This window comes from Maylandia zebra, linkage group LG20 (genome assembly GCF_041146795.1).
Source record: "Maylandia zebra isolate NMK-2024a linkage group LG20, Mzebra_GT3a, whole genome shotgun sequence".
NCBI lineage: Eukaryota > Metazoa > Chordata > Actinopteri > Cichliformes > Cichlidae > Maylandia > Maylandia zebra.
The window spans coordinates 4,290,807-4,349,824 of NC_135186.1; the positions used below are offsets into that span (position 1 = coordinate 4,290,807).

At 40.2% G+C, this 59,018-nt stretch overlaps 3 protein-coding genes across 7 annotated transcripts; 2 read left to right on the top strand and 1 right to left on the bottom strand.

Annotated features, from left to right (window-relative positions):
* Positions 1-2,717: 2,717 nt before the first annotated feature.
* On the top strand, positions 2,718-21,685 carry gnai3 (guanine nucleotide binding protein (G protein), alpha inhibiting activity polypeptide 3). Its single transcript, XM_004554248.5, has 9 exons — positions 2,718-3,414; positions 10,650-10,692; positions 11,120-11,261; positions 11,345-11,502; positions 12,609-12,737; positions 18,327-18,456; positions 18,948-19,101; positions 19,430-19,639; positions 20,878-21,685. Exons 1-8 carry the CDS (start codon positions 3,297-3,299, stop codon positions 19,618-19,620), a joined length of 1,065 nt encoding a protein of 354 aa, XP_004554305.3. The 5' UTR covers positions 2,718-3,296; the 3' UTR covers positions 19,621-19,639; positions 20,878-21,685.
* Positions 21,686-24,201: 2,516 nt separating this feature from the next.
* On the bottom strand, positions 24,202-30,095 carry gnat2 (guanine nucleotide binding protein (G protein), alpha transducing activity polypeptide 2). The gene is made up of 9 exons (XM_004554247.5): positions 29,802-30,095; positions 27,355-27,397; positions 26,809-26,950; positions 26,507-26,664; positions 26,264-26,392; positions 26,047-26,176; positions 25,805-25,958; positions 25,332-25,544; positions 24,202-25,018 (listed from the first exon to the last, which is right to left on the bottom strand). Exons 1-8 carry the CDS (start codon positions 29,905-29,907, stop codon positions 25,354-25,356), a joined length of 1,053 nt encoding a protein of 350 aa, XP_004554304.3. The 5' UTR covers positions 29,908-30,095; the 3' UTR covers positions 24,202-25,018; positions 25,332-25,353.
* Positions 30,096-37,157: 7,062 nt separating this feature from the next.
* Positions 37,158-57,844, top strand: ampd2b (adenosine monophosphate deaminase 2b). 5 transcript variants are annotated; one of them, XM_004554242.4, is made up of 19 exons: positions 42,796-42,903; positions 43,104-43,244; positions 48,377-48,501; positions 48,589-48,719; positions 48,801-48,869; positions 48,958-49,060; positions 49,156-49,345; positions 50,737-50,878; positions 51,018-51,107; positions 51,249-51,378; positions 51,494-51,688; positions 51,784-51,915; positions 52,051-52,214; positions 52,844-52,970; positions 53,063-53,226; positions 53,841-53,961; positions 54,171-54,344; positions 55,180-55,290; positions 55,380-57,844. In XM_004554242.4, the coding sequence occupies exons 3-19, from the start codon at positions 48,472-48,474 to the stop codon at positions 55,593-55,595; spliced, it is 2,289 nt and encodes a 762-aa protein (XP_004554299.1). In that variant the 5' UTR covers positions 42,796-42,903; positions 43,104-43,244; positions 48,377-48,471; the 3' UTR covers positions 55,596-57,844. The 5 variants fall into 5 exon arrangements, with proteins under 5 accessions (XP_004554298.1, XP_004554299.1, XP_004554300.1 ...); XM_004554243.4 differs by having other exon boundaries at positions 43,109-43,244; XM_004554241.4 differs by lacking the exons at positions 42,796-42,903; positions 43,104-43,244 and adding an exon at positions 37,158-37,630.
* The last annotated feature ends 1,174 nt before the right edge of the window (positions 57,845-59,018 follow it).

Here is a 59,018-nt window from a genome sequence, read left to right on the forward strand (position 1 = left end):
AAGTTGATTCAAAGTGTTTACTTTGTTTTGTTTTTTATAGCTGTCACTTTAATGTTAATTATGAGACCTAAAGAGTGAAGGAAATCATCATTAGGCTGAAAACCCCCCAGAACACCATCAGAGAGACAGCAAAAACCTACAATGTGATGCATTGTTAAAAAGATTGAATTCACTGATCAGCGTAGCAACACTAAATAGCCTGAAAGACCACAGAAGATAGCTAAAGTGCATTAGGCCAAAATTCTTTTCATTGTTTAAGAAAAATAGCTTCTCAATTTCTAACCATGTCAAGACGACACTCGCGGAGGTTGGGGTATCATTGTCAAGGTCTACAATCAAGAAATGCCTTCATGAATGTAAATGCAGAGGGTTTACAATCAAGGTCTACACTGAAGACCAGAAAAACCAGGTGAGACTAGAAGACATCTAAAAGCACTCACACTCTCTGCTCAGATACATCCAAACGCCACAAAACTGATCAGACAGCGCTTCACGGTGCAAATGGATAATGTACCCAAAACAAACTGCAAAAGCAACTGAAGAGTTTTTCAAGGCAAAGAAATGGGATATTCTTCCATGGCCGAGTGAGTCACCTGATCTCTGATGGGGATTGTGTATAAAATGTCTGTAATTCCTGATAAGTTAATGCAAAGCTTTTGTTAAAAACCTTGAATTAAAGCTGAAAAATCTGCTCTTCAGTCTTAATGGTTTGATCTATAATCCACCGTCATTGTCTCTTTGTCCAACAAATTAAGGACCCAACTGTATTTAACTTATACTTTCCATTATCACGTGTAACAATTTTTGGGTGGAATGATAGTTTAAAAAGTCTAGAGGCCAGCACAAACTATATTCTGCTGCTGTGATGAAATCATTTAATTTGTGAACTTTCTGACTGAACTTGGGGTTCTGCATTGACAGCCTTATCATTAAATGCACAAATTTCACAAATAATGTGAATACGAATAAGAATAGATAAGAATAAGAATAATTTATTCTAACAAGGGGTAAAGACTAAGTCATTGCAGCAGCCCATGCAAAACATGCATGGTTACTCAAGTTATAATTATTTTTATTATTTAAAAAAAATATATATATACACATATTAAACTAAAACTAAAGCCACTACTATGTTTTAGTAATGTTTAATTGCTTTGTGTATGGACTATACAACACCGTAGCTCGTAAGGTAGCAGGGGACTTAGTTCCCCTCTTTGTTTATTGTTATCGTAAGTTTATATGTTAATAGGCCACATGCAGCACTAGTTACTGTAAGCTAATTTCTTTTTCATATGCAAATACATATCAGCATATCCCCTTTCTGTATTCACCAGATACATCAAAACACAGAGGACACAAGCATCATCTGAGGCTCCACCACAGCTTTCTGATTATTTTAATTTTCATACACTCTCGTGTGCTGCACCCCATTGGACAGAGAGACTCATAGCTTTAATGTCGAGCAGCAGCGGGAGCCTCCTGCAGTGCACAGAAACAGTTCAAACAGCCTGACCTTTCGATAGGCTACAACACGCCCAGTGAAAGTGCCCAGGGACTGATGCCAACATCAAGTCAATGTGACATGATGGCAGCATCCCACACCTGCACCCAGTGGCCCACCGTCAGTGGGTGTAGTAACGAAATGCCTCTTATAAACCAAACATTTAAACCGAGGCCTACGAGCCTCTAAGCTCTGACAAACAGGCTCACAGCTACTAAAAAACAAAGTGTAGGTCAAACAAGAGCTCACACGAATTTCTCACTTACTTCCCAATCCTGACTTCCCTGAAATCAGCTGTTGCCCTGGTAACCTGTGCTGATGACAGTGGTGTGAAGTTTGTTTGGCAGCAGGAGCTGGGGAAAAAACGATATTTTATAAAAGGTTATTGCATCATTTATAAAAAACAAAACAAAACAAAACAACCAAACATTAAATTGTCCCTCTTAAAATACATGTCACATATAAAAGTATTCTTAGAATGGCACCTATGTTTTTTTTAATAGTCTTTTAAAAAGATGGTAGATATAAAATTCAAATTATCTTTGGTTGCATTAGGACACGACAAAGAAAGAAAAAGGTTAGTCCACTGACATAAGTGTAATTCTTTTAAATTACTGATACCAGTAAATATTATCTGCTTCCAGATGTTCAAATGTAGTGAACTTTTTAACTGCTGAGATTTCACAACAAAAGGGTCAATAAGCTAATCCAGATGGAGATAAAAATGACCAGGATTGTCACATCAATCCAACAAACATAAAACACTGGATACATCTCTGTCACTCATTTCACGTATTTAACGTGTAAAATCTTAATTCTAAACATTAGCTTAACTCTGCTAATACTGCTGCATTTAACCGTTCCGATAATAAACGCGCACGAACCTCCAGGCTCATTGAAAGGTGTGCCCCCAAACTATTTCCTGTTCAAAAAGTCAAAGTTATATCTAATAGCTGGAGGAAACCGTTTTTTGAGCCCCTCAACCTCTCTGGGCAGGCACAATATCATACAGACTGAATAAAGGTTAATTGAATTCCGCATTTCAATGCGCTTCATTCGTGAGTCCCCAGAGGGCGCAGTCACACCACACAAAACTCTCCTGCCTGTACTTCAGAATGAGCTACAGAGAAAACTTGCAGATAACCTTCACGTGGTCTAAACATTACAGCTCAAAGCTTTAAGAAGTAGACTACATTTATTTAGACGAGCATTACTTCTGGGAACACAGGCAGAAATAGGCTACATAGCAGGTTGAATGGAGTTGACTACATTTCCCGTCAGCCCCGTGGTGAGCGTCAATTTTCCCTTTTCAGCAGGGTTTTCTTGGTCCGCAGCTGGATCAGCTGGTTGGACGCTCCGCTGTGCGGCAGTCACTTTTTGGGGGGCGAAAAAGAACATTTGGTAGTTTTTATTGGACTTTTTCACCGGAAACGCTGGATTTGGCTCCTGATTTTCACACAGTTTTCATATTTACTTTCTTTCATTTTATTTATATGATTTTAGCTGTAAGTGTCGATAAATTGGATTTAAGTATTTTATGATTTGAAAAGTTATATTTGATAGTCTCCTGGTAGTGAATGGCCTGGAGCTGTGCGAGCTCAGCAGCATCAGACTGTGGGTTTAGTTGGACTGAGGCTCCTGTGCCAACGCCTTTCCCCCCCTCTCTCTCTCGGCTTCGCCCTGCGTTGGGGAACTTCAGCTCACGCCGAGCTCAGAGCTCGTTGGACGGTGTTTTCAACTTATGAGCTGCTGAAACCACAGTCCGTCGCCTAAGAATTAGTTTGAAGGAAAAAAAATGGGGTGCACGATCAGCGCCGAGGACAAAGCTGCGGTGGAGAGGAGTAAAATGATTGATAAAAACCTGCGAGAAGACAGAGACAAATCCTCCAAAGAAGTGAAACTACTTTTACTCGGTATGAACTTTATTTACAGTCTCTCTCTCTTTTTTTATGTACAGCAGATGTTGTGTCATCACACGACTGTATGAGAAGTCCACTTTTAATATTCACTTCTTTAGTGTGGGATCGTTTTAGGTTTTAGGTTGACTCCAAACACTCCTCCCTCCCCCTCCTCCTGTCAGCTTTAAGCAGCTGCGGCTCATCGCTTCTCCTCTTCCTTCAGAAGTAAACCAGATGTTGGTGGTGAGAGGGCAAATGCAAGTCCTTAGCCACCTCATTGGTTTTCAGTCTGTGTTGCATTGCTGAAATTGGGAGTACTTGCCCAGAGCTGACAAGTGTTGTCACTTGCCTCGGGTCTGTTTTACATCAGTGCTTACAGATTTAGAGCTGCAGGTAAAAGCTGGTCTGGGGTCAGTCTGTTCTGGTACTTGAGAACAAGTGCATTTAAAATGAATTGTATTGGAGCTTCTGAAAGAGCTGAGCTTGACATTATCACAAGTTCATGGACAAAAGTGTCCACCTGTGATGAGCTGTGCTGCACTGGCAATCTGTGCATACAGCCTGCAGCCACACCAAGACTGATATGCCTGCATATGCAGTTAAATGAATGAGCAACCCAATCAGTTAATCCGCTCATTATTTAAGGTCTGCATATTTTTAGTGTTCTTCACCTTAGTCATTTCTAAATGTAGTAATTTAACTTCTTTTAGAATCGTTTTGTCTTTAGCCAAAGCAGTTTGTTGCTGTGGTGAATTTCAGGCAGAGGATCCTGCCGACCACACAAAAAGTCAGGCCTTATCTTCACAGTGTGTGCAGATTTCAGCATGCTATAACTGTATGCTGTATTGTTACACTGTCACTGTGGGTGTGGGGTATTAAATTAGCCCAGTCTAACAAGGCTTAGTGTTTTTATTCTCTGTGCCTGTGGATGTATTTCATGGTGTAAATGTGTAAGAACAGAGAAAGATCCTGTAATTGAATATGATGTCTGTTAAAATATTCATGTAAATACCATCGGACTTGCCTAAACTTGAGACAACAGGGTAGATTCTTTTGTTTTCCATTCTGGAAAAAGAAGGAGAACATCAACATCAAAAAGCTCCATTAAAATTTTATGGTCTGTTGATCTGGGCCTGCCCAGATTTGTGGTATTTTGTTTCTAAACTGAGCAGAGAGACGACTGTGATATTTTTTGTGCCATCTGTTGTTTAAAACAAAAAAAAGACTTATCAGTGCAGAAAGTGAACCAACCAGACAATTAAACATCCTTTACTGTGTTTGACCTTGCCTAAAGTATTAGTATAACAGAAAATATCATATCGTAAACGCTCCCAGATGAGCAACATATTAACTTTGCTGTTCACACTCATACTGAATGCTAATCGCTGTCATTTCAATATAATGAACTATATGTGAAGATGATCACAAGAATATGATACAGAGATTTAGGAATGGGCGTAAACCAAAGCAGAAGAAGAGTTATGGGTCGTAAAACTAAAGGAGAGAGGTGGAAGATGTTGTTTGTCACTATATGAGACCGCTGTCTAACACACAGTTTTATTCACGTAACAATATCATACGTAACATACCATTCTTTGGGTACACTTTGCTAGTAGCAGGTATAATCTCCTGTTTTAACTCTTCATGATTCAACAAGGTGCTAAAAAAACATTCCACAGGGATTTTGGTTCACATTGACATGACAGCATCACACGGCTGCACATTCATGATGTAAATCTTCCTCCACGTCCCAAAGGTGCTCTGTTGGATTGAGATGCGCAGACTGTGGAGGCCATTTGAGTGCAGTGATCATTGTTATGTTCAAGAAACCACTTTGAGATGATTTGAGCTTTGTGAAATGACCTGGGGCGTTATTCTGCTGGAATGACCAATCAGAAGATTTGTACACCGTGGTCATAATGGCATGGATAGAGTCAGCCACTGTACTCAGGAAGGCTGTCGCGTTTAAACAAGTGTGAAAAGAAGTGTGTCAAATTCTGACCTTACTGTCTGAATGTTGCAGCACAAATTAAGACTCATCATCATTTTTCCAAACTTTTATTGTGCAATTTTGGTTAGGTCGTATGACTCGTAGCCTCAAGTTCCTGTTCTTAGCTGACAGGAACGGCACCCGCATTGGTGTTACGTTGCTGTAGCCCATCTGCTTCAAGGTACAACATGTTGTGTATCCAAACGTGCTCTTCTGCATACCTTGATTGTATCCAGTGATTATTTGAGTTACTTTTGAGTTGCTTTTCTTATCAGCTCTAAACAGTCTGACCTTTCTCCTCTGACCTTTTGTATCAACAAAGCGTTTTAGCCCAGAGAGCTGCCACTCACTGGATATTTTCTCTTTTTTGGGCAATGCTCTGTAAACCCTAGAGATCATCGTGAAGGAAAATCCCAGTAGATCGGCAGTTTCTGAAACACTCAGATCAGCCAGTCTGGCACCAACAACCATGCATGACGTTCAGAGTCACCTAAACAACCTTTCTTCTCTATCCTGATTCGCAGTTTGAGTGTCAGCAGGTCATTTTGATCATATCTGTGTGCCTAAATGCATTGACTTCTTGCCATGTGATCAGCTGATTAGATATTTTTGTTAAAGAGCAAAGTGGCCAGTGAGTGTTAATTTCGTCACGCAGCAGGATGCCAGAACATAGCGCTGTTTGTAAATTACAGTTTTTAATGATGGTGGAAAATCTACTCATAAAACTGTAGAAAGTGTTTATTCATGATTCAGCTTGGACAGTTCAAAGGAACAAATGAATTTGTCAATTACTGTAACTGTGGTGGTAAATCAGAAAGATAATCAAAGGTAAAGATATTGTCTGTGATTTTTTTTTTTGGAGAGACAAAGTGTAACGTAATACCCTGAAATAACGTTTTGTTTTTTAGGCACCACCCACTTAACCTCACTTAACATGAATATTTTCCACTAACAGGAACTGCACTGTGTGAACATTTGCGGTTGTTGATCAAGACTGAGATGATTTTCATGCTTCTCTATATCTGATTTCCTGCTTTTCCCCCCTTGTTTGTGTTCTGTGTCACATTCTGGATAGAGGCATTTTTCTCACAATGAGGCAGCTTTTCCATCAGTGCGCTGTCCTTTGTGTCTGCAATGATTTTTTGTACCTTGATTTAAAAGATAAGACAGAACTAAACTCTGCCAGTAAATCTACTTACTGTATTTTTTGAGCCATTACTGCCCACAAGTGTTAGGTTACCTTTTATTTTTTCTCCACTGTTAGGTTAATAGACTACAGCATGGCTGTTGTTTGGGAAAAAATAAAGCTGCTAGGTTAAAAATAGATTCCACATGAAGTCACATATGTGGGTTTTGGATACACACAAATCCTACCAGCAGATATACGAGGATTGACTTCAGGTGGAAAAATGTGGCGCTATAATACTAAATTCAGGCAAAACTCTTACTGTATGGAAAGATTTATTGTCAAATTTTGACCTCAGAGATTTTTCCAGGCAGTGCCCTTCACTCCCTGTCTGTACGGGAAGAGGAGAGTTCATGGGAAGAACAAAGAGGACTTCAGCTGCTGTGCTTTATTCAAAACCACAAAACCTTAGAGCCAGCTAACCCATCCAATGAACAGTCTCCTATTTGACCACAAACAATGATTCATAAGTTGTTTTTTTTTAAATCTGCATTTCAGATTGTTGTTAAATGAGGCTTGGTTTGGAGTCTAATTCCTGCCTGTGTTTCTGGCTCCCTGTGTAAAGTTGGTTTTTTAATTGGCAGCAGGCCATGCTTGACAATCAGCCAAAAATGCCATGAATGAGAGAACTGGTTGCTGACAGAACTGAGAAGTGGGATCAACACACTTTGTCTTCTCCCCTCTGTCTGATGAGCCCGATGAGCATAAATCTCTCTGGCTGCTGACAGCTTAACCAAAGAATTCATGGATTTTATTCTTGCTGGCCGTCCATCTGAACACGATACTGTATTCTGAGCCTCCTTGACAAACTTCATCTGCTGTAGATTCCTGACTGGCAATGGGAATGTGTCTCATTTTGAGGGATTCATTGTGTTAAGACAATGTAGCTTACTGGGTGTTTTAACCTCCTAAGACCCAAACTCTTCCATTGCATGCATTTTTAATTTCTGTTTGATATTTGGGCTGATTGGGACCTGATGAATGTAAAAACAAACAATTACCAGATTTTTTTTACCTACTTTTTGTTTCTAAGAAAATGAGAGCCACAAATGAGGATATTAGTTTAAAATTTTGATAGAACAGTAGCAGTATAATGTCCTCGTAAGTGGATATCAGGCTCTGTAGAGCAAAATCGAGTATTTTGGTCTAAATAACCCAAAATGTGATGTCCACATATGTGGACGCCAGGTCCTAGGAGGTTAAGGAAGAAAGCAGTCGCCCATATTTCAAAACATTTAGTTACATTTACAATAATCTTTTTACTTTTCTTTTCTTTTTTTACGTTAATGTAACCTTTTGTGAAGTGACTACACAGCTCAGATGACGATGACAATATTTTCCCTGTTGGCTTCTCCCCTCACTCTCTCACTGGCGTGCCCTCATCTTTGTTATATTCTGTGCAACGCTTATTGGGAAGCTTTCTCAACACTTACACTTACACATGAAATTGTTTTGACTAAAATATTATTGTATGCACCTTACGTGTCTTTTGTCAGGTCCGCTCACACGTACACTGAAAAAAAGGCCATGTTGGATTTACTTGATTCAATAATGGACATTGGTTGCACACAAACGTTTTGCTTTGGCAGAAACTTAAACAACTGAGTTAAATCAACTCAACTTATTCATAGTCAATAAACCTGTGCATTTTGTGTTCATAAAACGTGATTGAAACATGTTTAGATGAAGTAAGTTGAGCTCTTGGAATATTTTAATCCTTCACAATTTTGTCATTTTATTTCAACACTATTCAATAACCTTTACCACAGTACTACTTGATCACTTAAATACTACATGTTGACTTCATATTACATAATGTTCAACAAAGTCTAGAGTCTGGTTAACATAAAAGTTGAATGGGTCTACAACAACTAACATCCTCCTATATCCTGGTTGCAGGGGGGCTAGGTTACGAGGCATGGTACACACTGGACAGCTCACCAGTGAATCACATAGAGACAAACAACCGTTTGCATTAACATTTATGGTGAATTTAGAATCACTAATCAACCTAAGCTAACTCTTGTAACTGCATGACTTTTAACTGTGGGAGGACACCAGAATACCCAGAGAGAAATCAGTGCAAACTAGCCATATTGTGGATTTGATTCCAGGACCTTCTTACTGTGAGGCAACAGCACTAACCACCATGTCACCAATCCAGGCTGGACATAAGTAGGAAAGCTATGATTTCAAGGCTTGATGCGGAATTTTCTGTACGTTTTTGTCCTTGACATGCAGGTTAAAACACAATAAAAAGCAATAGCATACACGTTGTGTGTGTGTGTGTGTGTCTGTAGTTGTCTGCCTCTTGTAACTAGTGATTTTCTCCAAAAGTTGATTCTGTTCATCTGGACGTAGCGTTTTGTGGGAGAAACATTTCGTCACTCATCCCACAAAATGCTACGTCCAGATGAACAGAATCAACTTTTGGAGATTTACTTTCCTGGATGACTGAGAATGCATCAAGACGTTCTAGTGATTTTCCTGCAGTTTGAAATCTCATGTGATCTTGTTAATGTTCATGAGTCCAGCAACTAACCACTCTTACTAGATTGTATCAGGTCATCTCAACAAGAACAAATTAAGTTGTTGAATTTCGTACAGATCCTACATGATTTAATTACGTTCAAGATAGAAACATGAAAATTTTGTGTTCAAATTACAAGGTAGACTTTTTTTTAATGTAACAACCACCCAATTTACTTCTTTCGGTTTACCAAAAAAGTAGAGGCAGCTGTTCGACTTGACTGAGATGGATGCCTTCCTCAAACCACGATCCAAAGCGTGCAAGACTGAAATCCCTTGCAGTGTCGCAAGATTTAACATTGCTTTAATTTTATTGACTTACTTCACTCGAACATGATATGAAAAATTTAATCTACCCGCTCTGCATATTATGTAGTTTCTACACTATATAGTTACACTTAACTTTAAACCATGAGGCAATTGTGCTAAATACACGCAAGATGCTTACATAAATCCAAGAGCTGGCCAATCCCTTTTTTTCAGTGTAACATGTGTAAGAACAGGTGCAGTTAGCTGTAAAAAGCAGGAAAAGGTGGATCTAGGTGACTGAATAATGTTCGTCTATGTATGTACGTATGTACGTATGTATGTACGTATGTATGTATGTACGTACGTATGTACGTACGTATGTACGTATGTATGTACGTATGTATGTATCTATCTATCTATCTATCTATCTATCTAATATAAAAAAGAGAAAAGGATCATCCCCTCTCATACTGCAACATTGGATTTGAGCCAGAAAACAAGTTTATGTTTGTTATTGGAGGGGATGGGGGGGGTCAACTTGCTGACATCCTGTTTGATTCATATTCTGTATTTTTATGGCCTAACTGCTCTCAAACGCCCAGACCAGCGTGATATCTGGGACTGTCTCTCTAGTGGAAAAACACAGTTTCAGCCAGAAGCGTGACAACTGTTTCCTGTTTGGGTGATTATTGTAGAAATACTATAATGATTGTTCATGTGAAATCCCTCCCTACTCATCATCATTACGGTATCATTTATTATAATGGAAGCTTGGTGCGGCTTTGACATCACCACTGCCATCAGTTCATTGTTTGTCGCAGATTCCCACTATTTTGAATCAAGTGCACCAGCTCATCGAACGACTCACTGTGCTCCTTCACTGTTATCTGGGCTATTACGGTTTGCAGTAAGCAGTTAGCGTCTCATTCCTCTACATGACGTTGGTGACTGTCTATTTCCGGTGATGAAGGAAAATTGAATGTGCTCATGCTGAGAAACTGCTGAGTGGTGCAGCCAGTTGATTTCGAGCAAGTGAGTACTACATGACTGTTTGCACTCCCCCCAGGGTCCAGTTTGGTTTCTGAAATTCATCACAAAGAAGCTTTTTTCCTGGTGGTTTTGATGCAAACATGCCACACACTGTGGGATGTATGATTAAATGAGATGGGATTAAGTTCAGCTGTTATGAAAAGCTGGTGTGATCCATGTGACAGGGGACTAGACTGTAAGACATTCTGTAGTAGCTTTCATGTTTGTATTTATTTATTTGTTTGTAAATACTGTCCATTTTTGCAGGTGCTGGAGAATCTGGGAAAAGCACAATAGTTAAGCAGATGAAGTAAGTTACAACTTGTGTATCAAACGCCTTCTTCCTGGAAGAAACCTTTATTTATTTATTTATTTTATTTATTTATTTTCTACATTGGTGAAAGACAGTCCCAGCTCCTCGTATAGCTGCAGCACATTTTTATGGGAAAGCAGATCTGGAGCCTCATTGCGCTCCACTCAGGGCCTTTGTGAATAACATTTTAAACAATGGCTTCAGAGGCCGGTTGTAGCCTGGCAGGGCCTGAATAGAGCCCCCCAGTTCCCACATTAGCCATGCTGTATGCTCAGTGAAGCTGAAATTCCAGCATTAACGACAGTACAAGCATTAAACTTTCCTAATGTGCAATTTGCCCCACATTTGTTAAGGCCACATTGTTAACACTGTCAAATATTTACACGAGCTCTAAAATCCTGTTTGGATTTTGTGTCTGTGTCAGGATCATTCATGAAGATGGCTACTCAGAAGAGGAGTGCAAGCAGTACAAAGTGGTCGTGTACAGCAACACCATCCAGTCCATCATGGCCATCATCAGGGCAATGGGCCAGTTGAAGATAGATTTCGGAGACGAGGCGCGAGCGGTAAGCTAACTGCACTGGGTCGACATAAAAGATGACGTTCAAAGAGAGAATTTTACGATGTGAGCAGTTATTCGTGTTGCCAGGATGACGCTCGCCAGCTGTTTGCCCTGGCGAGTTCAGCAGATGAAGGGGTGATGTCCGCAGAGCTGACCAGCGTGATCCAGAGGCTGTGGAGCGATGCTGGAGTTCAGGCCTGCTTCGATCGATCTCGAGAGTACCAGCTCAACGACTCGGCTGCATAGTGAGCACTCACTTCTCCACATAGATATTAGATGAGCTGACACACAGATATTTAGTATACACATCCAGAAATGCATACACTATTATATATTGTACATATATTTATTAGTTTCAGGTTGGCCATTCTTGTATTTTGCACGTTTGTGTTGTTGTGTTTGCACATCTCTGTTGCTTGTGGGGCTCGCACACAAGAATTTCACTCGCATGTGCTGTGCCAGTGTGCCTGCACATGTGATGTGACAATAAAAAGTGATTTGATTTGATTTGACTGCAGTCATAACACAGTCAATATAAATCGGTTTCTCAAGAAAAGTTTTATCATTGCATTTTCTTCGTCACCTGGAGTGTGACAGCTTTGACTAAAAGCTGCTCTCCTGCTTCATGTTTGAAACACAGAGAGGCAAGATGTGTCTTGTTCCTCGAAGTCCTGTGTCGGCTTGTTGCACAACGGACTGCATTCCTGAAACAGGGCAAGAAACGAAGGAGAAACAGGCAAATGGAAATTGCAGCCCTCCGCTTAAAGGCATTTGGGCAAAACAGTTTGTTATTAAAGTGAAACTCAGAATGAGAACACCTGATGGGAAGTTTGAGCTAAATATAGCTTAGACTTTAATTACCAATCAGACGAGGATAAAGCTCAAGGTTCTTTTGTGCTTCTGTAGCGTTTATATCACACTCGTCCTGAAAAGAAAACGTAGCGTAGCTTAGCGTGAAGGACACACTCTCTTTGTTGTCAAAACAGGCGGGCTGTCATGACTCTGTGTCCACACTATGAGAAAAGAAGAGCCTGTAGAGATAGACTGTTTATACTCAACCCAAAAGGAGTCAGTGTTTATCATCCACGAAAATATGAGCCCATATTTAGTATCATTTTGTGGCGTCCTCAGATGTGTGCATGCAGGATGATCTCCGCATGACCAAACATTTGTTACTCTGCATTAAACTAGCATTTTTGGAAATATTTGGCAATAAAAGAAAATAAACAAACAAACATATCATATGTATGTACAGATTTTCAGCAGAGTATTCAGCAGATTCTGTTGTGGAAAGCCTAAAAATGTATTTTACACCCTGCTGAATGCATACTACTTTTTTTCTGTCCCTCAGCTACCTGAACGAAATGGAGAGAATCTGCCAGACAGATTACATCCCAACTCAGCAGGATGTTTTGCGCACACGTGTGAAGACCACCGGGATCGTTGAAACTCACTTCACGTTCAAAGAACTCAACTTCAAGTTAGTACAGCTTCATATTGCTCACAAAGGGCCTCCTTTGGGCGACTTATTGAGCAGCTCTTGTCTATACTGGTTTACTATATTTATAAACATTTACCTAGATGTCTTCATTGTAGACTCAACAGAGCAGTTCCCAACACAGAGAGCGGATTCTACTTCAGGAAATAAGGACTATTTTTAGGCTTTTCTTGTTTATGTTTTTTATGTAAATTGTAATGGTCGAGTGCAAAAAGACTTCCCTGTGTGAAACAGTTACATAACACAAAAAGTATTTGTGTTAATTAAAGAGAGCAATGCCCTGTACACTTCGCAATTCATCCTGCTATTTCAATCAGCAATCACATCATCAGTAAACACTAGTGGGCTTGTTCCAGCGGCACCCGTACATGCCCATGCCATAACACTGCCTCCACTCTGTTTGACAGAGGATGTTTTATGTTTCTCTCCATACTTTTTTCTTCCCATCATTCTGGGACAAGTTGATCCTGTTTTCATCTGTCCAGAATTTGTTTCCCGGCAAAGTCTGTTCTGCTCTTCATGTTCTTGAGTGTAACCAGTGGTTTGCACCTTGTTGTAAACCCTCTGTTTTTCCATTCTTAAAGGTGTCTCTCAATTGTAGACCTTGACAGCTAGCTTGTTAAAAGTGTTGCTGACCTGTTTAGATGTTGCCAAATGTTTGGGTTTTTTTTACCATGGAAATAACTCTGTCATTGTGCACTTTAATTGTGACCTGTTTCAGGTCTTTTGGTGTCGCTGAGCTGGCCAGTCCGTTCCTTTTTTTTACAAATAAAAAGGCTCGCTTTGATCCTATATCTGTATAATAATAATTACAACAACAACAACAACAACAACAATAATAATAATACATTTTATTTAAAAGTGCCTTTCAAAACACTCAAGACAACTTTACAGAACAAATAAGACAAGCATAAAAACAGGAAATGAGCACAATAATAAAACAAAGTTTAAGAGCATGGAGTAGTTATACCGAGTAGGCTATCTTGAACAGGTGGGTTTTGAGGGTGTACTTAAAAAGGGGGAAAGAACTGATGTATCTAAGGTCAGGGGGTAAGTAATTCCAAAGTCGAGGGGCAGAGCAACTAAAAGCCCCCCCACCCACCGGGATGGGATGGAGATCTGTACCAAGTCAGAGAGATATGGTGGGGAGAGAGAATGAATAGCCTTAAATGTGTAGAGGAGTATTTTGAAATTAATGCAGAGTTGAACCGGGAGCCAGTGAAGCTGCTTCACGATAGGGGTGATGTGGTGAGCAGAGGGAGTCCTAGTAATAATACGGGCAGCAGAGTTCTGGATACGTTGAAGTTTGTTGATGAATATACCCTACACACACACACACACACACATGTATATGTACAATATATATATATATATATATATATATATATATATATATATATATATATATATATATATATATTAGGGGTGCAACAATACACAAAATTCACGGTTCGGTTCGGTTTGATACTTTGGTGTCATGGTTCGATATTTTTTCCATACAAAAAAAACGTTCATGCCTTTTTGTCATTTATTAAATTTTCACGGCACATTCCGCACCACATCTCTGTGCGTTCATCATTTGTTTGAAGCCAGCTCACCTCCTGCAACTACTTTTCCGAGAATACGTGCTTCTTTTGTGGTTCGGACTCCTTCTGACATTTCTTTGGAGGTGGAGGAACATCACAGTAATTGCTTAAAGGAGCTTCTTCGACATCTTTAAGAGTTCTAAACAAATGTCTGTCCTCCTCCTGAAAATCTTATGTATGCAAACACGCGTTGCAACTTCTTATCTTGTGCCTGTTTTTTATTTTGACAGCGAATGCGCACCTGCGGACCACTTATGTGCAGCCTTGGTTATTTCGCTTGTCATATTGCAGCCACAGAAATTCTTTTGTCCATGAAACCATAAAGCTGCACTTTCTTTTTGCCTTATGGTCTGATTTGTCATAACTTTTCCGTTTTGTGGTAAGCTTTTCTTTGGCTGTCACTTCTTCACCCTGACCTGTCTTATTTGGCTCAGCAGAACTAAAATATTGTGGCGAGCTCAGACAAGGAGGAGACGAAGGTATCGTTTGGTCTTGCTTCCCGTGAGCTAGCCAGGGAGCACAGCCGTTTATTGACATCTGCAGAAGAACACTGCCGCTAGCTAACTGCTCAGCGCGGCAACAGCACAGCAGCAACAACAACAACAACACACAGGGCGCCCTCTGACCCCGGAAGGACACACCGTCGCAGCGAGAGGGCGTCACCGGTCACTATGGCAACATAAACAAAACATAACTGTACAAACAGAACCCCGAACAGCCCTGACCCACTACATACCCCCCACCTAAGGGGTCAGTCGTCCCCGACGACCCCATTACCCCACACAAAGTCCAGCAAATGTCCCTCGGGTCAGAACATGGGGTGCCACCATCATCCCACTTCTGACACAAATGTGGCGAGCTCAGACAAGGAGGAGACGGAAGTATCGTTTGGTCTTGCTTCCCGTGAGCTAGCCAGGGAGCACAGCCGTTTATTGACATCTGCAGAAGAACACTGCCGCTAGCTAACTGCTCAGCGAGGCAACAGCACAGCAACAACAACAACAACAACACACAGGGCGCCCTCTGACCCCCGAAGGACACACCGTCGCAGCGAGAGGGCGTCACCTGTCACTATGGCAACATAAACAAAACAGAACTGTACAAACAGAACCCCGAACAGCCCTGACCCGCTACAATATGTATCCTGCTGCTTTTACACACGCACTCACATAACGCTCAGCAATTCTCTGCGCGATCAACCTCTCACATGTTTAAGCTTGCTGCGGGAGGTTTCACTTGTCATGTTTGCATAATAAGCTAACGATTGATAAGACGATGTCAGAGGAATTGGTGCGCAAATTATCATCACTCACCAATCAGTGCTGTCGCTCTCTATACACAGTTCACGCGATTGCAAAGTGAAAGCAAAAAACAAGCGCAAATTCAAACGCGATTTCAATATGTCACATATTGACAGTGGCTCACCGATGCCAATGGCATAATTACCCAGCTACATTTCCGAAAGAATGCAAAAGCATTGACATATATTTTTCCTTCCTACGATAGCCTGACGGGCAGGGCAGAGATAGATTTTGGTAGCCCGACTGGAAAAATCGCTAGCCCCGGGACGTCGGGCAGGAGCCCTGTATCTGATTGAGGAATCACTCATCTTTGGAAAAGAGAGTTTATTACAGAGAAATGGCTCTTTCCAAAATAAAAGCTATACTATACGCTTCTTCTGGGCTATATTCTCAGCAGCATATTAAACATATCAGGTCCCCATAAGAAGAATCATGTGCTAACGGCTGTCTAAATGACTCGGGTAAAGTTTGTAGCATGCGTGCTTGTTGTTTTTGTCTGCTTCCACTTGTCTTTGCACTAGGATAATGTCAGCATAAATGTGCAGTCATATTTGTTGTGTTCCCACTAGTGCTGTCAGCGTAAATCTCGTTGAAATGACGTTAACGCCACAACACAGCAAATCTCCGTTAACGAGCTACCGCGGATCGCCCATGCATGGGGCTGGACGGCCAACACGTTAACGAGCTAACTGTGCTAACACACTAGCTCCCACCCATGTAATTGAGCATTGCGTGGCACATCCAACATACTGTTTTACTTTAGTCCATGACGCGCTTACCTTCAGGGTCATACGTCACATGAAAACCAAAATAGTTCCAAACGCCAGATCTGAATGAGGGTGGGGGAGGTTCAATTTGCCATGTTGCAAGGAGAGCTTAACTTCTGTCTCGCTAGCTTGCCCTGTGCTCAGTGAATCTGCGTTCGACTACTCCGCCTAGGCTGCACTGTCGTCGGGGACGACTGACCCCTTAGGTGGGGGCTATGTAGTGGGTCAGGGCTGTTCGGGGTTCTGTTTGTACAGTTATGTTTTGTTTATGTTGCCATAGTGACGGGTGACGCCCTCTCGCTGCGACGGTGTGTCCTTCCGGGGTCAGAGGGCGCCCTGTGTGTTGTTGTTGTTGTTGCTGTGCTGTTGCCGCGCTGAGCAGTTAGCTAGCGGCAGTGTTCTTCTGCAGATGTCAATAAACGGCTGTGCTCCCTGGCTAGCTCACGGGAAGCAAGACCAAACGATACCTTCGTCTCCTCCTTGTCTGAGCTCGCCACAATATTTTAGTTCTGCTGAGCCAAATAAGACAGGTCAGGGTGAAGAAGTGACAGCCAAAGAAAAGCTTACCACAAAACGGAAAAGTTATGACAAATCAGACCATAAGGCAAAAAGAAAGTGCAGCTTTATGGTTTCATGGACAAAAGAATTTCTGTGGCTGCAATATGACAAGCGAAATAACCAAGGCTGCACATAAGTGGTCCGCAGGTGCGCATTCGCTGTCAAAATAAAAAACGGGCACAAGATAAGAAGTTGCAACGCGTGTTTGCATACATAAGATTTTCAGGAGGAGGACAGACATTTGTTTAGAACTCTTAAAGATGTCGAAGAAGCTCCTTTAAGCAATTACTGTGATGTTCCTCCACCTCCAAAGAAATGTCAGGAGTCCGAACCACAAAAGAAGCACGTATTCTCGGAAAAGTAGTTGCAGGAGGTGAGCTGGCTTCAAACAAATGATGAACGCACAGAGATGTGGTGCAGAATGTGCCGGGAAAATTTAATAAATGACAAATTAAAAAGGCATGAACGTTTTTTTTGTATCGAAAAAATATCGAACCATGACACCAAAGTATCGAACCGAACCAAACCGTGAATTTTGTGTATTGTTGCACCCCTAATATATATATATATATATATATATATATATATATATATATATATATATATAACGATGGCCTCTTTCATTTGCACCGACATATTGAGAGTTCCAGGGAACAGCTATCAAATCCGAGTTCAACACTTGGATTCAATCACACATCTTTTATGTGCTTAATTTGTTATAGAATAATGAGAGAACAGGCCTCACCTGGGAATGAAACATCTTTGTAGTCACAGCATCAAAGATGCTCAAAAATAAAATGCTGATAAAACACGATTGAAAAATAAAATTGCTTAGTGGATGCTGTTTTCACAAAATCATAGACCTGGTTTCGACCTCTTACATAACTCACAAATGCTGCTGCTGTTGAGCTCAAGATGACCCACCTTTGTGGCTGTTAATGGAATTACATCGCTTCAGTCCTTTCACATTATTACATTATATAGCTCCTGTACTTATAAATATTGGTAAAACGTTTAGTGTAATAGCCTTCCTGGCCTCCCTTCATTTGTAATCCCATAAAAATGCTCAGGATCTAAAAATGTGTAATCACTCGATTGGTGTTGAAAAACGCGGTGCTCTCTAATTTCATTTCGGCTTCAGCTGAAAATCGTAGTATAGATTAGGCTTGCCTCTCAGGGACTCAGGTGGAGAGCGAGGCACAGACATGAGATGTGAGAGTGCAGACATCAGCGTGCCCCGTGTGTGTGTGTTGGTGCACATCCTTGTAGAAAACACACAAAAAGACATCACAACTGTAATATGAGCATGAAAGAGAATGTTTATGCAGTAACTGAATCTGTTTGCGCATGTGTACGCAGGATGTTTGATGTTGGAGGTCAGCGCTCAGAGAGAAAGAAGTGGATCCATTGTTTTGAGGGAGTCACTGCAATCATTTTCTGTGTGGCCCTCAGTGACTATGACCTCGTCTTGGCTGAGGATGAGGAAATGGTAAGTGCACTGTGAAGCGAACACTCCGATTCTGGTCCACTTTATAAATCATAAAGCATAGGGTTTTCTTGTTGGCACACTGTTGGCCTTTTTTACATATCTTATGATAGAAGGAAAGGGAAAGATTGCTTACATAAAATGTGCAGGTAAGCCGACACAGTGTGACAGTGAACTAGATTCTGTGGTTTGTCTGTGTCAGTGATTGGCTGCACTTTCTGCAAGCACAGTAAAGTACGCTATTGTTGGCCTACTTCACTGTTTGTACATGTGGTACATTTTGTTCATAACTCACACAGAGCCGTTGGTTCAGGTCAACATAACTAGCAAGGGGTGGACGCCAGCTGGCACTAACCGGCACCGTGCCAGTCGGGTTTCTCAGTGACGGGACCCTAAAAGCAAAGCAGATTGATGATATTCAGTTTGTGTCAGGTCAAGATGTCCTCTGCAAGAAATGCCAATTAGGGTCACAGTCACATCTGCTCTTTCCTCAGAACCGGATGCATGAGAGCATGAAGCTTTTCGACTCCATCTGCAACAACAAGTGGTTCACCCGCACCTCCATCATCCTTTTCCTGAATAAGAAAGACTTGTTTGAAGAGAAGATCACCAGAAGTCCCCTTACTATCTGCTACCCCGAGTACACTGGTGAGATAAACATTAGTTTATGGAAGGTCTTATATGGTGTAAGCTTTAATGTTTTGAGAAAATATTTATTGTATTTTTATTGTATTTTATGTATTTGCAGCATATATATATATATATATATATATATATATATATATATATATATATATATATGTTTTAAGCTGTGGGATATACTATACTCTTTTAAATAAGTGCATAATTGAACTAGACTGTTCCTAATCAGACAGTCTGTGTATGATGTTCTCTACAAAGAAAAACAGGTATAATTAGGTGATCCAGAGATCGTTAAGGGGATGTTTCTTAAACAATTTATTGTCTTTCACTGTAGGTGAGAGCACATACAAAGAGGCAGCAGATTATATCCAGTGCCAGTTCGAAGACTTGAATAAACGAAAGGACATCAAGGATATCTACACACACCGTACATGTGCGACAGACACCAAGAATGTGGAGTTTGTGTTCGACGCAGTAACTGATGTCATCATCAAGATCAACCTGACGGAGATTGGGCTCTACTGAAGCTATGGCTGCCTTTCAGGTCAGCATGCTGAATTAATGCTTGAATATGAAGATAATCATTTGAAGATTTGAGGTAACTTTATTGATTATATGTATCCTCCTGGTACATTTGGATGGGCTGAGATTGGTGTATTCCTAAGTGCATCCATAGGTATAACATACAGGACCTTGAAAATTCTGTGCTGAGGTAGGTTTGCAGTTCACTTTGCTTTGTACTTCATGACCTGGGTAAGTTTCCTTCCAGATGAGCGCAGCAGACAATTTAAAAACTGATCTGGTAGACCGACGCCTTATATCAATACAGTTTTTATATGTGAAAAAAATGCTGGTGGTTATATCCATCTATCATGCACACACTCGCATAGATGATGGATGATGATGGATGCACTGGGTGCAAGTCAGCCGCAAATGCAAATGCAGTCAATAAATTCAAGGTCCAGCATCTTCCTCCAGTGGATCCTTCAGTCTGCTTGTGGATGTAAAGCAGTTTGGAGGAACCAGGGGTCAAACCCCTGCCTGTTACAAGCAGCTTATAAATGTTAATTTAAATTATATTATTTTGATGATAACCTTTTATTTTGGACATTGTGTGAGTGTATATATATATATATATATATATATATATATATATATATATATATATACATACACACACACACAAATATGTGCACAAGCAAAATAGTCTGACATTAAGTCGGAAATGCAGTAGAATAAAGCTCGTACATACTTGCTAATCTTACTAAATACTAATACTTAGTACTAACACTTACTAAAAAGCATGTTTTACTTTTTTTTTACTGAATGATGTTTGCTTTAGGTTGCTGTGAGTCTACTGGAAAACTGTTCCACAGTCATGTTCCACAGTTTAGGGTAGGATTGGGGTATTTGTAGTTAAACATGCTGTGTTCTGTAGCCTTGAGCATGCTAGTTCTGGCAGGCTGCTTCTACCAGTAAACAGTTACTGTTGCCTCTGCAAGCCGCTTTGCAAACCTACCTCCTACATTTAGTGCTATTCGTGCCATTTCTGTCTGAATAAATGTCATGTCTGTTGTCACTGATGCTCGAACTGTTCTGGTTTGCTGTTGCTGCTCTCTCTCTTTCACCAGGTGCTTTCCATGTCTTTGTTTATACCTGCAGGGAGGTCCCAGAACAGAGCCATACTGCCTAATATAAATGACTGCTGATAGAACAACAATCCTATTTTTACTATAATGTTCCTGATTGAACTATTAATGATAGCTTTTCATTTCCCTGCAGGTTTCAGAACAGTCAGGACTTCTGGGATCTTTTCTGCAGAGGGAAAATTCAAAAGTAGGCGTCACTAAGGACTACGCTGCAGGACCTAAACTGCGTTAACTTTGGGACTTGCAACTGTTATCACATTTGTCTTAATAGATTTTTAAGATGTGGCGTGCTCTGAGAGGATGAAAGTGGGCAAAGCGTGTGAAATGATCCCTGTCATATTTAAGATCTTTGCATCACTCAGGCAGGTTAATAGTTTCGCTGTCATCTGCACAAGGACCAAAACTGACTGCCTGTTCATCAGATCCATCGTTTCATTTTGCAGTTTTTATGGCTAAAATGTTTATTCTGTTCACCATCGTGTTGCGTTTTGTCTTAGCTGTGGCACATTACGTTACTAAATATTTGCATCTGTTGTATTTTATTTTTAATTTTTACTTTTAGTTATGGAGAATTTCCATTTTTGGGGGGATGCATGAATGACATATCTTATGTATAGTACAAAGTTTTTTGTGATTAGTTTGATGTCAAGCATAAAATATAAGCAGTTGGGTCAGGGATTAGTTAGCTGAAGTCTAAGGAACTCAGTAGCCACATCCATATCTGCATAGGTGTTTGTCTGTTTGTTTGTTTGTTTGTTTGTTTGTTTTATTTTAACATGAACACATTGTACTGAACATCTTTATTGAAATCAGTGAGTGAAGGGATTTGATTTTGATGTGCTGTTTTGTTTTTCATTGATCTTGCAATATAAATATTATGTAGCCTTTAAAAGGTCGATGTGCCGTCTTGTGAATACTAGTAAAGAAATATAAAAACTAAACTGATAAACTGGGATAATAGTTTGATGAAGGCATTTAGATGCACACAGTACATGAAGACTGAATACTTAGGAAGACTGCTGCTGTATATTCTGCAGTAGAGCACAGTCCTGCACAGCCTGGTCCCAAAAGCAAAGTTCATCAAAGGTTATTACTGATTGGCCACATGATTAAAACCACTGAAGGTAAAGTGATGACATTTTCTGGTAAAACCCTGGATCCTAGGATTCATATAGATGCTATGTCAACATGTATCGCCTACCTAAAAACATTGCTGCAGACCAAGGATCAAGGAAGTAGCCTCCCTCCAGCGTGCACCACCTAAATTATCCTTTGAACCTCCAAACGTCTTAGAAGTTCACAACAATAAGACTGATTCAAAAAGGACCCACCCTGCAGTCTACAGGACCCAAAGAACACCATAATACATCTGCAGATGTCTTATGTCCAGTGTGTCAGAGCTGTATATTGTTAGGCAGGTGTCCGATGGACGTATAGCTCACTTGAAATCTGAGCAGTTGTACTGGCCCTGTTTTAACCTCATAGCTCAAAGCTGTCTGACTGTTCTTCTGGTTTAAAACAAAATAACAGGCAACACTAACCAGATGCTATCCACTGTAAACCATATAGTCATATTCTCACCGAAACAGAGCAGAGACTGAGGTCATTCAGGTTGGAAACAGTATTTTTAGACTTCGGCGACACATCTGTATGTTTGGAGCTGAGGGTCAGTGTGTTCCAGCTGCTGCACACACAAAACAGCTCAAATTGTCTTTCTCTGCTGTCTCTGCTTGAGAGTAAAACCATGAAATAAACTCAAATGAGATGCAAGCTACGAGTCAACATGACAGCACACAGGAAAAGACTCTTTGAGACAAAATGTGCAATTTTTTATGTTCAGTTTGGAGGATATAGGTTGTGACATTCTAAAACTTCATGTTGTCAGCAGGTAACATCAGACTAAAGCCAACAATGTGTTGGTCCATCGCTCCACTTGTGTTTACTGCCTAAAGCACTCAGCCTCATTTGTTCCAACCAGAGCTGTTAATCTTTAAAGAAAATTGAGAATCGGTTATATTTTTTAAGAAGGCTTTGCGATGACTCACTCGTGTGTTTTTAATAGTTAATTTTGTTTCTTTGCTTTATAGATGAACATCACTTTGATCTTTTCCTTGGCTTTAGTGACAATGACATACAGATGAGGACAGAATTATTACCCCCCCCCCCCCCCCCCCCCCCCCCCCGAGCAAGGAAATTTTTAACACAGTTTCCAATACAGCTGCAGATGTTTATTATTTTACTTTGCACACAGAAACGAAATTATTTCACACAAACCAAAAACTACCAGAGTCTAAATTATAATCTTTCTCTAGGTTGTTCTTAGCATGCTACAGTCTTACTTGAAAGTGTCTCTTCTGCAGAAGTAGAATTGTTTTTGGTCTGCAGCCTTACAAGCCTCACATGCAGTGCATTCCTGTGGAGAGCTCTAGTGATTGTCTTAGTTGAGACTACAATTCCCAACTTGACTAAATCATTCATGAGTGTGTTGACGGTTGTTCTGGGGTCTTTAGACACATTCCTCACTAGTTTTCTTTCCAGAGTCTTTGAAATCTTTTGCTTCCTACCTCTGCCAGGCTTGTTCTGTTTTGGGTGCCACTCTCTGAATTTCTTCATGATTCTTGACACTTGGAAACTCTGCAATAACTTTGCATGTCCATCTCCTGCTTTGTGAACATCAACAATTCTTTTTCTCAAGTCTAAGCTGATTTCTTTTGTTTTTCCATGATGTTTTCCAAGTGACAGCAAAAACTCTTGCTGAAGTTTTTATACTGTGTATAAACTGGACAATAATCTTCAGTTTTAACTTGATTTTACAGGCTAATAATATTGAACCTGGTATTTTTTTTTCTAAAATAATTGTGTTATTGTGTGAAAATAGACCTAATTCATGCTTTCATGTTTAGAAATGCTATGTTGAAAATCCCTTGCTCTGTTAAAAAAAAAGAACTTTTGACAAAACCTTTTAATTTCATAGGGAGGATAATAATGTGATATTTATCTGTAACAATCTGTTGGCATTCTCCGGCTGTTTGAACAGAATCATACTCTCCATTGATTTGGAAATGCTAATATATCATGAGAGACAAAAAGGAAGCAATCCCGCTCACTCAAGTCAAACCATAGCTCCTCTTTTAAGCTCCAGATATTGTTTACACTGTGTTTTGCCCTTGCTTGCTGTCATGCCTCGTGTATCCGTCCCTGCACAATCTTAGAGCGAATCTCACCCAGCAGATTAATTACCGCTTTAATTTGTTTTGCTCTCTCAATAGGGTTATTGTTAATGAACTTCCCTACGCTGCCATTTCCCCTTTGACTGGATTAGGGAAATTATATAACAGCAGCATTGTCCCTACAAGTAACAGCCCGAGCTGGTCTGTCAGTGTCAGCATGCCTGTTTCGCTAATTCAATATACTGTAGTGACAGTGTGGTTCTGCAACGAAGACACGGACACAAAGGTGAAGTTAATGCGTCTTTATTTCATGCCTCTACATTTCATAAGAAAGGACAAACTCTGTAGATTTTTCAATCCCTTTTTATAATGAAGCATCGTCCCTCTAGTGTTTCCCTCTGTCATAGATTATCTTTCAAAATATAATGCATTATCTACTCTTATGTACAAAGTTTCTCTACCATGTTTGATGTCCTGAAAATTATTCATCACATTAAAATGTTAAGCGAAATGAATACATCAACACTATGTAGTTACATGTACATTATTTTGCACTGGGAATGGGATATTTGCTCAGCAACTTACACAGTTTAATTATCAAGACCACAGAGACTACTGTACTCAAAATAAAATAAAATAAAATTGAGATGTTGCTATTCAAAATATTTATAAATCCCAGAGTTATTGTTTTATTTTATTTAGTTTATTTTACAGAGCTTGGCTTTAATAGTAAATAAAACTCATGACACAGAAGTCAAAGGATGGAATCAGCAACTATTTCCTGTTCTTACCATCAAACTTTCAGCTTTTGGTGTGAGAAAAATAGCGTAGTTTAGAAAAATGAAAGAGTCTTGTAGAAAGCTGTGTGTCCACGATGTTGATATGGGTGCTTGATACTTGCTTCAACCCAGCTGGACATGCACTGTGTTGCAACACAGGGGTGTGTAACTGTTGGAGATGATGAGGTGCTAGGATCAGTCAAGGGTCGTGTCTTGGCATGGAAGCGATGGTGTAAACACAACAATCTGAGGATCCCTTGTGCTCCATCTTTAGCGCTCCTTAGTTAATGCCAATATATGAGGGGTTAAGGTAGGAGAGGAATTTCTGCAAAGTGGAGAAAGTGATAAACATGAACTAATTCTCATAAATCATACATGAAATATTTTACTGTCAGTCTTTTCTGGAATGTGAAACTGATCATATCAAGCCACTGAGGAACTGCTTTTTGCTTCTGATTATCTTCCTCATCCTCAACAGCCTCAATTGGTCCAAACTGATTATTTCTCATGCCGTTGCTTGGCAATGTAGGATGGCCAGACATGATGAGGTTAAGTTGATAAAGCTGGGATCTGATCTTGACTCTATTAGTCTTCACTGACACAGGCTCTGGGAGCAATGTGGCGTGCTCGCTACGTACCTTCTTTCCACTCTGCAGCTGCTTAGAAGAGACCGCAATCCTTAAGGTTTTCTTTGATGATGATGTCTGTCACAGCGTTGAACACAATTTCCACGTTTTTTGTGTCTGTGGCACAAGTCAAGTGAGAGTAGATTTCTTTCACGCCCTTCTTCATGTTCAGCTCCAGGAACTGCGACTTGATGTAGTTGCTGGCATCGTCGTATGTGTTGGGGCCTAAAAGAAAGCAATTGATCAGGGGAGAAGGTTCAGAATAATTACTTGTGTTATATGACGTGACAGGTGACGTATTTGCATCGCGGCTTACGTTATAAGTTAATTTTCCTTCTTTATTGCTATTTGTGTTCTGGTGCCATGTACCAGTCTGGTTTCCATCTCACTGTTTGCCTGACAGATGTGGCCTACTGCTAAATTCTCCTTCTTCAAGCCTACCACATGCCACAGGTATAACTGAAATCCAAAGCACGCGATCTTACCGTCGTAGTCTGGGAAGCAGATGCTCAAGTGGACTTTCTTGATCTTCTCTTCAAAGAGATCCTTCTTGTTGAGGAAAAGCACGATGGAGGTCAGTGCAAAGAATCTGTGGTTGCAGATACTGTTGAACAGATGGAGGGACTCGTGCATACGGTTCTATAAAAGTTAGAGTGAACGCAGAGTTACTCACTGACAAGTTTCTTTGTGGTCACTTAGGACTTAGGACTAAGACTCCTTGACTCACCACTTCATCGTCCTCTACGAGCACCATGTCGTACGCACTGAGAGCTCCGCAAAAGATGATGCAAGTCACACCTTCGAAACAATGGATCCACTTCTTTCTCTCTGACCTCTGGCCACCCACATCAAACATCCTGTTCACCACAGAAAGTCAGAACACACTCACTAAGTACCTGTGAACCGCAGACATGTAAGCTTTAGCCAGTTTCCCAGTGACTCACCTGAAGTGCAGCTCTTTGCAGGAGAACTGCTCTTCAATGATACCAGTTGTTTTGACTCGAGATCGCAGCACATCCTGCTCAGTGGGCATGTAGTCTGCCTTGCAGATTCTGTCCATTTCATTGAGGTAGCTGATGATTCCAGAACAAACAGTACAGCAGTCAGTCTTGGTATATGAAATCATCTGTATTTATAAAGTCTGCATGAGCTGACTCTTTAGATTTACACATATGACATCGACTCACTAGCCAGCAGAGTCATTGAGCTGGTACTCAGCAGCTCTGTCAAAGGCGGCCTGCACTCCAGAGTCTTTCCACAACTTCATGATAACATCAGCCAGCTCAGGAGGCATTGTGCCTTCCTCTATAGAGTCTGACAAGTTTTGCAGCTTCTGTGAATCCACCTGTGGTTTTGTGCACACAGAATAAAACTCCATCAGCATGGACAAAGTGCTTGGAATATTTATAGTGCAACATTTAATGTCAGGGAGAATGAACTCAACAAGTTTATCATGTCTGGTTTTTATCTCTTAAGTGTAACTTGAGACCTGTCCAGATGATGCGCCAAAATCAATGCCAAGCATCTCCATGCCTCTGATGATAGCCAGAGCAGATTGCAGGATGTTGCCAAAGATGATCGCTCTGAACTCCAGTTGTTCCTCTTTTGTGTAACCACCTTGATGCAAAATCCTGCGAGCGAGTAGAAGAGTGGGGGCAGAAGTGTTTTAACTCAGGAAAAAACTTTCTCAACAATAACTACTTTAACTGAGCTGATGGGCAGAAAGAAAACAGCCGAGAGGGAGAGGGTGCCACCTTGTGGTGTCTTAGTGATCTCCCTTTGGTTTCACTGCCAAAGTTTAACCAAGTGCACAAAAGAAGTGCTGACGAATTAGTAAGCGGATGTTTGCCTTGTTAAGCTTTCGTAAAGGGCTTCACTGCAAATGAAACAGACAGAGATTGAAGAGCTTTAGCCAAATGGTCGAATTCATGACTGATGGGATTAATAAAAACTCCCGAAAAACTCCAAATTCCCATTGTCTACCTGTGACAGTGAATGACTCAAAGCTACCATCAGCACTTATTTTAACGCTTACTTCATTTGTTTAACGATGGTGCTCTTCCCCGACTCACCAGCACCTGTGGAAAAGAGAACAAAGGTTAAGATCCTAAATTTCATACTATGAAGATATTTTACTTTGCAAACACAAGACAGTGGGCAGATAAAAACACTAAATGTAAATATATTGCATAAGAATGCCAGGTGCACTGATATATAAGTGAAGAAAATACAATAGAAGTAGGATGAGAAATGCAAAGTGGAGGAGATGGATTTTAATGTGCATTGATACATCTCTGATGTGTTCTGACTCTCAGTTTCTTGCAAAGCTTTTTTGTTTTAACACAGGACACCGAACTAGCCAAAGCTTAGATAACAGAAGCAGCAACGCCACAGCTCTCATAGGAGTTTTCCCCCCTGCTAAACTATAAAAAAAACTCCCTTATTTATTATTATTATTATTATTATTATTATTATTATTATTATTATTATTATTATTATTATTTTAAATCTCACCCACTAATGATTAGCACTGAGCTTTTGTCGGCAGACATCACCAAATGTTGGACGTCTGACATAAAAACACTGAAACCAGCTAAAATGACAGCAAGTTGCAGTAAGTACATGCATGCATACATAATGAGTGGCGTGCATTTATGTAAAATTGACTGCAGAAAAGCCTCCCTGCAGATCAGGCTCCCTCCAACACTGTAAGCTAAGTTAGGCCAGAAGGAGTTTATGCGTCACAGGACACCCAAAGCTGACCGTCTTGCTCCCACTTGAGCCACATCACTTAAGCCATGGACAGACTTAGTGCTGAGCATTTAAAACCTTTACACATGCGGCTCTAAAGGAGGGAAGTTGTTTTTTTTAAAGAAAATACAAATCCACGAAAATATAGAATATCAACAGTGAAATCACAGCCATTTCTAATATGCAAAACTGTTTGGAAAAATTTACACTCAAGGCCTATATTTTGTTGTTACTGAGGTTTTTTTGTTTTTGTTTTTTATGTTACGTTTTTGCTTGTGTATTTTTTTGTTTACTCCCTTGATGGCAGAATCATCACAAAATTTGTTGTCAGCCAGTTTTATTACTTACGGACTGAAAAAAGTTCATTAAGACATCTAAAATGCTTCAGCTGTTACTTTCACCATTTAGCAGACAAGTTGCTCGCTACTGAAATCAGCTGCAAGCCTGTGGAGCTGTAATAAAACAGAGTTTGGGATCCTCTATGGTCTTTTTTTTTCCTGTTTTCACAATATCCCCCTGAGACCACGTGATGGCTCTCTTCTTACCTGCCCTTACAATCTGATCCATGTGCAGCAGAAGAAGCAACATCTCTGTAAATCACTTGCAAGTCTATATTAAATCGCTGACTAGCTTTTCAATCGCAAATGATATAGCAATTTAAAAAAATTGCTGTCAGAAAAACACAAACCACTTTCAAGACTAATTTGTACAAATGAACAGCTTAGGTTCCCCCTGTAGAAGTATAAACGTTTGTGAGTTATTTTTGCTGATTTCTCAGAACAGAACACATTTTATACATTTTGTGCGAGCTGCAAGTCAACAAAGATCTCACCAAGTGGATCTGCACTAAACTGGTTAGTTAATAGGATTGACATATCACTGCCAGGCTGTGATTCATTTAGACCAAAGGCTGTGATCTTTTAAGCACCAATGTCCTTCCATCAGAAGTGAAGAGTCATTTTTAAGTAAAAGTCAGATGATTATTAGTTCTTTTCACCAGTAGATTTCTAAATGCAATATGTTATTTTAAATTCCATTCATATGTATTTACAGATTTCCTGTTTTCTTTTTGAAGATCTTTTCGATAAACGTGAAATTCTTCCATTTTTTGTGACTGATGTATTTTAAACATGATATAATAAGCATAAGCAGGTGGTAAAGATAGGCAAACATTAGTCTAAGCTTTTGCTTTTGCTCTACTTTTCAGTTATGGAACTTGCAATTTCCAAAATGGCCTTCATCACAGACCTGTGGGTATAAAAGTTCAATCTGCTTTCCTATCTCTCTAATCTCTCGCCTCCCCTGACCTCATGCCAATGAAACAGCTCTAACATCTTTTAACAAACTAAGAGTTTATATATATATATATATATATATATATATAGTATCACCATCAAATGGCTCCTATGCAACACTTCATCAAGACATTTATCTTTACCTGATGACTGCAGGTAAATAAATTTCTCCATTTTAAGGTGTTTTTGTAACGTTACATTCATTATCTTTCACACACCAGTCAGTCTGAAACTAAAAGAAACATATTTTTCTGTGCATCTGTTTAACACTTTGGATCTGCTCTGCAAACCAAAACCTTTGCAGCCAAAGATGGAAAGTTAAAAATTACTTTTTACTGAATCCTCCATGAGAACAGGTAAACCCTGTTGGTCTGAGCACTTCTCCTCTCCTGCAGTCTAGGATGCACAGCATAACTCTATTCAGGAGGTCACTTACCAAGCAGTAATAGCTTGACCGTTTTAGACTCCTTATCAGCATCTTCTTGGAGTTGTTTTTCCAACTCCTTGGACTTTTTGTCCTCGGCGCTGGCTCCTGCACCCATACTTTCTTCCTCCTCAAACTCAAGATCCTCAAGGAAGGAAATTTTGATGGTTGTCTGAGAACAGATGCAAGAAAATCTGGGTACGACAACTAATCGTTGTGAAAGGCGATTTTCTAGCGGAAGGGGATTGGGAAGGAGGAGTCTGAAGCTTCCGGGCCCTGCTTGATTAGATATGGCTCTCTCAAGGATCAACTGAATTCACCTGCTCTGGCAAGCAGAGATCCACCCTTTAATTACTTGCCTTAAAGCCTGACTTATGAGGTATCTCTTCCTGATTGGCCAGTCAATCCATTTAGTATAATGAGAGCAGTGGTGAATGATGTAAAGAAAATGAGAAAATAAACACATTCACATACTACGCAACAACTGTGTGCATATTGGTAAAATTCACTATATAAATAAATTACCTTGATTCCACAACAATGGCGTTATTATAGCCGTGCGTAATATATTTCATCTTAGATACAAGATTCTGTTGTATCTGTAATATCTACTTACTGATGTGGTAACTATGTTTAAATACTCTGAGTAGACAACGCTTTTACTGCGATGCTTTTTTTTTAAAAACAAATGTGTAGTTAAATGTGTATTTCTTTTCCTCCTTGCAGTCCTTCCTGCCTGTTGGACTCTTTACTCTGGGTCACACGGAAGAAGCAGGGAGGGGGAGCATTAAAGTCTTATAAACGTCTTATAGTTAAGACGTTTAAATCCCAGGTGGTGTGGTACCTGCTAAATGCAGCAACTGTCACTGCACTATGCTCTTCAGTGGGGTCTCAGAGAAAACACGTACGTTCCTTGTTACATGTAAATCTGTGTGTGTGTAAAGGGGATCTGACACGCTTTAAACAATATGAGAAATGTTCCTGTGGGATACCCTGAAGAAGAGCTGCGATGATACTGTAGGTGCAGTTTCTGGAGGATTGGAGGAATTGATTGATGATTCCTGCAGGGCTGATGGTTTGAAGTCAATGAGCCAAGTATTCAGCACGTGTTACGTCCTCACCCTCCATGTTAGAGGACTTAAACCGGGACACCATATTTGAGGTTACTAGTTCAATTAGAAGACTGAGTGTAGACTCAGACACCAACAGGGTGTTTAAAAAGTTGACTGGTTTTCTAAAATTTATCGCCCCAAGAAAACATGAAAGCTTCATTTCACCTTCTTGCTTTGGATCATTTGTTTTCAGATGGCGTTCTTGTGACGATAATTAGGCCCTGCCTCTTCCTGAGTGTGAGCTGGGACAGTCACACTAGTTCAATAAAATCCATCAAAGATCAATCAGTCTCTGATATTTAAAAAAAGAATAACTTCAGTATATTTAACGAACATATGAAATTTTTTTCCTTCATACTATGAATATTTTCTGTCTTCTGGTAGCGTTTATGAGTGTCACACTCCAAAGTCTTTTTTAGCATCATTTTTTCTTTTTAAACCCACTTTGAGGATCAATATCATGGGATATGTCATAACCTCAGTGACAACTCTACATCAATTTAATGTCTAAGCAGAAGAGAGGTGCTGGTACTGTGGATGTTTTCTCTGTTTTCTAATAAGACAGGAAAAAAAAACATTTTTAAAAGTGTATTATGGGTCTTTTTCAACATGTGGTATATGTGACTGGTCACAATACGTTGTAGCATAAGGTCTCATTTATAAATAACTTTCTAATATAGTCATATGTTACATGCAAATGCTGATCACACTGAGTTTAATGTGGATGTTTTAGTTGATGTAATCATATAATCATCATCAGTTTAAAGGCACTGGATTTATTTTGAGAGGAAAAAAGGTATAATCTTCCCGTATTCACCTACTCAGTGTACTGAGGCTCTTTGAAGTCACTAACATGTGTGTGTGTGTGTGTGTGTGTGTGTGTGTGTGTGTGTGTGTGTGTGTGTGTGTGTGTGTGTGTGTGTGTGTGTTATGTTGAGATGATGGGTAATAAGAAATGGTCACGTTTCACTTCAAATGTGTAACATTTAATTGAAAACAAGTACAGGTAATAAGTGAAAGTTTACTGACGATCGATTTGTTTGTACTTTTAAAATAATCAGTTTCCTAATCTGAAATATGATTTTCTAAAATAAATCATATCCATTGCATATAAGTCCTATGATGTGTGTCTTTTACTGTTATGGGCACTACAGCCTGCAACATGCTGCACAAAACACATCCTACAAGCCTGTAACATGATAAATCCTTATGCCTGCAGCATTATCATATGCATGGAATAAGAGCAGTTCTAAATAATTAAGTACAATAAAGTAATGTTTATATCTACTGTTACATCAGTCAATTATGCACTACTTTGACGGGCACTGCACAACTTTTCAGACGAACTCGACAACTTCACTCGCAAGATATTGGCATGAAGAAGAATTAATCAAGTGATCTTTATAGATATATGCTGTAAATAATATATTCATATAAAAGAAAGGTATTCTCAGTGATTACAAGCCCTCTATTTTGTTTTAAAAAGTTGTAAGAAAAAACTTAATGCTCAGTTAATAAATAAGTAAATAAAATGATAATAAATTTATGAAAAATGGCTGCAGAGCAGGTAAAAAACCCTTTTTTGTCACACCTCCATCGGCAAAACCAGAAGAATTAAAAAGCATGTTAAGTCATAATTTGGAGAGTATTTGTATTCGTATTAAATAAACAAATTAATATTTAATGATTAAAACGAAACCCTGTGTGAACTTCACACGCACAGAGACTAAAACTTCATATTACAAGCACCAAGTCATATTAAATTACAAAATATTATTGCGTCACTGCCATTAGATTGTGGCTGACCCAGGATCAGTTTTTCCAACACCCTGCTGGTTCACCAGGTGTGGTGATGCTAAAGTGTTATGTAAGTGCTTAATCACAATGACACAGAAATATCTGGTAGTCAATTTACAATAATTAGAATAAACGATGTCCTCATTCTTGTCTAGTGTGTGATAGTAAAACACCACAAAGCTGCCAGATGGAGCGATTACAGGTGCATTTGTTTGCTGTGTTCAAATTAGTATTACGTTAGCAGGTAGTAAGGAGTCTGTTCAACACCCAGCTCCTGCTAGACTGCACCAACATCTGCATCACTGCATAAAGCTTTTTCATTAAAACAATACATACATGTATATGTATAAATATAAAGGACAACTTGATGTGCATGAATAGATTTGTAAGGTCTGCGTAATTTTACCTTTGAGCTGTAAAAGTTGCCAGTGCTGCCAGTATTTTTTAAATGTATATTTGCAGCTTTTTTGAGTTTCTTCTAAGTTGGGCGGGTTTAATGGAACTTGAATATGTTCTACCATCAGCGCAAGGTCCAGTTCAGTGATGTCAGGGTCAAATAGGCTCAGCAGGCAACCAAAGGATTGACAGAGAGTATTTGGAAAAGTGTGACCTGTGAGTGATGATCCTGCAGAACAGGCAGATTTCTTTGTAGAATCCTGAAAACAAACGCATCACACACAATTCCTCCTATACTTATAAAATGCTCGTGTCTTGTTTTGAGTAAGTATTTTCTAACAAGAGTCAAATTTAAGCATTAAATCCCATCTAAGAAACAAGAGACTCTATGTTGTTGTTTTGCTAATTATGCACTCTGTATCCTCAATCAGTGCATCAAAAAACAGCACATACTGCTACTCATGTCTGCACCATGTCAGCATCCAGTTTTGTCCTGCAAAATTATACTATTATTGTTCTCCTTACTGCTTGCAGTTCTGTGTTTGAGATTCAAATGGATGACTGCTTCCAAGCAGGCTAATTGCAGTGGCACATCTATCGATGGGGGCCAATCCCATTAAGCTGTAGGAGGTGTAGCCCTGCTTTGTGCTCAGTACCTTCATCTCTGATCTGTTGACGAGATTACTCGCAGAGCCTCAGATCAACCTGAGAGTAGGAGTGTGCTATGTTACATCACAGTCCAGAAAGGGTGAAATATAATGCAGCTTTGCCTCTCTTTAATTTGCCTGACTGAAACTTTGCCAACATAACAATTGCAGATCATTTTATTATTATTTTATGGCATAGATTCTGAAGTTCTGATTCTTCTTGGTAAATCTGCAGCTTTGGATTGCAGAGCTCCAAACACAATCAAACTTGCTAAATAAGCAGGCAACTAACAGGATCAGAGACCTCTGTGAAATTGGCCATGTGCTCTTAAAACCTTGGAAAAATCCGATCGCTCTTCTGATAGGAACACACTAGCATTTCATTTGTAATGAATCGTCTTTACTCTCCTGAGTGTGAAATCCTCAGCAGGATCCATTACAGGAGGTTCCACCCACTGATGAGCTCATGAGGTTGAGTCCACAAGCTTTCTCACAAGCCTGCAAGAAAAATAAGTGAACTCCCACTCATGACACTGGGAACCGTGTCATGATGCACAAGATGGTATAGTAATCCTCACTGATGAGCAATCATGCAGCAAGCTTGATCTCTATAGAAATTGTATTAATTTATCTTTTAAGTGTGCTCTATGATATTTTACATAGAGAGATTTTTTTGCAAACTTGCATGTATAAATAAGGAATGTCATCTCCTAACTATCCCACACACACACACACACACACACACACACACACACACACACACACACACACACACACACACACACACAGCTGATCCTATGCAGTTTTTATGGCTCAGAGCTCATGTGTTTACATTTATTGTCTGAATATGTAGATAGTCTATAGTTTTGCCTTGCCTATATAGATTTTGTTTACATTTGTTTTGTATTTTTGAGATCAAATTTATTGTAAATATCTAGTGTGTGTCTGTGTTTATGTCATGTGATGCATTAGCAGCACACGCAGGGCGCATGCTGGGATACTGAGCCTCGCTGTGACATTAAAAACACCCTGATCCAGTTTTCTCTGCTTAAAAGCATCGATGGAGGCCAGATCAGTGCATAACAGACAGATTAGCAAATGATACAAAAAGACAGCAAAGGCTTTCTCTCTGAGTACTCTTCACAGCATTAGTAAGACACATGGTGTGACCAATAACTTCCCCTAAACTGGACAACTATAACAAACTTGGCTTGTAAGGTGGCACCTCCAACAGCTTTGTTTGGCTATAAAACATCATCGTGAACGGTCTGCTGTGGGCTGTTTTTTCAACATTACAAAAATAATGAAAGAAGAGCTGATACTAACAAGAACAAGTAAATGTTTCAGGAAAGCTTCTTGGGCTCTCATTAGAAAGCTGAATGGGAGCAGGACGTTTCTAAATACGCCAGCAAAAAGGACAAAGTGGCTTAGGGATGTGAAGCTAAATGTCCTAAGTGGCTTGTTAGAGCCCTGACTTTAAGCCAAATAAAAGACTGTCTATGTGTGCAAAGCCAGTAGACAGGGATGCCTGCAGTTAAATTTGACTGTACAAAATAATATGAAATTGGGCAACTAATTATGTCTCAATGCAGTTTTTCATTGTTTATTTCTACCCCCTTCCCACCGTGAGCAAAGTGGACAAATATAGCTGGAAGAAATATATTCTGTGGGTGTTGAGTTCAGTCTGTGTGTGGGAAAATTTTACTTTCAATTTTCGAGTTTCTGTATTAAAAACAGTCTGCTGTTTTTTTCTTGCCCTTCGAGCAGTTTCACAGTTTCACCACGGGAGGGCGCTGACTCCAAAGTGCACCTTCCTCCTCTTGCAGGCATCAATTATTGTGCGTCCAGATCAATTCAGGTCTAATTTTATACACTTACAAGTCAAGAAATGTGCATCAAATATCGGCTTGCCACAGAAAGATAAAACTAAGCTGTCTTCCGGCAACATAAAAAGAGGAAATCTTATGACACCGCTGTTTCAACCAAGGTCTTGATTATTGTCAGCAGTAGTTACACGCTCGGGGATGAAGGAGAAACAGAAAAGACTTCCAGCTGTCAGAGTTTTCCAGCTGTGTTTATAGACAGACCTCATATCCGACTGTGCTTTATAATCAGAAAACGTTCAATCCTATTATTCCAGTACCAATATGAACATTACACATTTTCTGTTTCTGTGTAATGATGTGAATTAAAATATAGTACACTGACGTCATGTAAATCCCTCTTTAATCGTACACAACGATTTTCCTCCCATGTGTTTTTTAGTATAATGCATCAAACGCGTTCACTAAATGTGGTCTTTTTAAAGCTTCCCTTGAGCAACCCAGCAAGTTGTTTTCCAAGAAAATAATTCACCCCACCTCAGGGTGCTTTGTTACTGCTGTCTCTAATCGCACCTCGCTGGCTTATAAGAGATGAAAGTTACAATAATCAAGTGATAAAAATAAATGGGGTGATAAATTTTCATACACCAAATGTTTTCCTGGCTCCAGCTTCAGTTAATGAGGATTTGCTGCTTATGTTACAGTAAATCGAATTTTTTTTTGGCGAAAACGAGTCATTGCGAGCCTTACACTGGGATTCAAGCTGTTTGGTGACGTCACCATCATCAGGACATTAAGTTTTGAAGTTTTTATTCTCCTGAATGAAAGTAGGCACTTAAAATTGTTTCACAGCAAAGATATGAACTCTCATTTATTGCTTAACTTAAAACAGTCGTCCTGTGGCGAATCAACAATGGCGCAATTAATCTTTCTCATAATACCCATGTCATTGTGCTGATTGTGCTTCAGTGGCACCTGAAAAAATAGTCTGGGTTAAACTGAAATAAGAGTACATGAAAAATGGCCGTTCTCTTTCAGAAATTACATGACAATTCACCTAAAATGAGAGATACCAACATCCTGATAATGTACTCTCACAAGTTAAATTTGGAGTGTTTTACCTAATCCGAGGATCTTTTTGACCTACGTCGAAGAGTCCATTTCCTCAAACAATTGAAGGACTGCGCGGAATCCGCGCGTCTCTCTCTCTCCCTGCAGTTTGCAAATAAGGACATAAATCCGAGCAGAGTTTTTACGGTTATGGTTACAGATGCTCTCCACGTACCTACACTAAGTGTAATAAGCATTTGTATTTTTTGTGACAAGAAAAGAAAAATCCCAGTATTCATCATAATAATGAGTGTTTAATTCATTACTTGGTAACTGTTCAGTCTCTGCCCTAAATTGCAAAGACTGCGAAGATAACAGGTGGTTTGCAAAAACAGAGTGAGTAGAATTGACTTTTACTACTTCAGTTTCGCTATAACCACAACTTTTCTCCTCGCTTGCTTGCCCACATTTAGATTTGTGGTTGCTATGGCAACAGCAGGACTGCGCAATAGTGCTGAGCGTTGTTGTACGTGTAAATGGCGCATGGCGTGCTGGGGGTGGGCCTCTCCATCACAACCCCACCCTCCATCAGTGCTGCAGCTCAGGCACGGGAGTCTTTCTGAGGGGGCGGGGACTATTCCGATGCAGAGGGATGCTCCGCAGCCCCACGCTGCACCAACCACTCTGGAAATCCCTGCTCACATCCACACACACTCACACACGAACACCCTGACTGGCACCTACTCCCTCAAACTCCCAGCATCTGTGCTCCATCCTTCCTCTCTTGTCTGTCCCCGGTCTCCTCTCTTGTCCTCTCTCACTGTGTCTCTTATCGCCGCTCCGTCAGCCGCAGCTCTGACTCACTCAGCTCTTCTTTTCCCAATTTGAGCCAGCGAGACCCGGGAACATGTCCTCCAACCTGACCTCCGGGAACTCAGCCGGGGGCACAGGGGCCAAAAACAAGCCCTTGTCTCCCTTCAGGAAGAGGGGAAGCCTGCAGTACACAGCCAGCACAGGTGAGTGGTGGCAGACTGGAACTGCAGAGGGAGGACGGTTTGAGCATCCTGATCTTGTAACAGAAGGAGGAACAATATGATCTGAAGCCAGGGGGATTAGCCCTGTACTATGCATATTTAGGTGAAATTAGATTATTCTATTTTAGAAAACAAGAAAAAACTCATTAAAGAAGAATCTTTGGTAATTACTTTTTCTTCGTAAGTAGTTGGGAAATGCAAACCTGTTGATTAGAGCAGTGCAGCAGAGGATGCTTTGGATGCTCTGCGGGGGATTTTGCCTTCATACCTTGCAGTTTAATGACAGCATTCTGGCTTCTAGTTTTGCCCTTCAACTCTTATTTTCCAGCTTCATTTTAGAACACACACAACATGCATCAGCTGGATCATCCAAAGTAGATTTACAGTATGATCGGCTGCTGCTGTATGGAGCAAATTTGATGTTGCATAACTTGTTGTTGTTAGGTGAAAACTGATGTTTTGCCTGTTTTAGCCTAAAGGGTTACAGGCTGTTTGACAGGTTGGAAGTGCTTTATATTGTTGCATGCTTTCGAAACATATTGCATGCAGTGAAAAAACAATTTTAGTCCCTGTGCAGCATGTAGAATTAGTCTTCTCCTTTAAGAAACGGGATTGGATGCTTAGATAAACAGCAACAGCAGTGTTTTTCACTCAGCCCCATGGTGGTATGTAGCCTGCAGAGAATATGTAAGTTGGTACATCAGGACTTGATCCCCCACTGAATGAGAGGATTAGCCTCCCTTCTGATGTATGCACACGCTGGTCAGGCTTTCACTGAAACTACAAAGAGTATACAATGACCAAAAGATCAAATAGCAGCTATTTCTGTTCATTAGTCTTCTTTGAAATGCAAAATGTTTTCATTCAGTTACATTTACGTCATGCAAATGGTGATATAATGAAAGATCACACTTAGACCTTATGAGTTGTTTATAAGGAATCAAACACCTCAGTGTCATTCAGAACTATTGTCAGTCTTTGTTGGTCATCTGTTTTTCAGAGAGAAAGTAAAATACGCAAATATTAAATCATTTCACCCCACCGCAGGTTTTTGATTCAAGAAAATGAACTGAGCCATAGATAACTGTATTTAAATGGAAGAAGACGCCCGAGTCTCGATGTTATTTCATTTGGAGGAAGTAATATAGTCTTTCCTCACTGGAATACATTTGAGAGTTTGGTATGACATAATGCACGCACAACATGTTCTTAAAAAATATACTGCGTCTTTAAAAAAAGCTCCTTCAGATAGGTCATGTCACCACTGGGGATAGACAGCAGCACGCTATGACGTTACGATGATTGGCGAGGTAGTTAGGGATTGATTTTCAACCCTGACAATAAATGCAACAGCAGGATGTCTGAGGGATTTGTCAGCCCCCTTCCCTTCCAGTCGAAATGTTCCCTGTAATTATCCTCATTTGCTGCTCCAAAATTGCGTTCTTGTTGGAAGAAATCATTGAAGAGAAGCAGCACTGGCAGAAACAGGAAGCGCAGGCTGTCTCTGCCCAATACAGATTCAGTACTGAAGCCTCCGGGGTTTGATTTAGAAAGTCTCCACAGAGGCGCATTAGGACAACATCACATTTTATGTTGTTAAAGCATCCAGGGAACCTTCTGAGTAAGCAAATATGACATTTAAGTGACTCATTTTTTTTGTTTTTTCAAAAGGACGCCCTCTAGTTCACACCACTACAGTACACTGCAGTCTGTATAAGATGGAGTAAAAATAAAAAGGTTGCAGGTTAGCGAGAGTGTGACTATATTAGATGTTCTATTTGAAGAATTACTAAGGTTTTTAATAATGCTCCAGCTGCTTATTAGAGATCATAAATTCAAGATTGTGTGCTCGCTGCTGTGCTGAATGATTGTTTAAGTTGATATTCCCCATGCTGGAAGAGCTTTTATCTTATTAAATCCAGCAGAGCGGAATAAACAGAACTAAATGAATCTCTCACAGCTTAAATTTCTTCAAGGGTTGTAAAACCTCTGTACACATAATACCCTGTACCATGTCCATCAGGCAGAAAGGCTGTGGTGTAGCATATGCTGTGCAGTGAAACTCTTCAAAAATGTGCAGGATTTGTGGAGCAAACCTCGGCAGAGAGAGAAGCAGTAGGTGAATCACTTCTGTGGCTGTGAAAGAGCCAGTGCCGATATTAGACCGACACCCACTCACCAGTTTGGCTAGTCCGTGCTGTGCGCTGTGTTCCACTTGTTGAACCACTTAAAACAGTGCAAATAACATGTAGCAGTGGATGTTTATTCACAGATTTGCAATAATTGATTAGCTATCGTTATCTTCAATACAGCAGCTGTCATATAAACGCAGTGAAGGGTCAGAGTTAGGGCTGGAAAAGGCATTCTAGTACTTTGGAAAGGCAGAGCAGCATAAAAAAAAATAAATATCAAACACAATTTCAAGTATTACAAAATTCTAATTGGTCGTTCATACAGTAATGGATCTTTGACACACTGCACTTCGCCCACATCTCGATCACACCTCCTTCGGATGTGCCACGCCTTGTCATCATTGCATGTCACATAAGTCAGAGTCTGTGTCATAAACTGCTACAGTAATGACCCGACAGAGATCCTGTAACGATGGTGCTCAACCCAACACACCTTCAGCTGATAACCTTCAGTCAGTCACTCCTTATGTCCATCCTCAGTCTGTGCTGCTGGTTAGCTGTTGGTATATCTCTTACTTACATGAACCAACTTATCTGGCCCTATACGGGTCTCATGGACTTGTGCCCTAAGGGTGGGACCATCGTTTCAAAGGATATTTGCACGTACTTAATAATGTGGTGCTACAAGGGGTATACTGCAGAGTCCTCTGATGTCATCTGCTGTTTGCAGCACATTGATCTGTGGAGAGTTGTCTTGTTTGAAAGGTACGGTGCCGGCTACTACAGATATATTCTTCAATAGAAAGACTAGAAAGCATCTAGTTGCTAAAATATAGATAATATTTTCAGTGGTTTGTGTGACACATTTAGAGGAATCTTTGTGTATTTTAAGTATTTCCTTTTAATACAGCTTTCTACTAGAGCAGCAGTGATAAGTGAGTAATTAGAAGTAATTACGGTGCTTAATAATCTTTTCTGTAAGGAAATAGTCCTAATGTAAAAGCTTCAACATGGAAAGCAAAAATATTTTCTTGATTCTGAAAATATCCAGATCAGCTGAGTATATTTGGATTTGAACTGTTGGGATTTTCATGCCAATCATGTCAAAATAACCCCTGCAAATCATCGGTTTAATTCATGATTGAAGAATGAATGACAACACATCTTTATATAAAAATATGAGGCATTGCTATGATTGAAAATGGTGAATAGATAATTGTTACAATGTCTCATTTAATCTAGATGAATCTGTAATGAAATGTATAATTATCAAAGCATATTAACAATCAGAGAGGTACTCTTCAACATACTGATGTTTTTTTCCATATTGATCCTCGGTGCTGGTTTTTGTAGAATGACACGTTTCAGGGCTTTGATTAATCAGTGTGTGACTCTGTGTTCGACCATCAGAGGGAGCCTGGTCTGAAGAAAGTGTTGTTTCTGCAAGGCCTCAACAATTTGATTAGACCTCTTGAAAGCAATTTGGAATCTGAGTGCCTTGTAAAAAGAAACGCATCCCTTTAGCTTGAGAGGCAGAGTGATAATTTGCTGGTAGTTATATGGACTTTTCAGTGCTCTAATTTGTTTGACGGCATCATGTTTGAGTCTGGAGCTTGAAAAGAGGATACTTTTTTTGCAGTGTGGTATAATGATGGCCAGAGTGCTTTTAATCAGTAATTTGTTGTAGTCCAGTAAAGCTGCACAGTCAAACTCTATGCAAATTACCTGCATCAGCAGCATCACCTGTAATTTGTTATGAAGAAATTCTGACTGGCCCTGCGACCGGCTGGCGACCTGTCCATGGTGTACCCCGCTTCTCACCTTATGGTACCTGGGACTGTTCCAATGAATGTCTTATTTTTTCCACAGGTAGCTACAGTTTATTCCTCACATATGTTTCTGCTGCTAAAGTAAAGAAACGCACAATTTACTTCATTTCAGTCACATTTTCTGAACTCTGAAATGTGAGCTATTATTTCATTTGTTCTTTTTTAGATGTTAAATCTGTTCCAAGCGAGAATAATGGCTCCTGTATCATTTGTAATAAAAAGACAGCATAGAAAAAGAGTCTAAGATAGGGACTGAAAAGGTAGGAATTTCTTTTACTCAGCTCTGAGTTTAGACAAACTGAGCTGAATAATATTGAGCAAGAGAAGATAAGATGTTTGACGCAAGCACTCACTTTTTAACATGATACAGATTCAAGTTTCAAGCCACATAGTGTTTTGTTTATGAGCCTTAATTGTGTTTCAGACACAAAACAAAAGCATAATGCACTATATATGTATATATATATATACGTGTATATATATATATATATGTATAAATAAACTGGGACATTCACCACCTTCACTGCATTTTCACCACATTTTTGAGATCCACATTGTTGCTTCTGTTATCCAGCGCAAATTTACATTTATTACAAAAGTATATCAAAAAAAGTAAAGAGCTTATTCAGTGGAGGGTTTTGCAAATGTTTAATATTTTGAAATCAGGCTGTAGAAATGCGGGTCATTGTGTTACTGAAGAATAATTTCAAATAGCATATGCATAGTTCTGTGATTGGGAATGCAGTCGCAGACCTGCAGCATATTATGTTGCTGCAGCAACCGTAATGGGGACAACATTGCTGGCCCTTTAATTTCATTCATGTGAGAAGAGAAGGAGGCAGGTTGCATCTATCGGACAGGCATCTCTCTCACACTGCTACTATTCAGCGGCAAAAAAAAAAAGAGAGAGACAATGACGTCTCAAACCTTGTTGCTGAGACAGCACCGCTTTACTCACACACACTGAGGATACAAACATCCTGAACACATGGTCCCCTCAGCAAAATACAGCATGGACTATAAGGTAGACAGGAGCGGGGGGGTTCTTGTTGCAGTAACTCATAGCAGTAGTAGTGCACATCCTCTGGTAATGTGCGCCATCTCCCCCTGCCTCCTTACCCTCCCGTGGTACGTTCCAGATAGATGTCAGAGGCATTCAAATGAGGAGGATCAGCTCCAGAGGCAGCTAGTGCAACGACAGCTGGCCTGAACCAGGAGGCAGACAGAGCAGAGGGTGGGGGGTCACATACTGGGATGTGAAGGGGAGTTCATGGATCTGCTGGACCAGCTCTTTGTATGTATGACAGGGACAGATTAAGCGAGCAGAGGGTATGACTGTGTGAGTCTGTGAGTGCATTGATGTGAAAGCATATGTACGCGTGTGGGGGGTTTTCATTTATTTTGCCAGTTTTGACATTTGACTGTTTGAAGTGTTTCTTTCTTGTTTCTTGCCATCCCTCTGTCCTTGCCATCACATTTAACCCATCTTAAAAGGACAGCAGACGCCATCCTGGGCCATTTGCTGTTTGGCATGCTCCATCGCCCTGCCAGGACAGCTTCTCTCTCCCTCTCTCTGTCTCTCTTTCCTCCCTCGGCCCTGCTAGCTGCTGGTTAAGACAGGTTCTGAGGAGGCAGGTACGCTCCACTACCCTCATCCCTTGCAACAAAAAAAAAGCCCAAATAACCCTTTCGCTCTCCTCCTTTTTTCCTTTCTCTTTTTCCCAATCACTGCCACTCTCCTCTGCCTGTCCCTTGGTGGCTTTGTGTAACAGCCCTGAGCAGTGCTGTCTTTAGTGCGCTGAGAAGAATGTGTGTCGATTGATTGTCCCAAAAACTGCTTTTCTCGCGTCTTTTGAGAGTGCTCTAAAGGTGCAACCGTGCAAAGAGAAGCAGCCAGGATCGATAAATTGAGCTACGCCTCCAACCGCAAGACCCTGCAGAAATTTTTTTTTCCAAGTCTAGTGGGCATTGAGCTTTTTATAGTTTTGGTATTGCTTTTCTTTATGGTTCAACTGAGAAGTCTGACAACAGTAAAATAAATACAGAGAGGAGATTTGTGAACATGCAGTTTGTGCAGCTGCAGAGACTAAACCATCACTTGGCATAGAAGAACTTTCAGTAATGAGAGATGGCGGCTGATTGATGCATAGCTGGATAGGATCCTTTTTTTTTTTATATGACCAGGAGACTGCCCATACAAGTGGTGAGTCGCCAAATTTGGTAATTTAGTTACGCTGAAGTGGTAATCTGCGCCCATCGATGAAAAACAACTGAAACAGTGGTTCCGAGACTATCCACATTTACTCCCCTGACTTATTAATCATACTTGTCCATCACCAGTAATCCTGCCATCTCAGCAGTGCTGACACATGTGCGCTGTGAGAACATACGGCTTCCACTGAGAGAGATTTGCTACAGAGGCTGTGAGTCACTGACGTTTTTTGTGAGCAGAAAGCTGCACAGTCAGTGGAAGAAGGTAGAAAGCATTTGGTGAACCATGGCCTGTGTGGTTGTAGCCAGAAAGAGGGGAGGGTGTAGAGGTAAAAGACAGTCAATATACAAATATAACCATCCTGTAATCTTAACTCTGATCGGTCAGGGAATATTAACGCTCTTTGGAAAGTTTTATTCCTGTACAAGGTTGAGAAAAAAGCAGCTCCAGGAGTAGGTTGACTTCCCAGTTATCGTTGCGTCTGTGGTGACTTTTTACACCATGCTGTAAGACTTGAGCTGGGACCTCTCCATGCTCTGTATTGCTACTGAAATATTCATGTGGTGCAAGTCTCTCTGCAAGCTGATACTATCTGACCTTGTTTTGAGGCAATATGTAGTGACGAGCTGTGAGAGAGCATGTGAGCTGCGTTGTCTCATGTTCAAAGTGTTTTTTGCTCCTACACATGTGGTAGAGCCGGGAAACACTTTAAATTGTGTTTTAATTGGACCCTCATGCACCTGCCTCATAGTGCATTAAAAGCTTCAGCCTGCCAGATTATATATAGTTTAAAGGCAAATGAATTAAGGCTGACTTTAATTTTTGAGTGGTTTGCTCTTCTGTTGGGGGATGAGTTGTTATGCAACCATTGATGCTACTGATCCAAATATAGCAGCCATTAGGGGATTAGCTTGGGGTCTGGTAGGCTTGGCTAGGCTCTGCTCTATTGTGGCCCAGCATGCATGTCTTTGCCACTGGTCACCTCCCGCCCTCCGCACAAGTGTCCGCTGTAATCATGATGATTTTGATGTCTCCCAGAATAACAGCGGAGACATATCTTAGGCAACCGCTACGTTTGACAGACTTGCCCTTTCTTAATAGCAGAGAAGCATCTATGTGTGACTTCAGTTTTCAGCTGAGATTGGAGCATCGCAGCATTTTTTTACTGACTCAACCCTGCTTTTGGAAAGAGGAAGCTGACTTATACGAGCATCAGTATAATTTCTTATTTATATAAATGATTTATTATATATTTATATTTCCATTATGACTAGAGCTGCTATTAACAGCTAATTGTATCAGCAGTTAGTGTGCACTAAAAACTGTCAAAATAGTGGGAAATGATAATTATGGCTTCCAAACTTAACCTGAAGTGAGTATAAAGTACTTAAAATATTAGCTTTCCAATATTGAAGTATAAATATTTTATGAATATTAAAATATCCAGTTCTGTGTGGCATTTTTATATTTTCTCTGTGTCTGTGTGCGGCCTCTCTGGATATTATTCCCATAGTCCAAAGTTAAGCATGGGGTTATGTCTCTGTGTTAGCCTTGTACCAAACTGGTGACCAGTCCAGGGCGTACCCTGCCTCTTGCCCTATGGTAGTTGGGATATGCTCCAGGCCCCCCTGACCCAATTCTTTGTGCTTAATGCAAAAAGGTGCTGGAAATACTCTTCAGAGATGAGCTTGAAGCTTCCTGCCATTCACCTCTGATTTCTGCCATCAACAAGGCATCTCACTCAGAGAACTGCAGCTCACTGGATGTTTTATCTTTTTTGAATAATTCTCTTTAAACACTTGAGATGGTTGTGTGGGAAAATTTCAATAGATCAGCAGTTTCTGTAATACCCAGGCAGTCTGGCACCATCAGCTGTGCTACCTTCATAGTCATTCCAGTCAATTAATGAAAAGAAACATTATGGTCATCACTTTCTTTCTGCTTGCATGTCTAAACGCTTTGAGTTGGCCGATTAGATATTTGCATTAACAAGCAGTTAAATCGGTGTTCCTAATAAAGTGTCTGGTGAGTTTATAGTTATGCATAGTGACTCTAACCAAACAATTGTAAATAAATATGCAAAAAAAAACAGCTTTCCAACTTTCACTTGAGGCTAATTTTGCCATGTTTGTCGACAGCACTATGATGAACACTTAAACTGGACTGATCCTGCTGAGTGTGTAAGCAGAAAAAAAATCTTCAAAATGACATAAAAAAGAAGATTTTACAACCATTTATCTTTAGACTTTCCCAGCACTGATGTGTATTTCAGAGAGGAAGCTATACAAGATGATTCTGTGCATCTCCTAAATCAAATGAATCCGCTTTTTAGTAAATATATATCAAATATCAAAGATCATTTTTCAACACAGTTCAGTAAAAAATGATATTTTTTATAAAGGGAAACTGAGTTAAACTCATTCAACTATTACAGGGCAAAACATTATCATACTCAAATAATTAAGAAAAAAGTTTGCGTTTCTCATAATGATCTGAAAAACCTTTTAGCCAGAAATACTGTGCTTGTTTTGACTTTACTCCCTTGTAGTCCATGTGAGTGGGAGTGGGAAGTGCTGATTGGACGGTGTTAAGCAGAAGGTGATAAACTGGTGGTGAGTTGTGGTCCAGCCAATTATTTTACCACCGTCTCTCTTTATAGCAGCCATTTCGCCTACTTCACTGAGTGTTTTTTTTTTATTAAATAAATTTTAATGAAGCTTTTTGTGAAGTGCTAATCGGCCCAGTTAATTGGCCTCTCTGGTCTCCTTTGCTTTCTCCAAGGAGCAGGCATGCTCAGACATGCTGCGTTAAATAAGTCAAACTTGAGTGCAGACTTTAAGTATCAAACAGTGCGCCCTCTTTGACCTTCTTGTGTGTATGGTCTATAAATGCTGACGGACAACAGTCTCAGTGACAGCCTAGCATGCACAGGATGAAATATTTAGCAGGATGATGAATATTTCAGTGGCAGGTGCATCGTTTCAAGGGGAAGATTAATATCTGTCTAAATATACGCCGAAAGGGGAAAGTGTGATCTCTGTTTTCTTTTGTGCTATAAAAAACAGTTTCCACTCATACCTCTCATGTCCTAAGTCTTTGAATGTCAAGAACCAGCCTCCTTTATTTTCCCCTCTTCAGCTTCCCATGACAACAGGGTTTGTATAAAACTCAAGCCTTGCAGTGGCAACAATGGCTTGCATCAGTCGGTGTATGTGCTGATGGGCTCTCCACCTGAATGGCTCATTGTGTCTGAAGGCACAAACAGCCACTGAGCTCAGACCTCCACTGCTGTGTGAAGAGGAACAACAAGCTTCTGCAGATTGTTTTAGTGACTTTGAAAAAGTTTTACAAGCAATCTTATCGGTCCTAACATGTAACATTAAGAGTAAATTACACTGAATCGATACTTTTGCTGAGTGAATAAAAAGCTTTTAGCAGTGGAGCTTCCCTGACTGAGATGTGCATTTTTCAATTTGTAACAATGCATTACCTCATGCTCAAAAGCTTTTTAACGAACCACGAAAGCCACCGAAACCATTATAATTTGATAATTCTGAGGAGCCTAGAAAAAAGTAAACGTCTTAGACTCTGACAGTAAATCTTTAAATCAAAGCGAGCAACACTTTATAACAGCCCGCAACTAAGGCTAAAATTCCCCTGTAATTAAATGGACATTCAGTGTGTTTCATTTGAAGTCAAAATGTAGTTTTACAGTTTTACTGTAAAGAAAGAAATAATTATACTGTAAATAAATTTAAGTAGTGCACATGTCATTTTTAGTACTTCGTAATTTCTGGGTAATTTAGTGGAAAACCAAACATTGTTGTGCCATCTTTTTGGGGTGCAGGCTGTATTATGGAGTAGCATAACCTTGCCTAACTTTCAGGTATTTTACAGAATGGGAGACAAGAAAATGTTATGTTTCTTAGTAATTTTGAAGGAAAACAATATTTCCAATCCTACATTTACAATGCATAATGAAGTTTCTATTGCTCATTTGTTCTTTTTTACTTATGATGTACTTAAAATTACTTACATTATAATATGTGCCTCCTTTCCTGCAAAATATCCAGAAGTTGGTTAAGGTTAAGCTACTCCATAATACAGCCCGTGTGCCCAAGAGTACAGTGTACTTATGATGTAAGATGGGGAAATATTTGTTGTGTTTTCCAATAAGTTACCAGGATATTAATTATTTGTAAGTAAATATAATCACATTGCAATTTCGAATTAAATACAATTAAATTTAATTACGCCATTAGTCACGGGCTGTATTATAAAATATTACCCTAAATGGAAGCAAGTTGCTATTATCATGCACACCAATGACAAATTATTTCCTACAGGTTATTAAAAATGCAGCACAGGCAAAGACATGATATAAAGATAAACAGCAAACATTAGCCCCCATGTGCTCCACTCAGTGGGTTGTTTCTTCTCTTCATACTGTAATTAGACCATTATTTACTGAAGTCTCGAAATAAGGCTCCTGAGAATATGTTATCACAGAAGAGAAACTGCTCAGCGCCTACTTTCTTTCCCTATTTATCTGCAGTTGATCTCCGTGGTACCCGCCACCTCCTCACTTCCCAGCATTCCTTGCCTGGGATCCCTGTGGCCTTGAAACAATCCATTGACCTACGTACTTCCATGGATGGAAAATACAAGGAGATTGCCGAAGTCAGTGTTCAGCCACTGTGCAAATAATTAACCAGTGATGTTCAAAGTTACGCCGTGGCTTTCATTTTTCTTTGTCTCTGTCTGAAGGAGCTGTTCTCACGCAGCCTGGCAGAGAGCGAGATGCGGAGCGCCCCCTATGAATTTCCAGAGGACAGCCCCATTGAACAGCTGGAGGAGAAACGTCATCGCCTTGAGCGACAGATCAGCCAGGATGTCAAGTAAGCGTGAGCGGCAAAAGAGGTACTTGACTTTGCAGTCAGACTATGAACTCAACTCGGCCTTTGTGTTTGTGATCTCAGGTTTGAACCTGACATACTCCTACGAGCCAAGCAAGAGTTCATGAAGACTGACAGTGCCACAGATCTTGAGTGAGTCAACCGTAGTCACATGAACCCCTCAATGCTCATCTTAAACTGCCAGAATGGTGATCTCATATGTTTATTTATCTATCTTAAGATACATGAAGGAGCAGAGCCAAATTCCTGACCTGCAGGAGAGAGAACCGGTCCCTGAGAGGGAGTACCAGCGAGTCACTATTTCTGGAGAAGAGAAATGTGGGGTAAGTCAGAGTGGTCACTGCAGGAAGACTGTGTGTGTGTGTTTTTTTCTCTTACAGTCAAATCTTTCATGAAGACATCTGTTTTTCTGTCCTAGGTTCCATTTACAGATCTGCTGGATGCTGCCAAATGTGTAGTGAAGGCTCTGTTCATCAGGCAAAAGTACATGGGCCTGTCGCTGCAGAGCTTCTGCAGAACCACTGCTCGTTACCTGCAGGAGCTGAGTGAGAGACCCCTAGACTTAGATATCTATGAGGAAGAGATCCCAGAAACCACAGTCACTGCAAGTATGAATGTCCTCATCTGCACCATTGCTCTTGCATCATTTTATACTGTAATCTAAATTAGTCAAAACAATATTTATTTAGTATACCCCACAGGTTCTGAGTCTGTTGTTACGGGCCATCAGGTCCTTTTACAACCGGGGTGAGAGTGTTGTCTGTGTCCTCGCCACAAAGTCAGGCACGTTTTCAGTCTGTGTTGGACTCTGCCTGGTTTTCCCCTTGTCTCAGATTCTGTAGCTGGGGTAAGGAGGGTGTCTGCTTTGGAAACCTGAGAAAAGCATCCTGCTTTTTGCGGTTGATGTGGTTTTGTTGGCTTCATTGGAGCATGACCTTCAGCGTGCACTGGAGTGGTTTTCAGCCAAGTGTGAAAGGGACAGGATGAGAGTCAGAACCTCCAAAATGCAGGGCACGGTTCTTTAGTGGAAAATAGTGCAGAGCTCAGAGTTGAGGAAGGGACTGGCCTGAAAAGGAAAAATGATTTACCAGACACCCCCCCCCCCCCCCCCCACCCCCAAAAAAGAAAAAAAAACATATGGTCGTGCATCCTGGGTAATTACTGGAAGAGTAAGGTCATATAGATATATAAAGATAGGGAGAGGTACTTGGACATCCAGAGGGAGTTTGGTGTTGAATTACTATTTCACAATGTTAAAATGAGCCAGTTGGGGTCATTTGGATATCTTGTTAGGGTGCCCCCCTAGATGTGGGTTTTAAGACCCAGAACCTTACCTGAAGATCATATATATCTCTGGCCTGGGACCAAATTGTGGCCTAACTTCTGATAAGGAGAAGGAAGGAAGGAAGGAAGGAAGGAAGGAAGGAAGGAAGGAAGGAAGGAAGGAGGGAGGGATGGATGAACAGATCTTTTTTAAACCCATGATTAAACTAGATTTTATCAAGTAAATAAGGAACATGTTACGGTTCAAAATGTTAGGAGTCTTTGTATGTCAGTGTGTTATTTAATGTAAATGTCTGTCTTTGTAAATTTAGGTTATCTAGTTTATTAGACTAAAAAAAAGAAATGTATGTGTTTTTTTCATTTTTTTTAAATATTTCAATACAAATCAAAGCTGTTATTTATTTCATAACAAATTTGACCCAGGAGATTTAACTGCAGGATAATTTCAGCTCAGTCTTGAAGACAATAATAATTACCAACAGTTTTTTGCACCTGTGTTCTTGAGTGCTCTACTTAGGCTATTCTTGCTCAGAAATATTTGGTAATCTGTGCAATTCTCTCATATTAAAACATAACCAGGGACACCCACAGATCTCACGATCCATCAGTTGCAGGCTGTCACAGCATGTAGGCAGTTAAAGTCAGACCATAGCTGCACTTGCTTGCCCACCTTGATCAAAGTCGTGACACACTGGATCATTCTGTCTCCTCTTAGATGCCACAGTGCACCCACCTGTTTCTGAAACACACCCCTATGAGAACGTGGACCCCACCAGCATGCCCCCTGATATGGGTTACGGCTGTAAGATGGTGGATGGTGTTATGCACTTGTACACGACGAGGAACACTATGGATAAGTGAGATATCTGTCGGGAATCTTTTACTTTCTGCACACATGCTTCGTCCTCACCGTGACTAGATTTATGTCTGTTTTTAGACTTGAGTTCACACATTTTGCTTGAGGAAAGAGTGTTTTAGTTGTTATGTTGCCTACAGGACCACAGAGCTGGATCTGCCGTATCCAGACCTGCAGGAGTACATCGCTGATATGAACGTCATGATGGCTCTCATTATAAATGGGCCAGTGTAGGTTTCCCACATTTTTAATAAATTATTAATTTAACCTTATAGTTAAAAAATAGATTCTCAAAAAGGATCAACAGAAGTTTATTTTCAGACTGTCACAGAAAGAGTCCATCATTTGTCTTTCTTTTGGCTTTGCCACAGAAAGTCCTTCTGCTATAGACGTCTGCAATACCTCAGCTCCAAATTCCAAATGCACATCCTGCTCAATGAGATGAAAGAGCTGGCAGCACAGAAGAAAGTCCCACATCGAGACTTTTATAATATCCGTAAGGTGAACTTGAGAGCTTTTCTGTTTCACCCAGTCATGGTTAGTGTTGTTAAATCCAGAAGCAGACTGCAGTATCTTAGAGGGTTTATGTTCCCTGTTTGTCTGACTTGTTCCACAGGTTGACACGCACATTCATGCTTCCTCTTGTATGAACCAGAAGCACCTTCTACGTTTTATCAAAAGAGCCATGAAGAAGTATCCCAAAGAGATTGTACACGTGGAAAGAGGCAGGGGTCAGACACTGATGGAGGTGTTTGAGAGCATGCACCTTACAGCCTTTGACCTGAGTGTTGACACACTGGACATGCATGCAGTGAGTAGTGCCCATAAAGGAGATTTTAAAAAAAGGTCTTCATAGGTGCTGCCTGGTCAGAGATTGTGACTCCGTATTTCACCTTTTTATTGCAGGATCGTAACACTTTCCACCGATTTGACAAATTCAATGCCAAATATAATCCCATTGGCGAGTCCATCCTGAGAGAGATCTTCATCAAAACGGACAACTACATTGAGGGGAAATACTTTGGTCACATTATTAAGGTGCTCACTGTATGCACAAACACTTGAAGTTGCAAACACTTGTTTCTTACACAGACCAGTCGTTTCTGGTACCTGGAGGCGGACTCTCTGGGCTTTGGCGCCCTCTGGCTGACTTGGTGTGTCTCTTCTTCTCAGGAGGTGATGGCCGACTTGGAGGAGAGCAAGTACCAGAACGTGGAGCTCAGGCTGTCAATCTACGGCCGCTCCAGAAACGAGTGGGACAAACTGGCCAGATGGGCAGTCAAACATCAGGTCTACTCCGACAACGTGCGCTGGCTTGTCCAAGTGCCACGACTCTTGTGAGCTTAAAAAGAGTAGCAAACTGAATTAAATAAACAACAATGAAAAAGCAGTCCCCTCTCTCTTTAGAGCAGATTTTAAGTAAGCTAATAAAAGCTGATGATACTTGCACTCCCTTATTGCTAAGCTACTCGACGTTACGTGAGATTTGTAAATATAAATGTGGTGTTGTGATATATCATGTGACAAAAATTGAGTGATAAAAAGAAGAGTAGCAACGTAACTAAGTTGTCATGCATCTTCTCCATTAACAAAATGTTTTGTATTTTACCGCAGAACTACTGCAGAAGTAGACAGTAAAAAGAAAATAGTCCCTATATTAAACGGTTTTGGCTTCTTTTTTTTTATAACTGGAAAATGCCTGAAAAGAGACACTGTTTCGATTTTTACTGTGTTTAGTTTTTGTTGTTTGTTTTTGTGTCATTTATGCAACTTATACTGAAAACTAAGCATTTCCATGTATCTAGCAACTCTGACACAAATCCAAGTCAACATTATGAATGATCCTTCTGTAAATATCTATTGAATACATGAGTAAAATAAAGATTTGATATCTATTATTTCCTCAACCCATTCGTTAGTTATCTCCCCTGTGGGCTTCTTGAATTGTTTTCTTGTTTCTTCAAAGTGACGTCTACCACACGAAGAAGCAGCTGTGCAACTTCCAAGAAATGCTGGAGAATATCTTCATGCCTCTGTTTGAGGTTACGGTCGACCCCAGCAGCCACCCAGAGCTGCACCTCTTCCTTCAGCACGTACGACATCTAAGCTTTTTTGGTCATTTGCTTTTACTGCAGTCACTTTTTGGGTAGTCGTTTTATTGATCTGCTCTTCATCCCTCAAACAGGTTGTGGGTTTCGACAGCGTGGATGATGAATCAAAACCAGAGCAACATATCTTCAACCTGGACAGTCCGCTCCCAGTCAACTGGACAGAAGAGGACAACCCGCCCTATTCCTACTACCTCTACTACATGTATGCAAACATGACTGTGCTGAATCACCTGCGCAGGTACATAAATCAGACTTTACTTGATCTGACTGCCTGAGATTTTTGATCCATGATTGTATATTTTTTGTGTTTTTAACATCAGTTAGACAAATAAATCAATCCTTAATGTGTCATTTGAGCTATTAGCGTTTTTTTTTTTGTTTTGTTATAGTTATTAGTATCTTGGTCTTTGATAGGAATAGGTGAAGATTTTTAATGCATTTGTAAAAGGAAGTGTTAAAATTTTCTTTCCTTGCAAAAAATGCCCGCTTGCAAAATTTTGTTAACCTTTTGTCAAGGTTTGTCAACCTTTGTTTTAACCACAAAAAGACAGTTTTTGTAAAGCACATGCAGCACATCAATAATAAAGATTAATAACATTATTGGATAAAAAGGCGAAAAGCCTGGATTTATCTCATGTGAATTAAGCTCGAAAAACTTTGATAACAAATGCAAATTCTGTTTCGACAGTGCTTAAGGTTACAGAGCAAATAATACACACTGGAGATTCGCACTTTGCTTTTATCTGTCATCTTCTTTGTATATGAGTCACTGGGAAGCAGCAAAGAGTGTTTGCGCTGAGCCCTAACACAGCTGAACTCAGTACTCACTATTGTGTGGCTTTATTGTTTTAGGCTGCGGGGGTTCCACACACTCGTCCTGCGTCCTCACTGTGGCGAGGCAGGGCCGATCCATCACCTGGTTTCTGGTTTCATGCTGACCGAGAATATCTCCCATGGGCTGCTGCTCAGGAAGGTGTGACCTTCAACAGCTGTTGAGCAGCTGTTTACCTCACAAACAGGGGAGCTTATTTTTCCAAGAGTTTATGAAGGCCTCAGATTATAGATTATTATTATTAGATTTTATTTATTATGTATTATGTTTCTTCCTTATAAGATTTTGGAAATTTAGACCTGATGTATTTCTGATGCGTTGGTCATCATTGTGCCATGTTTTCTTTCCAGGCTCCTGTGCTGCAGTATCTATACTACCTAGCCCAGGTAGGCATCGCCATGTCTCCTCTCAGCAATAACAGCCTGTTTCTCAGCTACCATCGTAACCCACTACCAGAGTACCTGTCCAGAGGCCTCATGGTCTCTCTGTCTACAGATGACCCTCTGCAATTTCACTTTACCAAGGTAAGTCAAACATTTAATAACATGCTTTAAACCTCCACCTTCACTAAGTCATAAATCCACTGTAAAATCCTAAGTAAGTAAAGTAACTAAGTCAAAATGTATCTCTATAGCACATTTTGAGATAAACCTCACAAGAAAATAATTTTTAAAAAAAGAGCAAGCACAAGTCTAAAAAGAAAGAGACCACTGAGTCCACAGATCTCCAGCTCGGAGGGAGAGAATCACCGAGCCTGGGAGCCACTGTTGGAAAAGCTCTGTGCTTTGCAGACACAGGAACCAATCAGAAACAAGCTGCTCATGATTGGTAGATTCATATTCAACAAATCCAGACTTGTTATTTCAGTTTGGCATAAAAAACACACCCGCTATATCACTATATCTCCCGTGTGTGTGTGTGTGTGTGTGTGTGTGTGTGTGTGTGTGTGTGTGTGTGTGTGTGTGTGTGTGTGTGTGTGTGTGTGTGTGTGTGTGTGTTCTTCATTCTGATGCACTTCAGCTCCAGGTTTTGCTTTTTTAAACTACTTTTAAAAAAAGGCAATTTCAACAAGTGATGTTTATTTTAGGTACTTTTTGGGGTTTATTTATTACAATATTCAGTTTTTGGTAATTCTACCCTCCCTCAGTGTTCACTCCTTTTCTACTTCTACGTTTAACCTCGTTTACATTTTTGTGTTCTAATGTAATTGAGCTGGTTCAGCAAATTCAGCTTTGGCTATTTCAAATAAATTTTAAGCTATTCAGACAAAATCTTTCAACTAAATTAAATTTTCAAATTTAACTTTGCATTTTCACTACAAAATGCTTTTATATAATTGTCTGCGTGTATTTTTTTTAGGAGCCATTGATGGAAGAGTACAGCATTGCTGCTCAAGTGTGGAAACTGAGCTCCTGTGACATGTGTGAGCTTGCCAGAAACAGTGTACTGATGAGTGGATTTTCTCATAAGGTATACATTTTTTGTTGCATATCACAAATTCTGGTGTTCGCAGAGTGTTTAATATGACATTTGTGGGTTGTTGTTTTTTTTTAAATCAGGCAAAGCGTTACTGGCTGGGCCCAAACTACATTAAAGAGGGACAGGAAGGCAATGACATCAGGCGAACCAACGTTCCTGACATCCGTGTGGCGTACCGGTACGAGACCATGTGTGAGGAGTTAAATTTAATCACACAGGCCATTCACACAGATGAGCTGGAGACCATCAGAGAGGAGGGAAGTCTTTGTATGGGAGCTGTGCAGGCGGAGAAGTGACCGTGCTGCACAACACAAACAAAATTCTCACCACATTCCCTGTTTTTACATCAGGACATTGCACAGATTTACATGTAAACATATCACATCATGTAAAAAGAGAAAAGCTACGCTACAGGAAGATAATGAGAGCTGCTGGTAGCCAATATCAGGGAGAGAATTTATAGTCTGTGCACCCAAGGTGTTTGCTTCTTTTAGTTTTTTGAGTCCCTCTTTCTTTATTTTATCACAGTAATTAGAATTTCATAACATCTTTTGTTCTTTATTTTGTTTTGTTTTTTTAATGGTTTGTGACCATATCGTGTCATATTTACATGTTTGTACAATGTAATTCTTCCTGTATCAGATTTGAGTAACATTCACATTCAAAACTCATAAAAAATACACTGGATCCAACAAAGAATTAAGACTCCAGCGTAACACCATGCAGGTCTCTTTTAGGCCTTTCGTGCAATTTAAGTAAACCAAGATCAACTGTCTTGAGAATCCGTAAAAGGCTTAAACTATTAAGAAAGGAGAGGGCATAGAAACTATTCAACTATGTCTCAAAAGTAAGGCAGGTGTTCAAGGCACCAGTAATACAGACCATACAGAGGATACGTGGATGACTGGAAATGTACTGAAGAGTGTTGCGTAAGAGTCCCATGGAGAGTAAACTAAAGTTGACTATATAGACGTGGAAGGCTGCCAGAGAAATGGAGCAGATGAACTCCCAGGATTTTATAACCTGAAATAACCTGAACCTTAAACTTAAGCAAAGCAGGATACAGCAAGAATTCATATTACTTTTAGACCAACAAAATAAACTACGCCTTGCAGTCGCAGTGAAACCTGAGGAAAGAGTTAAACACTAGCGTGGACTCAAGGACAAACTGATTAGAATTCAGTGGTCAAAGATTAAAGTCATCGTGACTTCACAAATTCACTGGTCCTTGGTTCTCACTTTAAATTACTTCAAAATCCACACATCCACAGTATTAGTAAAAGCAAATTTGCATCTACAGATTGTGGTTTGTGTAACAAGTTGAGCGGCAGCAGTCATGCCCTTTTTATGAACAGCTGATTGATTTTGACTGAATGGGGTCACATGCGTTTCCAGTCACACTAACTTAATTATTATTGGGTTATTTGAGACTTAGATGTTCAAATATAATTTTAACTTGAGTGTTTCTTGGCAAATGATTATGTAGCTGCTAGTCTAGTCAGGGGGGTTTGATCTGTTTATAGCGAGTCTGTCAGAGTTTATTAAAAGTTTAACCTGCTTCAGTAACATTTTTGTTTCCTTGTAGAAAAGGAATTCCCCCCGAGCAGACAGAAACTTAAAATGCTAACAGACCCATTCCTAAATTAACAGCCAAATAAATTACAAATATTACTTATTGTTTAATAGTTTCTGAAATCGTTACATTTACTAAATGGTAAATGGCCTGCATTTGTATAGCGCTTTTCTAGTCCATAGGACCCCAAAGCGCTTTACACTACATTCAGTCATTCACCCATTCACACACACATTCACACACTGGCGATGGCAAGCTACATTGTAGCCACAGCTGCCCTGGGGCGCACTGACAGAGGCGAGGCTGCCGGACACAGGCGCCACCGGGCCCTCTGACCACCACCAGTCATGACATTTGTAGTGAATCGGTTCAGCATCCGGTACAACAGCCTTTTAATAATGTCCGTAGTAAAAATGACGAACTTGGTTGAATTGTTGTGGGTATATGGTTGACATTTCTGCTATAATTACCCACAGGACCTTATGCAGGGTAACTAGCTTAAAAAGTCTCAGTCTTCAGATAGTTTTACTGTTATTTTAGCAGTCGTTTCAATGACTCAGTGCAGTGAAGGCACATAAGCATTTCTGTGCAGTGACGCTTCTCATTTGTATTATACTCCTAGTTTGTGACATTGTTTCTGGCAGTCTAAACTTAATTATGGTACCATCTGTCCTTTACATTAAGTTATTTCTGAGTAATAGTACAGTGAGTGGTGCATGCTGATCCCCTCCCTCGGTGTTCCCTCCTTGCACAAGTTCAACCATTGCCAAATCAACAAAAAGTCATTTTTATACAGAACTGAGAATCTGCTAACTTGACAAACTCCTGCCTTCAGTTTAGGTCCTGGTGTCATCAAACGGCTGCTTGTTGCTATTTCAAAAGCACTGTGTGTCCTCCCACAGAAACGTGTGTGTGGTTTGTGTTCAGTAAAGCTGTTTGTGTCTGTAAAAAATAAATCTTATTTGCATTGGAGTGATTTCCTCTTTTCAACAGGCAGAGCAAATGCATTTGGAAAGGTTCTCAAAAGTAACAAACATGCAGCACGTCACTTGATTAAGAACATGGGAGTAAGAAGTGCTTGCGTCAGTAGCTGATAATCATGAGTAAAAGACATGAAACAAAGAGCACTTTGTTTTCATGTCCAGCTCGTCCCCCCTCCCTGTGAGTCAGAGTGAGCACCAAGTTCAGCACAAAACTCTCTGTATCGCTATATTTTGCTTTCGGACATTTTGCATGTGAAAATCCACATGATTTGAAGATATGCAAATAGCTTGTTTGTCATACAATCAAAATATGTCTGATAATAAGGTATTTTGGTTTAACAAAGGAGTGATGTTCTGATGAAGACAACAACAGAAAGCTCTTGAAAATGTAGTTATTAGACCATAACCTTTTGAAAATGACATTTACATAAAGAAAGCTACTTTGAACTGCTTCCTTATTCATAAGGGGTGCCCACAGCAGATACAGTGCATCCTGAAAGTATTCACACCGTATCTCTTGTTCCACATTTTGTCATGTTACAGCCTTATTTTAAAATGGATTCAATTTTATTTTTCACTTTAAAATTCTGGACACAACACCCTATGATGACAAAGTGAACAAAGGCATCCAAGAAAGAGTCTCCAGTGTGACAAGTTGGACAGCATCCTTCTTTTTCCAAGTTCCATCCATGCATTCGCTTATCCTTTTCAGGGTCGTGGGGGGCGCTGGAGCCAATCCCAGCTGTCATAGGGCTAGAGGCGGGGTACACCCTGGACAGGTCGCCAGTCTGTCACAGGGCCAACACACAGGGACAGACAATCATTCGCACTCACATTCACTCGCACATTCACACCTAGTGGCAATTTGGATTATCCAATTAACCTATCCCCACAAGCTGCATGTCTTTGGACTGTGGGAGGAAGCTGGAGTACCTGGAGGGAACCCACGCAAACACAGGGAGAACATGAACCCTCCACACAGAAAGACCCCGCCTGATGATGGAATTGAACTCAGGACCTTCTTGCTGTGCGGCAACAGTGCTAACCACTGTGCCACCGTCTTTTTCAAGTTGTATCATAAATTTACACTGAACTTTTCTAAAAGCAGAACATCACTGTTGCTTTATGTCCACGGTAAATTAAACGCCCACTCACATCCTGGG

Excerpts from the sequence above, each read along its gene's own strand:
- gnat2 (XM_004554247.5), bottom strand. The coding sequence starts at position 29,907 with ATGGGTGCAGGAGCCAGCGCCGAGGACAAAAAGTCCAAGGAGTTGGAA. Across the intron at positions 26,393-26,506 it reads CTCAATGACTCTGCTGGCTA|CTACCTCAATGAAATGGACA; the intron begins GTGAGTCGATGT and ends TGGAATCATCAG. Across the intron at positions 25,545-25,804 it reads CTGCTTCCCAGACTACGACG|GCCCCAACACATACGACGAT; the intron begins GTAAGATCGCGT and ends GCTTTCTTTTAG.
- gnai3 (XM_004554248.5), top strand. The coding sequence starts at position 3,297 with ATGGGGTGCACGATCAGCGCCGAGGACAAAGCTGCGGTGGAGAGGAGT. Across the intron at positions 3,415-10,649 it reads AGTGAAACTACTTTTACTCG|GTGCTGGAGAATCTGGGAAA; the intron begins GTATGAACTTTA and ends CCATTTTTGCAG. Across the intron at positions 18,457-18,947 it reads TGGCTGAGGATGAGGAAATG|AACCGGATGCATGAGAGCAT; the intron begins GTAAGTGCACTG and ends CTCTTTCCTCAG.
- ampd2b (XM_004554241.4), top strand. The coding sequence starts at position 37,522 with ATGTCCTCCAACCTGACCTCCGGGAACTCAGCCGGGGGCACAGGGGCC. Across the intron at positions 49,346-50,736 it reads AGAAACCACAGTCACTGCAA|ATGCCACAGTGCACCCACCT; the intron begins GTATGAATGTCC and ends GTCTCCTCTTAG. Across the intron at positions 51,916-52,050 it reads ACTTTGGTCACATTATTAAG|GAGGTGATGGCCGACTTGGA; the intron begins GTGCTCACTGTA and ends TCTTCTTCTCAG.